The 72,089-nt window shown below is 39.4% G+C and overlaps 1 pseudogene; it reads right to left on the bottom strand.

The window, feature by feature from the left end:
• Positions 1 to 46,254: 46,254 nt before the first annotated feature.
• LOC122120718 lies at positions 46,255 to 46,354 on the bottom strand (annotated as a pseudogene).
• Positions 46,355 to 72,089: the final 25,735 nt, after the last annotated feature.

Genomic DNA, 72,089 nt, shown 5'->3' with positions numbered 1-72,089 from the left:
AATTCACACAGGTGAGAAATTTTAGGAGTGTAATAAATGTGGAAAGTCTTTCACCTGGAAGAAAACTCAGTTTGCATCAGAGCACCAACACAGGAGAGAAGTCTCATGAATGCAGCAACTTTACAGCCTTTTACCCAGAAGGCTCAGCTGAGCGTTCTTCACTGAACATTCAAATGAGAGAAATTCTATGAATGCAACAAATGTGTTTTTTTTTAAAGTTCATCCCTCTGTTTGCATCAGAAACACACAGGAGAAAACACGTTCACATTAATTTATAGAACACAGACAGGAGAGAAACCTGATGAACATTACCAGTGTGTAGAGACTTTCATCTGGGAGGCATACCTCATTGTTGATCAGAGAACTGACATATAGGAGAAACGAAATATAATGAATGGCACAAATGTTCAATGACATTTAATCTGAAGTCAGTCCTCAGTGAAATTGAGAAAATCCACGACAGAAACTGTAAATACAACAAATATAGAAACACATTCAGCAAAAAGTTATATCTCAACAGGTATCAAAGACTTGGACACACGACAGAATCTCCGTAAAAGTAAGCATTAGAGGAAGTCTATCAACTGGATGTCAACCTTCAGCAAGCACTGGAACATTAACACAGAAAAGAAACCCAATGTGGGAAAACTTTTGTCACAGATCTCCATAATTTATAAAGAGAAATCCATCATTGCAGATGTAACCTAGGTGTAATGGGAAATCTTTCTTTACTCTTAAGCATTCCCTGAACCAAGAATTCCTATCCTTTCATTGTTTTGAGTAGGATATATATACTTGAATATTATTCAAAGGATTTGGACATAAGTGATGAGCATTATTACTTTCAGGCATGCAGAGTGATTAAAAGCATAAAGTTGTTGACTTGTATCTCTATAATAAGCAATAACTTCTCATGTTAATTTTATAAACTCTTCTCAGAAATAAGAGTTCTAGACCTTTGAGACTGGAGTCAGATGATCACCAAGTGCTTTGGGGAACAATAGATGTGAAAAGACTGTCCTTAGTTAAGCCCAGGACATGAGAGCAAAGATTTCTCCACTGCTCCCCTAAAGTCTCCACTGTATGTGTGGTCCATTCCTCATAACACAGATGACACTTCTTCCAGTTCAGTTTTTGAATGGAAGATCTTTTTTATTACAAAATGTGCATGAGCTTAAAATCTGTCTGGACACCATTTATCCCTAGATCATTCATATAACATTCAAAGAACATGGAAGGACAGATATTTGGGAACACATTTTCTTTGTGTGCGGACATAAATCTTACAATTTAAACTCGGAGTCTAGGAACTGCCCTTAAACATTTTTGCTAAAGGCTATTGCTCTACCACTTGATCCATAGATCCACTTTGGGTTTCTTTGGATGGTGAATAAAAAGAAGAGAATTCTGCATTTGGTAATGGATGAGTAACACCAAAATTATTTCAGTGCTTAATTAATCACTGGAGATGAGCCACTTGTAATTGACTCACTCTTAACTTATTCTGCTGTTCTGTTGAGTGAGTTATAATAAAACATCAGTATGGTTGATGGTAAGAGCCTGATTTTTCTCACTCTTCTGGAGGATGAAAGTGGAGTTGTTAGGAAGATGAGTATCTCTCTATCACCACTGCTGTCCCTTAATCTCGCTTTCTTCTGATAACTTATCAAATCACTATTAAAAATAGTTTTGGTAAAATTTCTGATAGCAATGTAAAAATTAGAAACTTGGCAAAAGAGAAGCTTGTGAGATGATGGTTGCAAAAATCCAAGGGATGAGAGAGACATAGATAGAGGTAGGACTCTGCTAGATGTTTAGTAGGGTAAAATTCAAGTAAAAAGTGATCCTCATCACTTTCTATTGTGTAGATAAGTACATACAGCAATTTGATACGTTATTATATTCCATGTTTTCTTGATGCATTGATTTTCTAACACCTGGAACACATATATTTGTTGACTTATTTGCAGTCATTTGCAATCTCATGAAAGACCATGGAAGGTAGTCCATTTAGTGAAATAACCACGTAGAGAAAGACATTGAACAATCTTAACAAAAATGGAAACTGTCAAAAATAGATCCAATTTCCTAATGAAGTTGAGAGATGGAGTCATGGAGACATTGGTCCATTTCTACTTGATTCTCTGTTCAAGATTTTGGTATTATTCATCTGTTGGTCAAATTGACCCAAGTAAGATTGTGCTTTTGAAGGGTTTCCAGTTTGGTATGCACTTATATATCACAGAGGAGTTATGTGGTCAAATGCCTTCATTTGGAGAGTTCACATAGAAAGAACAGACCAGACAGAGAGAATGGTGACAGAAATCACAAGATTGCAGCCTGATGTCTATGATTTGAATTGAACATGGAATCTGCAATGTACTCTGTGCCAAATATCCATGATAGACTGTGGAAATGTTACCCCTGTCTATGTTATTCACATTGGATAAACCTGGGAAAAGACAGGTGAACCTTAACTGTTCTTCCTTTATGTGGTTATGTAATTTGGAACTCATATATAATGTCTATGTTTTCCTATGCAACCTCTTTACAACTGTCAATAGTATTAATAATGCTGCAGTTATCCTGAATGTGCCAATATCTATTTAGGATCTATTTACATTCCTTGTTTCCTTACTTCTTTCCATTCCTCCTTCCTTCCTGACTCTATGTATATCAGGAATCAGATTGCTAGATAATAAGCTAGTTATGCTTTTAATTTTTAGAATGCTTTTCATACTGTTTCCCAAGGCAACAGCACTATTTTATATTTCTACTAGCAGCGAACAAAGGTCCCATTATTTTGTTGGTCGTGGGGCTTGAACTCTGGGCCTGGGTGCTGTCCCTCAGTTCTTTAGCTGAAAGCTAGTGCTCTACCACTTTAGCCATACGGGACTTTTGGTGTTTTGGTGGTTTATTGGAGATAAGAGTTTTACAGACTTTCCTGCCCAGGCTGGCTTTGCTCCATGATCAGACCTCAGCCTCCTGAGTAGCTAGGATTACAGGCTAAAGCCACCAGTGCCCAGCATCCAGCATCCTTTTATTTATTTTTATGGTAGGCATCCTAAGGAGTCATTGACATTTTACTTACATTTCCCTACTGCTTAGTAATATTGAGCATATTTTCACACATTTGTTAGCCACATACAAAGATTTATGTATCTTCTTTGTAAAAACGGTGAATTCCAGTGTTTTTCTCATTGTATGTTCAACTTAGTCTGCCATAACAAAATAGTATGCAGTGAGTTAATTAAATAAAAATTTATTTCTCATAGTTCTGAAAGCTTGAAAGGTCAAACCAGTATGCTAGTGTGACTGGGTTCTGATGAAGGATCTATTTTAGGTTTGTAGATGGCTTATATCTCATTGTGTATCTGCATGAAATATTGGTATGTTCATGACTGGGAAAGGAGGAACAGTTGAGATGGAAAGGATCTTTCTTTTCTTTTTCTGTGAAAGTTAAATCCATCTGGGGCCTCACCTCCATGATGTCATCTTACCCTAATTACCTACCAAAGACTCCATCTCCAAATAATATTTTGAGGATTGGGAATTCATCTTATAATTTTGAAAGAATGAAATGTAATCCATAGTGCCCATTTTTAAGTTTATCATCATCATCATCATCATCATCATCATCATCATCATCATCATCATCATCATCATCATCATCATCATCGTCAGTCCTGACAGTTGCCTTGAGTGTTTCTCTGACCTCTTCAACTCAAGGTGAGCACTCTACCACTTGAACCACAGCACCACTTCCCATTTTCTGGTGCTTAATTGGAAATGAGAGTCTCACAAACTTACTTGCCCAAGTTGGCTTTCAGTTCTATTTGAGGTTTTATACTTTTCATTATAGAAGTCCTTTACTTCATTAGTTAAGCACAGTCTTAAGCTCATTTTTTGAGACTATTGTGATTTTTCTGATTTCTTTTCCAGACGGTTCATTGTTGGCAGACAAGCTAATGATTTTTACATGTTGATCATATATTCTGGCACATTTCCAATAGCATTTATAAGATCTAGAATTTTTCTGTGGAAATTTCTAGGATCTTTTAAATACAGGATCATGTTATCTGTGAATAAGCATAATTTAAATGTTTTCTTCCCTTTTGACCTATTTATTTCTTTCTCTTTGCTTATTTCTGTGGCTTGATTGCATTCAATATGGGAAAAAGGAAAAAATAGACATTTGTGTCATTCTTGCTATTAGCAGAAATGATTTAATTTTTCACATATACCCATAATCCTATCGAGATATATACCCAGTATCACTAATTTCTTCAAGTCTTTTATGATAAAAGAATGCTGACTTTAGCTGGGCATTGGTGGGTCACACCTGTAATCTTGACTTCTCAGTAGGCTGAGCTCTGAGGATCACAGTTCAAAGCCAGCCCGGGCAGGAAAGTCCGTGAAGCTCTTATCTCCAATAAACGACCAGAAAACTGGAAGTAGTGCTGTGCCTCAATGATTGAATGCTTGCCTTGAGCTGAAGAGCTGAGGGATAGCATCCAGGCCCACAGGTCAAGCCCCACAACTGACCAAATAAAAAAAGAATGTTTACTTTTGTCAAAGGCTTTTTCTGCATCCAGAGAAATGACTGTGTGAACTTTGTCCTTGATCTGCTTACGTGCTGCATTGTGCCTAAAGATTTATATGTGTTAAACAATCCTTCATCACTGAAATGAAACTAAGTTGACCATGATATATGCTATTTAACTAAATAATCTTTCCCTCTTGTTCCTAATTTGCTTAGTGTTTCTTGTCACCAAATGCCAATTAAATTATAACAGATAGCTTATGAACACAGAGTGAAGCAAAGGTGGGTTTTGTCTAAGTTTGAAGAAATTTAAGAAAAAAATATAAGGACAAGCCTTAATGATAATTCAGAAAACATTTTCCTAAAATAGTCTTTTCTCTCTGGCTGAGATTTGCTATCAAAAATGAGAATCCACAGTTTGGAGATATTTTGTAACCAAAATCCTGATTTCTCATCACTTTTAGTCAAACCTTCTTGGGTGACCTACAGAACTGAACAGAGTAAGCGTCAGAAGATAAATGTCTCCCAAATTCTACTGATGAGTAAAATTTCTTCATGGTTCCAACTAAGAGAAGAAGCCTTAGGAACATCTGCTTCCTTTTCCTGATCTCTTCTGTTCTTATCATATTCATTCTAAGATTCAATTCATATCCACAATAATTGCTACCACTTATTTTATTTTCACAATATTTTAGACTTTATTTTAAATGTCCCATGAACAAATATATTTGAATACGACAACAACATAATGAGGCAAATAGTAAACTATAATCACTTACGTGATGAGAAAACTGAAACCTAAAAATGTATTGTGTCTGAGATAACACCTAGTGGTGGTGAAGTCTACCAATACATTTTCTCTAAATTCACTTACAAGTTCATAAATACTTACACAGCATTATAAAATCTTAGCTATCTTAGACATACACCTTCACACCATTCACTGAATGATTGTTCCAATCTCTGTTCCAACCTCTCTTCATTTTGTTTTACCAAAGTGATAGATGCACCAATAAATCCACACTATTTGTAAGTTTTAAGGAAAAGTTTACTGATACCCAGAAAATTCCTTCTATTGAAAAAGGACGCTTCTGTTAAGAAGCAGCCCCCAGCCCTAACGAGTTTCAAATTTGATGTTTTAGAAGTGACAACTAAAAAAAGTGACTTAATATTTCACATAGATACATATCCTTCTGAGGCTAATTTCAAATCTCAATTCTGTGAGGAAGAGGAGGATTGGTCCCCTCTTCTGAGCTTTAGTTAGCTGATTCTGGAACTTTCCATAGTTGTTTGTTTAGCTGTAGCCTTTACATGTGAATCTTTTGAGTGGTTGGACAATAACTGATCTTTCTTCATGTCTGAGGTCTTAACTGAACCCCCCTCAGTATTTTCAGGATAAACAATAAGTTATAATCAATATATGAAATAATTAATCAGTTTTGAAATTTAAGTAAAAGTAACAGGCTCGAGAAATACTGAAGTTAACATCTTCAGATTCAATTTCAACTAATTTATTTCAACTAGAGATGTCACAGAAAGTAAATTTATATCAGAGCTCAAAAACAAATGATTAGGGGCTTGGAATGTAGCTTAATGGTTGCATGGTTGCATGAAGCCCTCAGTTTGATTCCTTAGTACCACATAAACAGGAAAAGCAAGCTGAAAATGGTGCTGTGGCTCAAGTGGTAAAGTGCTAGCCTCAAGCCAAAGATGCTCAGAGAAAGGGCCCAGGCCGTGGACTGGAAAAAAAAGCAGAAAGACATGCTTAGTCCCATTGATGCTGTATTTTAATAATTCACAAGATTCTTTGGTGAAATTTTTTTGGTGCTGGGCCTGAGACTTACAATCAGGACCTAATCACTGTTCCAGATCCTTCCTATTGTGCTAGCAAGGCTAGCACTCAACAACTTGAACAACAATACCACTCCTGGCTTTTATGGTGGTTAAGTGGATATGAGTCTTACTACTGCTTGGGCTGGTTTCCAACCTTAATCCTCAGATCTCAGCCTACTGAATAGCTAGGATTACAATCACGAGTCACTATAGTCTGCCTGATGAACATTTTCTTTTTTTACCCTATCACATTTTTTTTTACCTTATCACATCAAAAACAGACATGTGTACCAATTTATACAATTATTAGGTGGTACATACTTTTTCAGGCAAAATTACATAGAAAAAAGTCAAACTAATTTCAAAGTCATCTGTTATACCTAGTTGCAATTTGAATGTACTTAATTGTCCATATAGATTTCTGCCAATAATTTCTTCCTATTTTCACTGCTCTGTCATATCTTTTGCCAGCCAAGTTTTGTAATTCTCCACTTTCCCCGTGTTCTCTTTCATTAAATGTCTCCATTAGACATGTCTTCTTCCAAGCTTCATTTCCTTCATTCACAGACCTTGTTTGCTCTTCGGTTTGTATTCTCAAGTGCTCTCCCTCCCTCAGTCTAACTTATATGGATTTGAGAGAAAACTGATAGGAGATGAAAGCCTTAGGAAATAGATTCTAATTCTATATGTGACTTTCAATGAAGGGAATGCCCAAGACAACCTTAGGTAAGGAACCTAGTTTGAAGAAGTTCTCAGGAATTATAAATTTCTCAAAGTCAAGTGGATTAGAAGAGGCCCAGAAACCAGTGTTCCCTCCTGGAGAAGCAAATACACAAGGACAATACTGCAAACAAAAATTGGGTAAGAGAAAATAACTTGGGAAATTTACTAATTTTGGAAATTCTAGCAAGGTTGATGAGGGTAATCTGACTATGTGAGGTGGACTTTGGAAAGTTCAAACATAGGCTGAACTAAGCTGTGGAACTAGTAATTAGGTTTCCAATGAGCAGCACATAAGAATTTGACAATGAAGTTACACACTTGGGTTATTATCTACATGGAGGCACTTAGGCCATGACACATTTTACAATCTCCCTGAACTTCTGAATGTTAATCTGAAGAACATGGATAAAGATGCACAGACTGCACTGGGAATGTGGCTTGTTGTAGCGTATGTGTCTTGTACGAATGAAGCCCTTGGTTCTATTCCTTAGAACCACATGAACAGAAATGCCAGAGGTGGCAATGTGGCTCAAGTTGTTGAGTGCTAGCCTTGAGCAAAAGAAGCACAGGGAGAGTGCCCAGGCCATGAGTTCAAGCCCCAGGACTGGCAAGAAAAATGTGTACAGCCTGAATGTTGTCTGAAAACGATAAGTAAAAGGTAAAATAACAGATACACGCAAACTGTCTAATAAATCTGTGACCCCCACATTTTCAATCCTGTATGTCCAGGTCTTTGCTCAATACTTAACATACCCTCAACAAATATTCTGAATGAATAAATTCATCAATGACCACTTTATAAGAAATTTAATGAAGTAGAAATTAAACCTGAAAATGGGAATGGTCAAAACTTAAAATTGAATTAGAAACCTGTAGTTAATGTTAAAGTGAAGTCTTTGTATCTCTGAGTCAAAGGTTAATGGGGGACCAGAGTATGTGAGAAGAATAGATGATAATTTGGTAGTAAGAGATTTTACTTTTCTGAAGAAATAGGGACAAACATTGTTGATCCCCAACTTAACTAACCATTGATTTTCAACATGGACGTAGGAAAAAGGAGGTAAAAATGAGCATATACAGCCTACAGGAAAGAAAGAGTTATGCTTATGGAGATATCCGTAAACCCCAGGATGATGATTACCTGTGTAAGTAACCCTCTGTGCTTGTTCAAACAGAAGGCAAATGTGCTTTTATAATAATTCATCAGGTCATTTGGCCCCCAATTACTGGTTTACTCTAGTAACTTCACATGAAGAACTAAGTGACAATGATATGCATTCTGTGCTCTTTCTCATGATTGTTAAATCTGAGAATGTACATATTTCTTTATTTTTTTGGGTCCTGTCATGTGGCCTGAACTCTGGGCCTGAGCACTGTCCCTCAGCTCTTCAGCTCAAGGCTAGTGCTCTACCACTTGAGCCACAGCACCACTTCCAGCTTTTTTTCTTTTTTCTTATGTGGTGCTGAGGAATCGAACACAGGGCCTCTGGCATGCAAGGCATGCGCTCTACCACTGAGCCACCTTTCCAGCCCCCGAATGTACATATTTCTTTACTAATTTTTGCTGCTCTTGCCTCAGATTGTGAGCAGTGTCAGAACTCATTCATCAACAGCTACACTGTTAATGGGCCACCTATATTTGTAAGAAACAATGTGGTGGACAAGGGGCATTATGACCATTCAGTCCTCAGTCTGCCCACTGGGCTGAGAATTCGTCAGTACAGTAATCCTGAGGCTGGGCTTAGAGTATGTAATGAGGAATCTGATCTGCCATTGGGTTTGCACTTTAGTCCCTATGAGGGCTTGATCATAGAAGATGAAGATGCAGACAATAGGTACTCCTGGATGGTAAGAAATGCTCTCCCTTTCCCTCCTTTCTCTAACTCCATGTATCCCCCTGTGCCTCCAATGAAACATTGCTAGGACATGGACAAAATAGTTGTATGTGTTTGTGGAATCTGCATAAACGTGGACATTCTGATTTAGGATCAAAGTATAGTGTATATAAACAGAGTGTGTTAGAGGCAAAGTGCATCCACGCTTAAGGAGACTCTGTTAGGACTATGACAAATCCCCTCAGATGTGTAGACGGCATCCTATGTGTTCACAACTGCTGAATCCATGAAGGCTCAAAGAGAATCACTGGACTCAAGTAATGTGATTTTGCCGATTATTACTCAAAAGCCTTTAGCTTGTCTTTCTGAAACTCAGATCACAAAAAGGAGAAACTGCTATGTGTAGATGAAAAAGATAAATCCCCGGCCATCTGGAGTGAGTCCAGCAGTCATTTTCATGGTTCCTAAGAAGATATTCTCCTCACAAGACTTGCACCGTGATCATCACACCTTTCTCAATGGATTCCCATATCTCCATTTTTCTTTTGCTGTACTTGGTGCTTTCAAAATTATGAATATTTGAGGGAAAAGAAATAAAAATATAAATAGTATAGCTGGGTTCCATAGCTCAACCTTTAATTTGGACTTTTGAGATAGAGATGATGAGATCTCAGTCTGATGCCAGTCCTAGCATAAAAGATTATAAGACCCCAATTACTACCAATGGCTGAGCACGTTGGTGCACATTTGTTATCCCAGCTACAGTGGAAGTACAATGGCTGGATAAAGTGAAGTATCTTCAGCAACCCAGGCAAGCACAAGCAGGATGGCAACCCAGGACAGCAGGGGAAATAATACCTCAAAAATAAACTGCACATTGGTGGCTCAAACCTGTAAGTAGCTACTCAGAAAGCTCAGATATGAATATCATGGTTCAAATCCAGCCCATGGAAGAAAGGCTGTGAAACTCTTATCTCCAATAATCCACCAGAAAATCAAAAGCGGCGCTGTGGCTCAAGTGGTAGAGCGCTTGCCTTGAGTTGAAGAGCTGAAGGACAACATTCAGGCACAGAGTTTAAGCCCCTGGACAGACAAAAAATACCTCAAAAATAAACAACACAAAAAGGGCTAGTGGTTCAAGTGGTAGAGTATTGTATTGCAAGAGTTAAGTTTAGTTACTGAGTTCAATCATTAGCTCTGCTATGTATGTATGTATGTATGTATGTATGTATGTATGCATATATATGTGTACTGTATCAAAATAAAGATTTCTATGAGAGACAAAATTAAGACATTAGAAGAAAAACCAAAGGGCCTAACTTCATTCATAGATCCTGCATCTAAAAAGCACATACTGTATACGAGTCAAAGAATTACCCTCAGTAGTTGAATAAATCATATTCCCTGAGTAATTGCGAAACACATGTGGAGACAGAAATGACAATTTCATTGTAGGAGTATTTAACTATAATTTTTCTTCCTAGTTTTTGCAAAGTACATAGTGCCCTAACAACCTACAAGAAAGAACTTTAGTCTATTAGGGTACACTCAAACACGTAGAAGCAGAGTTGGAGCAGTAGTGAGTTTCAGAAAGCAGTGGGTCTGTGATATGTCCTGCAGCCCTGTGCCATGGGGAACCATTGTCTTATCATGAAACGACATCATGAATAAACAAATTTCCCTCTATTGTCTTTATAAGACAAAGAATTTCTATGGGAACATAGTGGAGACAGGTGCATGAGTGAGTCCAATCTAAGGAAAATTACTTGGGCCAAATGTCAAATGATGTGTGCTAATCTAGAAACAGAGTACATGTCCTCACCCAAATCTATGACATAAACTTTAACTCAATTTTGAGAATCTGGAAATCAATCTATTTTTGACAAATAAGGATTAAAAGAAGTCTGGAACTGGGCTTTGAAAACAGTGCACTTAGAGTTCTAGAGTGGATGAGTATTAGGAGTAGATCCAAAGGGAGCAGAAACTTACCCTCTTATGTTTCCTTCCTGTGCCTGCTTCAACTTTAGGTATATGAACTGTGGCAGGTATGCTGAGAAACAGAATCTGAGGGCCTTTCAGTACCACAGGTAGATCTTCTACCAAACCTGTCATGTCATCAAGGCAGGATGTGAGCTGCTTGTCTCCTATGGGGATGAGTATTGACAGCAACTGGGCAGTAAGTGGAAGAAAGAGCTCACAGCAGAAACAGGTGGACCTCACTATGGTTCCTTAAAAAGGAAGAAAAGAAAAAAAAATTCTCTTTAGGAATTTTCGAATATCAACTCTTCGGTAGAACAAAAGGCAATTTAACGTGAGAAAAATTTCAAGTTAAGTACCTCTGAATTTAAAGATGCAGTTTGTGATACTTTATTAGGAAAATTTCCTTATTTTTAACTATTTGTCCTGATTTTACATTTTAAGAACTTCATATGTTTGAATGCAATACAAAATACTGTGCTAAAAGGCTTAAAGGCCAAACAAAGAACCTACCAGCTCTCTTTCAAGGAACCAGTTACTTCTGGCCATTGCAGTTTTTTCTTAATTCCCTCCATATTCGCAAATATTATGCATATGTCATTGTTCATTCATTACATAGTCTACATATTCTGTGAATATATTACTAGGAAGAAAATCAGTTAGAATGAGAGTTCCCATAGAGACTTGTGTCTTTGACAAAAATGAATCCATCTTTTCTCAGGGCGATTTGCTCCAGCCATGGCCCTCAATTCTTGGTTCCATGGCTGCAACTAGGCCTTACTTTTCTTCCTCACTAGAAACAACTAAAAAGTTTTTAGTAAGGATGGCCTGTCATCGGCGTGGAGAAGTTGACTCCTGTAGTTGGACGTGTCAGTGAGAGGACAAATAAGTTGGCAGTAATTTCAGAAACTCTAAGGAAAATATCTGCTACTGGAAAAAGAGTGTCAGTTCATGTTCTAAGAAAATGTAATAGTAAAAATAACTAAGAAATCAGACAGCCCTGATCTGTCCAGGAATCTCAGACTGCCCTGACCGATGATCTCCCAACTCTATCAGGAAGCAATTTAGGTCGGGAAATAATCCAGGAATAGCGCCCACAGCATTCCTGTGATTGGCCCCACCTACCCCAACTTATAATATGCTTGCTATGTATGATTTAACCTATCCTGTAACTGCTAAGCTAGAAAGTCCCTGCCCTTACTGGAAATGATCATTCCCCAACCAATAAACTTAAGACTAGATTTACTCCGAACCACCGACCTATCACAAAATCAGTGTTGTAATGATCCTTCCACCTGCTTCATACACAATAAAAAATCCTTGCTGAACAAGAGATTGGGACTCACAATTTCTGACCTGCTGTGTCAGGGAAGATTTGTGAGTCCAGCTCGAGCTGTAATAAACGACCCTCCTGCATTTACATTGGCAACGGCTCTCTGCTGGCCTTTGGGGGTGTCTGTGGCCTGGTACATCAGCAGGAAGCAGGAGGACAGCGAGAGTCCAGAAGACAGGAGAGGCACAGGAATGAATGCACCTTTCCGTGGAGACGCCTGGGCCATGCTTATGAAGTTCCCAACATGCACGTGTTGGCCACCACACAAGTCCCTGGAAGTCCCACTGGTCTGGGGCACACTGCCTGTTCTAGGTCTACAGTCTGAACTTCTCCGGTGGCCCTGGACCTGGCTAGGCTGGAGCTGTACCCACCAGCCATGCTTCCTCCACCCTGTTGCTCATAGCCTCCCAGCCACTGCCTGGTCTTCAGCATCTATGCCAGTCTGGCTCTCTGGGGCAGGCTGAGGCTGAGGTCACCATTCCGGGTGCCCGTTCAAGTCGAGTGAGGCCAAAGCTGTGGTGGAGCCAGTCCTCACACACTTCCAGGTATGTCCAGAAAGGACTGAACGCCACTGGCCCAGTGCTGCCGTCCTCTCCATCCCCCGAGTTTACCTCCATGTCCCCACCTTTGTTGTTGAAATTGTTCAGCCACTGTGATCTTAATTTTCATTGTTCTCCTTTGCAATACTTGAGACTCCTTCCTCTTCTCACCAGGCCACCAGGCCCCATGGGATCCACCACAACCACCCCACCTCACAGACACTCTCCAGAATCAGGCAGCCTTTGGGCACGCTGCTTTCTGAGCCTCTGGCTTCCTGCCTCTTTCCTCGCTTCACCAGCTTCTGCCAAGGCTTCCTCTCCCCTCCACACCGCACCAAACCCCAACCACAGTGTGGCCTCCCATGTGGCCTACACTCATCTCCCTACCACGCCCAATCCAACCCCAGTGTGGCCACTGCACTGGAGAAGACAACTAAGGTCCAGCAGCAGCAAAGATGCCACAGTGTACAGCTGGCTGAGAACTGGAGGCAGCATAGGTCTCTCTGATCATCTTTCTCTTCACTTACTCAGGTATTAATTGAATTTAGTATTTAATTTTTGGTACACAAAATCTCATAAGTATCTTCTTATTAAGCCTTTGCAGAATAGCTGGTAGAAATGCAGTCCCAAAATTCCGATTGTGTGTTGTTTAATTTTTTTTGAGATTCAGAGATGTTTTAAGTAGTTATAATCATCATAAATTCCACTTTCATAGCAGAGTGCTACTCAGAAAATAATTATTTATGCATCTATTATCAATTATTTACATGACTTGAAACTTAAAGTTTCAAATATTACAGGAAGATCTTTTATTCATGTTGAGTGGATGTGAGTAGGTTGAGCTGTTGCATACATTCATTGTGTGTGTGTGTGTGTGTGTGTGTGTGTAGGAAGTGTATATTTATTATTGAAATCAGGGATAAGGATGAGCACTGGTCTGAACTTGCTTCCTTTTTCTGAGATATATGGTATTTCTGTGCTTGTGGTAGGCTCTGACTGCTTGCCTTTGCCTGATGTGCACTTTGCAGTTTTTTTTTTCAAATAAGCTTCGTATTTCTTATTGAGCAGATAGGGCTCTGATATTGCTTTGCCTTTAATATGCCATCTAGGATCTTATTTTCCTCTTTAAAAATTAACATAAAATATAAATTTTAACCCCTGTCTGATTTTCCCTTTTATTTGCATTTTGAAATAAGTGGTATAAGAAATTTGAGCTCTGTATTCATGAAGTTTGAATTTTCTGTTTAATGTAATAACTGGACACATTTGTTAGTACAAAGATCTTAAATTTCTTTTGTAGTTTTAGTTTAAAATACCTTCCTCCATGTTTTTAGCATGGGAAGACAAACAATTCCTAGTAAAAATGATAACAATTTATCCTTTAACTATCAGATAATTCATAATTAATGTCTAGTGGCAAATGAATACATTTGCTGAATAGATTTCCTTGATAGACCCGTGCACAAAAATTCCCCTCATAGGTGCTGAGAAGGTAGATCAGTTGTAGATTACCTTGCATGCATGAGGCCCTGGGTTTGATTCCTCCTCACCACGTAAGCAGAAAAAGCCAGAAGTGGTACTGTGGCTCGAGTGGTAGAGCACTACCCTTGAGCTGAAGAGCTGAGGGCAGCAACCAGGCCCAGAGTTCACCACCAGCGACAAAAATAAATAAATAAACAAATAAATATATAAATGAATAAAAAAATAAAACAAACTCATACACAAGTAAATTAATTTCAAAGGTTGATTACTATTTTAGTTAGGGGCAGGGTGCCAAGATATAGCAGACCTCTGTCCCAAAGCTTCAAGAAGGATTTCAACAGTTGACAAATATTGAAAACAAAAAGCAAAAAACATAGCTCTGCCAATAACATATAGAATCTCCATTCAAACAGAAAGAAGTACTACGAATGAAATACTTTTTATAACATTTGATAAGAGATTTTGCCTCTATATTAATTATCATATCAATTGACCTTCGAAAACTCTATAGGTGGGCCTGAGTCTCAAGGGCCTCTAACTAAAACTGGAGGAGAGAATCATCAACCTGGACTTTTAAAAATTTTTATTGTTAATGCAGTGGACATACGGGTCACCATTTTGTAATTTAGATAATGAGTTCATTTCATGTTCGAAAATCTCATCATTTCTTTGCTCTCTCTCTGTTTTTCCCTCCTTTCCCTGCCCACAAGTGGTATAGTTGATTGTCAACATAATATCTACAGAGTATCACTGCTGCATTTGTTTCCTTGTTCTCTTTGAATTTCTGTGGCTCCCTCACTGCCCAGAAATGGATAAACAAAAAAAGAAAAATCCATCGTTTCCAATTCCTTTAATTCATTTCAATATAAACATCAGTAGTTTTATGAGATTGTCAGGCTCTATCTGCACATCCCGAACACTTATACTTCCTATACCCAGTCATAACTCGCACCAGATTCTAAGATCCACAAAATAATTCTGTTCACTTTCCACACAAGAAGAAGCTGAGATTCAGAAAGATTAAGTAACTTACTGGAAATACTGGGCTGAGCATAGTGGCTCACTCTTATAGCCTTAGCTACTCCAGAGAGTGAGATCTGAAGATCATAATTTGAAACCAACCAAGGTTGACATATACCTTACATGTTTATCTCGTTAACCAACAGAAGTCAAGAATTGTGTGATTCAAGTTGTACAGCTAGAATTCCACCAGACTTGAATGGGAAACCTAAAGATAGTGCCAATAGGCTGATTTTTAAGAACCAATGCTGCCCCATACAAAATCTCAGACACCACACACACACCTTTAAAAAGATGTTAGTACTGAAACCCAAATAGTTTTTTTTAATTTTTATGTTCGGTTATTACCTTTATTGAGGTATGACTTGATAGTCTTTGCTGATGAGCCACAATTTAGAACTTTGTTGTAATTATATCCATGTCTGTGCCAGAGAAACATTCTCCTACTTGTCTTCCCCCGTTTCTAGCAATGATAAGTTGTCTCATCTTGGCCCAGTTTCAAGTTCATTGTTCTAGTAGATCACAACCATCCTAATAACAAGGGTTATAGGTGGTAACTACTGTACTGGACAATACCTGCCTTGGGAAAATTGTTCAAATTTGTCCATTCAGTGGAGGTTGTTAGGATACACCCATGATAACTTTGTGCTCAGAATTGGGAACTTTTTAGGTCCAGGAATTCAGGGCAAGCACTGTGTGCTATTTCATACTTGTTAACTTTAATTTCAGCTTCCTATTATCTACTTTAAGCATTGTGTGAAGAGAAAAATTGCCCCTAGGACACAGAAACACAGAACTAACTGTTGTTCTCAAAACACAGGAGGAGGGAAAGAAGTTCTGAAAGAGGCATATAGCTTAGTCAATGAGTTCTTAGAAACTTGGGCTGCCTGTTAATCTTAACTTCAACATAGAAAGTCAGAGCCTGCAGTGGCTTGTAAGCTCCATTTATATTCCTGAGCATGCGGCTCCCTTCCCCTCAGCCCTTCTGATCCTTTACATCAGGGTTTCTTAGTGTGTATTAATGTGTTCCTGTTAGTTCAGTGCACAGGTTAAAAAATTAAGCATGCCCAACCATGGGTTTCCATTGCCCTAGTAGACGTTTTGCATTTTAGGACATTCCTTCCAGGGAACTCTCTTCTTGGGCCCTCATGTGCATATGATCACAGAAGTGAATGTCTCACATACCATGGAACACAGTTGTTCAATGATGTTTACTCACACAGAGGCTCAGATAGGTTGGGTAAGAGCCTTTGTGAGAGGCCTTGGACTAGGCACTGTGGCAACATTGACAGTAACTCCTCAGAGCAATACCACTGATTAGAGGGCTATGGAGAGGTAAAAGGAGAGTGAATTTAACCAAGTTCTTATCTCAGAGAGAGAGAAATAGATTAGACAGAATGATAGGAGAGTGATTTAAAAGAAAAGAAGAAAAATGGAAAGAAAAATTTAAATTTAAACAGTGAAACACTTAGAAATTATGTAAGTTTAAAGAAATGGTATTGAATGAAGGATAGAATGAGAGGAGGTGAGGGATAGGAGACATGAAAAACTAAAAAATAAAAGTGCTTAAAATTAGTTATTAAAAAATTAGGGCTGGGAAAGTGGCTCAGTGGTAGAGTGCTTGCTTTGCATGCATGAGGCTCTGGGTTCGATTCCTCAGCACCACATAAGCAGAAAAAGCTGGAAGTAGCACTGTGGCTCAAAGTGGTAGAGCACTATTCTTGAGGTGAAGAGCTGAGGGACAGTGCCCAGGCCCAGAGTTCAGGCCCCATGACCAGCAAAAAACAAACAGACAAACAGGAAATTATATAGGTATAAAGATATAATATTGCTACTAAAGAATTTAAGCCTAAGAGCTTATGAATTGAGTAATAAATTTCTGGATTAAGTGTATATACCATGGGGTATAAGGTCTAATAATTGACGACGGGTATATATATGGGGATGAGCAGAATATCAATTAAGTCACTCAAAAAAGAAAGAAAGAGAAAAAACAGAAAATAAAAAAGTACCAAAAGATCAGAAGATATAAAAAAAGCACACACAGACATACACCTAAAATAAAAATTATGAGAGGAAAAGAAAGATTAATAGAAAACAATTTTAAAAAAGGTACAAAAAGAGTTCTTTTTTGGAGAGGGGATGGGAAGATCCTTTATCTCCACTGTGTCCATAACCAGTCTCTTGGTGCAGTCTCAGTTCTGCTTGTGTTGTTTGGTTTTCCTGTGGCTTGATTGGATTCTTAAGTCAGTTTGTTTGAGCAGGCAGAGAAGTGCTATGATTTACCCAGGATTTTGTGATCTTCTTTCCAGGCTAGTTTAATGGGAGGGAGATCTGCTTTGAGTATCACAAAACAGGGAGATGGCTGTTTCCTCTAGTTTCGAGATGCTGTGATGAGGATAGGTTCTGGGTAGGGTTGAGGCTTTTCAGCAAACTAGCTTTTCCCTGAGGGGCTAGCTCCAGAGACACTCAGAGAGCCCAGCCTGGATCCATTCTCAGGGTTTGTGTTTACTGAATTTTAGTTGATTTTCTAGGCTGCTGTAGGAAGGGGCAGCCTCTGGTTCTGTTTACACAGTGAAGAAAGTCTCTCCTAAGGTGGGAGGCGCATCTTCCTCTGTCTGGGCTGGGTGATTTTCTCCTGGGTGGAGCTGAGCCTGGCAGGTTAGGTCAGGTTCTTGTGACACGCTAAATGACTCTTTTCTTTTCTTCCAAGGCCTGAGTTGTAGCTAGTTGCTCAGAGGGGCCTTTGCCATTATGGAAGATGGAGATCTCTGGTGGTTGGGGAGGGATGGCTTTCCCTCCTCTGCTCCCTGAGAAGGAGTGAGGATGTCAGGTTTCTACTCATTCCAGAGTGTTGTTTCCTGAGTTGTCTCTGGTGTGTGATCTGCAGGATGAAGATATCTGCTCTTTGTCAGTTCTTGCTGGTGATGAGTAGAATCTGCTCACCCGCTGTGTCTGGTGCTGTTTCTCTCTGTTATAGGTATGGCCACTACGGCCACTGTCACTGCCGCTGCATCCTTTGCAGCCTTGGCTACCGGCAAGTGCTCAGTTTTGCCTCCTTGTGTGGATTTTCCCTCTCTGGCCAAACTCTCTGTACCTGATGGCACACTTGGGGTGATTCTGTAGCCTAGGACTGTTCACTAAACAGTGTTTTAGAACACTAAAACTGCTTTCTATGCTGGAGCTTGTTTAGCCTCCAGCTTCTCCTTTGCCATCTGCCTCTGAACATCTCTAATGAGATTCTTATCTCCAATTAGCAATCAGAAAACTAGAAGTGGACTCTGGTGGAGTGCTTCACTTCAGTTGAAGAGCTCAGGGACAGCACCCAGAGTGCAAGTCCCATGACTGATAAAAAATAGAAAGAAAGAAAACAAGTGAGTGCCCAGAGCCAGTGGCTCATACCTGTAAGTCTAGTTAGTCAGAAGGCTGAGATCTAAGGATCAAGGTTCAACACCAGCTTGGTCAGGAAAATCTATGAGATTCTTATTTTCATTTAACCACTGAAACCCATAAGTGACCATGTAACTCAAAGTGGTAAAGCACTAGCTTTGAGCACAAAAGTTCAGGGGCAAGATCCAGGACCTGAGTTCAAGCCCCACAACTGACAGAAAAAAAAGAAAAAGGAATGAGAAGCCACCTTAATGAAATAACTACACAAGTACAATATACAGAATAACTCCTCCCTTCCTTCTTTTCTTCCTTCCATATGTTCACATCCTTCCCTCGTTTTTATCCTAGAACTTAAACTCAGGGCCTCATGTACTTTAGGTAGGTGCTCTACCAGTTCAGCCATACACCTGCTATTTTTGCATTAGTCATTTTTGTTTTTGTTGGTCATGTGTCTTAAACTCTGTGCCTTTGTGCTGTCCCTGAGCTCTTCAGCTCAAGGCGAATGCTTTCCTGCTTGAGCCACAGCACCACTTCTGGTTTTCTAATTGTTTGTTGGAGATGAGTCTCACGGACTTTCCTGCCTGGGATGGCTTTGAACTGTGATCTACAGATCTCAACCTCCTGAGTAGCTAAGACTACAGGCATGAGTCACCTGCACCCAGCTCTGCTTAAGACATTTTTGTGGTATGGTTTTATGTTTATGACCAGGCCATCATGGACCACAATCCTTCTTTTTACCCTTTCTGAGTAGATGAAATGAAAAGCACAATGCATTGGTTTCAGATATTGATTGAGATCCAATATTGTGAATGTTTTGCCTGGGCATCAAATCATAGTCCTCTCTGCATTAGTCAACACACAGCAGATAGCATTACAAGTGTGAGCTCCCATGCTTGGCTCAAATTTATGACGACTAAAACATATGAATAAAGTTTTAATAATTTCAAATGATGAATTTGGGGACAATGGGTGCTCTTACTTTCCTAGTTTCAAATTTCACCAAAAGTCCCAAATATTAACTTTTGATTTCCTCAGGTAAATTAAATAAGAAGATAAACTTTTATTTTATTTTATTTTTTATTTTTTTTGGGTCCGGTAGTGGGGCCTGAACTCTGGGCCTGGGTGCTGTCCCTCAGCTCTTCAGCTCAAGGCTAGCGCTCTCTACAACTTGAGCCACAGCACCACTTCTGGATTTTTTCTTTTTGCTTATGTGGTGCTGAGGAATTGAACCCAGGGCCTCAGGCATGCAAGACAAGCACTCTACCACTGAGCTACCTTCCCAGCCCAAACTTTTAAAAGCAATTAACTAAAGAAAAAAGTTAAACAAAAAACATCCTTACCATTGCAACTTTGGATTTAACACGTTGTCAAACATTGCTTACATCATAGTTGTTTTTTTCTGGGCAGTATATTCCATACACGAATCATGCCACCACGAAAGTCGAGGGCTAAACAGCCTATAGGCTGTAGGTAAACATACAAGGGAAGGCATGGTCCAGCAGCATTGTAGGTGGTAATGTCCCAACATAGGACTTGAGGGGTTAGGGCAGCTTAAATAGAGCTTTTTCCTTAGGAATAATACTCTATTAAGCCATACTTCTTTTTCTGGGTTTATCACTGATTAATTGGAGACAAGTCTCATGGACTTTCCTGCTTGGGCTGGCCTGAAATCATGCTTCTCAGATCTCAGCCTCCTAAGCTGTGAGGATTATAGGCATGAGCCACCAATGTCTAAATCAATTATTCCTTTAACAAAAATCAAAATGGCTACAGTATGGTTTAACAGAGAGCTTGAATCCTTATCAGTTTTGCTCCTGACCTGCTATTCTAATAGGACTCCACAAAATTCACATTCAATTCTTCACTGAAGTAGAGGGTATCCATTGCATGCTCTTCAGCATCATAAATCACTTGCTGGTGAGGAAAAATACCTCTTTTCCATAGGAAATGCTCAATAAATTCTGATTATTGAATAATCATAAACCTAGGAGATGGAAAATACCACTATCCAATCACATTTTTTTGTTGTTCATTGTGGTACTAGAACTCAGGGTCTGGGTACAGTCCCTGATCCATTTTCCAGCACTCTACCACTTGAGCCACAACCCCACTTCTGTGTTGATTTTTTGTTGTTGTTGTTCATGGGGCCTGATATCTGGGTCTGGGCGCTGTCTCTCAGCTCTTCAGCTTATAGCTAGCACTCTACCAATTGAGCCTTAGCACCACTTCCAGCTTTTTCTGCTTATGTGGTGCTGAGGAATTGAACTCAGGGCCTCATGCTTGTAAAGCAAGCACTCTACCACTGAGCCAACTTCTTAGCCCCCCACTTCTGGTTTTTGAGTGATTCACTGGACCTAAGTATCTCATAGGGACTTTTCTGCCCGGGCTGGGTTTAAAACATAATCTTTCCATCTCAACTTCCTGAGTAAGATTATAGGCATGAGCCATCTCTCCATGGCTCCATCCACATTTTTATACAAGTAAATAAAGCTCAGTGATAAAGTGTCTTCCTCTTTAACCAAAAGCAGGTAAATAACCAAAATTGAATTTGAAATTCAGTTGAATCTGAGTCTATATTCTTAACAACTGGGTTGTAAGTTATTTGATTTTTGCACAATTTTGTTAGTAGATACAGCACAAATGTCATGAATTTTCTATTTCAAATGGCCCATGACACATAGTTGGGTGTGGTATGGTAAGCTTGTAATTCCATCACTTGGGAGGCTTAAGCAGAAGCCTGGTAAGTTCAAGACCATTTTGGCTATGTAGTAAGATGCCATCTCAGAAGGGCAGAAAGTAAATGGCTCCTGAATATATAAGCCTTGGCAGTTACTTTCCCATCTTCTGTGTCTACAATGAGAAGCTTAAGACTCTCCAAGGCCAAACAGAAAGCATGACCCAAAAGACTAACCCAAAACACCTGGATACCAGTTGTGTCGACTCATTCTTGGGCCAATATAGTGTCACCCAAAGGCACTATTGAATAGTTGGGTCTATGTCCCCTCTTCTTCTCTCCAGAATGGCCATTTCAAAATCATCATTCCTAGAAATGACAAGGCAGCAGTGATAGTAGGATTTCCATTCCAGCATATTCACAGGTCAGTGAGCACTTAGACATTGGCAACTATAATATTAAGTGACTAGCAAGTGGCACACAGTACCTGAAGAAACTCATAGTTCATAGTATATGTTCTGTGAATTAGAACTAATTAAGTTTGCTACCATAGCTGCAGCAGGTGCAGTACCAGTTTGGGGATGGCAGCAGCATCCTTAGCTCCAGCCCCTTAAACTCTGAAGTGCATCATGAAACCCAGCCACCCTTCACAAAGGCCGAGAGAGAAGGGGGCCACCATAGAATGCTAGGCTCTTATGGTGTGTCATGAGACCATCACCTCACTTCTGTTTCCTGGCTGGATAAGTTGGGGCTGCGTGCCTGTGTCACTTCACTCCTGATTCTGGTCTGGGTGGGTAGATGCTGTGTGCCTGTACCACCCCACTCTCGCTTCTGGTCTGGCTGCTTGGGGGCTCATGCCCATGTCACCTCACTCCTACTTCCAGTCTAGGTGAGTGGGGGGTTGTGTGCTTGTGTCACCACACTCCTGCTTCTGGTGTGCATGAGTAGGGGAGTAGGGGTCATGGTGCCTGTGTCACCTCACTGCTGATTCTGGTCTGGGTGGGTAGGAGCCATGTGCCTGCACCACCTCACTACTGCTTCCTGGCTGGATAAGTCTGGGATAATGCCCTTTTCACCTCACTCCCGCTTCAATTCTGGGTGAGTGGGGGCCATGTACCTATGTTTCCTCACTCCTGCTTCAGGTCTGAGTGAGTGGGGATTGCGTGCCTGTGTCACCATACTCCTGCTTTTGGTCTGGGTGAATAGGGAAGTAGGGGCCATGTGTCTGCACCACCTCACTCGTCTGGGTCTGTCCGATTGGCTCTGAGGTAATTACTCTCTTCAGATGCTGTTAACCATCATGGACTGCAGCCCACGCCAGAGGTTAGACTTTTCCAATTCTCATAGCAAAGCATGACATTAAGGGATTAAGATGGCACCTTGCTAGGTTTAAGAACTATGTTATAAAATTGTGCATGTGTGCGCGCATGTGCACTGGTCTTGGGTCTTGAACTCAGGGTCTGAAGTGAATCTGAGATATTTGATTAAGGTAGAGCTCTACTGCTTGAGCCACAGCTCAACATATTGCATTTTTGTGGTTAATTGGGACTAAAACTCTCCCAGATTTTCCTGTCTGGACTGGCTTTGAACACTATCCTCGGATCTCAGACTTTCCAGTAGCTAGGACTTACAGGTGTGAACTATGGGCACCTCTATTTGCTTGATTGCCATCCAGAGAGAATTGTGCTTGGTAAGTGTTCTGGAGTAAAAAGATTTGAACTCTTCAAATGAGCAGTGGTGAAAATACTCAGGTTCTAGCCTGGCATTGGTGGATCAGGCCTCTAATTCTACAGATTCAGGAATGTGAAATCTGAGAATTGCAGTTTGAAATCAGTGTGTGGAGGACAGAGTCCTTGAGACTTTATCTCCAACAAACTACCACAAACCCGGAAAGTGGCACTGTAACTAAGTGGTAGAGCACCAACCTTGAACAAAAACGCTCAGGGACAGCACTTAGGCCGTGAGTTCAAGTACAATGAGCACAAAAACGAAACAAATCAAGAAAAAAAACCTGGGTTCTTCAGTAGGAGTTTATCATTATAAATATCACTTTCCCATTATATTAAGCTCTGTCATAGGTACATGAATTTTAGGGTATTAAGAAACTTAGCTAAAAATATAGGCAGCATTGTGTGTGTGTGTGTGTGTGTGTGTGTGTGTGTGTGTTTGCCAGTCCTGAGGCTTGAACCTGGGGCCTTAATCTCTTGATTGGATTTTTTTCCATTAAGGCTGGTACTCTGCCACTTGGTCCACAGCTCTACTCCCAGATCTTTTGAATTCTTATTTGGAGATAACAGTTTTAAACACTTTTCTGCCTGTGGAGGCCGATTCTGGAATATGATTATTTGAATCCTGCTATAAAATATGTGTGTGCAGATAGCTCTACTATAAGGCTGACTTACAATTCTTCATGTGTATATGTAGTATTAATAGGCATTCTGCTTAGGCAGACATGAAATTTCAACATAGATTTGATTTGCATTTCCTTGATTATTAAAGATGTTGAATATTTTCATGTATTCCTTAGACACCTATATCTGTTTTGGGGAATGATCTAGTCAATTCACTTGCCTATTTATTGATAATGTTGTTCTTAGGTTGTTTCATTTTTTTGAGTCTATACATCTAGATATTAGGATTTCTTCTGTAATTCAAAAGGCAGGAGTTTAGGCTTATTTTACTTATTCTTAGCAAAAGATGACTTGTGAGCTTCAAATTATTTAATAGATGATTGATTAAAAATGATCAGAAGGATGTGGCTCGCACAGGAGAGTGCCTGCCAACAACTACAAGTTCTGAACTCAGACTTCAAGGTCTATAAAAAAAGAGATATATTTTATTATTTTAAAACAATAAAATTTAATCAGTTATATACTCTCAAAATATGTAATTCTAAATATTTCATTATTATTCATGGTAAAACTATTGCAAATTTTAGCATAAGCTAACAATTTTAGTTTCTATTTTTTCCTTGGTAATCATTCAAGCCAACAAAACTGATAAAATACAGCTTTGACCAGGTGCTGGTGGCTCATGTCTGTATTTCTAGCTACTCAGGAGGCTGACATCTGAGGATTGCAGTTCAAAGTCAGCCTGAGCAGCAAACTCTGTGAGGCTCATCTCTAAATAATCACCAGAAAAATAGAAGTAGTGCTGTGGCTCAAGTGGTAGAGTGCTTTCCTTGAGCTGAATAGCTGAGGGACTTCCCCCAGGCCCCACGATCAAGCCCCATGACCAACCAAAAACAAAACAATACAAAGCAAAAATCCAACTTTATATAAAGGGGAAGAATCTCCAAGTTTTTATTCAAGATTTTTAATGCTTATGGCAAATGATTTATCCGGTAGAAAGTGGACAGCTTATATCTGTCATTGTGATAAGCTTGTTACTATGTGGTTGATTTTCTCCCATTTATAATTTCATTCATCTAACATTGTTGAAGATGAAAAATCCATCAAGGACATGACATACTATTTGGCAAAACTGGTAAGTTGAAATGACTATTTTTTTTTCAAGTTTGACAAAGAAACTGTGGTTTTCCTTCCCTCCCCAGGATTTGAAAAATGAAAAGCATTTTCCCAAAACTGAGGAAGACAGCTCATATTCAAATAATTAGAAGATAATGAAAAGAATGTTTAAGACACATAATATATTTAATTTTGAACCTTCCTCTCAAGAAACTTCCAATAAACTTAGCAAAAATTGGTTATAGGTATTTATATCAAAGAGCTCACTGCAGGTGCCTCATACCTATAATTTGTTACTCAGAAGGATGAGATCTGGGATTGAGATTGGAGCCAGCATGGAAAAGCAATAATTGCATGGATGATGTCCCCTGCTGTTAGATCATATGTGCCTTCCTCCCATCCTCAATGTGAAGCTGTCTCCCCACATTACCATCCTTCTGAAATATTGACATTATCATTGTAATTTCTGGTTTTCTCCTTCAGCATGAAAGGTTCATGGAGCAGGCCACTTGCAGCTGAATTCACATCTGTTTCTCCAGTTGCCTACAACATTGCCTGGTCCTTAGTGCTTAGTAACCTTGTGTAGATGAAACTGCCCTGCTCATGTAATCTCAGAATTCAGTCAGGAAAGCTCATCACGCTGTGATCTTGTGGTTAATAGTTAATTCTTCTAATTATTTTTTTCTTCTTTGTGTATCTAAAGTCCACGTAAGGGTGAGATCAGTGGCTGACACCTATCTGTTGTAATGGCAAAGTTAACTGTGACATCATAGAAGTTTATTGTGAAGCTGCATGAAGACTCATCCACCAAATCACTGCAAATCGTAGCATTCCACATCCAGGGATAGATTTAACAGCTCTGCAATCAAACCATCATTCACTCTCTGCTGGATTCAGACTCAGCATTTCCCTTTCCTATTTAAAATAAAGAAAATTTCAAGACATGATTTTTTATGTCATTGAATTATGGAAATGTCCCTCCAAACAAAAAAATAAGAATGTCATTAGTGGAATGTAAATACAAGGCAAGGAATAAAACAAGCATAAAATTTCCTCCGGAAAAAAATCAAAAGTTGTTTCTGCTACAAAAGTTGGTACTTAAAACTAGGATTGGATTCTGACAGCAGTAATCCTAATATAATATAAGGTAATGAAAGTTTTATTTTTGTGCCAGTCCAGGGGTTTGAACTTGCACTCAGAGCTCTGAGTTCTCTTGCTCAAGGCCAACAATTTACTACTTGAGTCAAAGCTCCACTTCTTGTATATTTGGTAGTGTTGTGGAAATAAGTATTTCCCACACTTTTCTGCCTGTTCTGGCTTCAAACTGTGATCCTCGATGTCAGCCTCCTGAGGAGGATTACAGGCATGAGCCACCAGTACCAAGCTAAAAGTTACTTTTGTGAAATATAAAAATAAGATATATAAAGCAACACAAACAAACAAAACATTAGAACAACAAAACTGAAACAAGTTATATAAAAGATATTAAAAGACAAACACGAAGGCCCCGAATTCAAGCTTCAGGAACAGCACAAAAGAAATAAAGAAGTGTAGAAGAAGAGAAGAAATCGTCAGTGACAGACTTTTAAATTAATCAATCACAAAATTTTGCAATGTAGCAGGGTATAAAATTAACCCTCAAAAATCAATGGCTTTTCTGTATGCCAACAATGAGAAAAGTGTGGCTGAAATTAGGAAAGCAACTCCATTTGTAATAGCCCCACAAAAATAAAATACCTAGGAATTAACTTAACCAAAGAATTGAAGGATCTCTATGATGAAAACTTTAAAATCTTGAAAAAGGAAATCAACACAGAACTTAGAAAAGGGCAAAACCTCCCATGCTCCTGGACTGGAAAGATTAACATCGTGAAAATGGCAATACTTCCCAAGGCTATCTACAAATTCACTGTGGTACCTATCAAAATTACAACGTCTTTCTTCAAGGAAATGTAAGAGGAAATCCAAAAATTCATATGGAACAATAAAAGACCCCCAATAGCAAAAATGCTCCTCAATGGAAAGAACACTGCTGGAGGAATATCAATACCAAATTTCAAACTCTGCTATAAAGCCATAGTAATCAAAACAGCTTGGTATTGCCATAAGAACAGACCTCAGGACCAATGGAATAGAATTGAAAACCCAGAAATGAACCTACAGAACTATAGCCAACTAATCTTCGATAAGGGAGCTAAAATAATAGAATGGAAGAAAGATAGCCTCTTCAGTAAATGATGCTGGCAAAATCGGTTAACTGCTTGTAGAAAACTAAAGCTAGATCCTTATATATCACCCTGCACCAGAATCAACTCCAAATGGATCAAAGACCTCAGAGTCAAACAGACACTCTGAAAACATTACAGGATGGAATAGAAGAAACCCTAGATCTCCTTGGCTCAGGCCGAAATTTTCTTAATAGACATAGCTAGCAAGAATTATAGAAAGCTTACGGATTGGGAGAAGATCTTCACTAGCCATACAACGGACAAGGGTCTCATATCTAAAATATACTTGGAACTCAAAAAATTAAATCCCCCAACAACAAATCCTCAAAGAAACAACTGCCCAATAAATAAGTGGGCGAAAGACTTAAAGAGAAACTTCTCTGAAGAAGAAAGTAGGATGGCCAATAGACACACGAAGAAATGCTCAACCTCCCTAGGCATAAAAGAAATGCAAATCAAAACAACATTGAGAAACCACCTCACCCCAGTTAGGATGGCTATAATCAAAAACTCTAACAACAACAGATGCTGGAGGGGATGTGGACAGAAGGGAACCTTACTTCATTGTTGGTGGGTGTGTAAACTTGTTCAACCACTTTGGAAAGCAGTATGGATGTTCCTCAAAAGACTTCACAAAGAGCTCCCCTATGACCTAGCAATCCCACTTTTGGGTATTGACCTAAATGTTTACAAACAAGACCACACTAAAGCTACCAGCACAACTATGTTTATTCCAGCATTATTTATCATAGCTGAGATATGGAACCAACCCAGATGCCCCTAAGTAGATGAATGGATCAAGAAAATATGGTATATATACACAATGGAATTCTATGCCTCCATCAGAAAGAATGACATTTCTCCATTTGTTAGGAAATGGAAAAGCTTGGAAAAAATTATATTAAGTGAAGTAAGCCAAGCCCAAAGCAACATAGGTCCCATGATTTCCTTATTTGCAATATCTAGTATAGGTATGAGTCAAGCAGAAAAGGTCAGATAATGTGATGTTATGAAAATGAAACCTTAGATATGTATTTTAATGTTTTTTTCTTTCATGCATTTGTTTCTAACTCATTTATAAGATTATTTCTTCCTTGCTTTGTATGTCCCTCCCCCACAGTATAACCCCTGCCTTCACTATATTTGATGTCGGTATTATTTGTGGAGGGGAAGGGGAAAAATAAGTTGTTTAAATAAGGACACAGGTGGACCTTTGCAGCAATGAGAAGTACAAGTTGTCATGTCGAAAACAAACTTTACAACTTCAGTGGGGGGATTGGGGGGGGATTGGTTGGAGTGGCTGGGGGAGGCCAGGAAGGGATGTGAAGGGTAAACAAAGGAGGAGGCTGCAATGCTTGACATCTTGCCAATCTAATTTTAACCCCTCTGTACATTATGGTCACAAAAATTAAAATTAAAAAAAATAAATTAATCAATTATTGGTGGCTTACACATGTTGTATTAACTACATAGGAGGATAAAGTCAGAAAATAACATTTAAAGGTAAGCCCAAACAGGAAATTCCATTGGCCATTTTTCTGTGTGTGCTAGTCATGGGGGTTGAATTTGTTCTACTTTACTCTAGGCTGGAGTTTTATCAATCTCATTAGTGGAATCACTACCAGCTAATTGGAGATAAAGGGTATCATGGAATTTCCTATGCAGGCTGGCTTCAAACTTTGATCCTCAGATTTCAGCTCCTTGAATTATTCTGTAATTTCCATTAGACTGCTATGTCCAATGATCCCCCCAAAAGAAGAAAGAAAACAGCTGGAGCTTGACGTGTGGCTCCAATGGCAGAAATGAGACAATGATTTCGGGGATATTACCAACAACTTTAGATCAATCTCCAGGAACAGTATACACAAGAATAAAATAAATAAATGAAAAGAAAGGTGGAAGAAGAAAAGAGAGAGCCAATTTCAGAGGTTAAAATGAGCAAAACTGAAATAGTTTACACTTGTTTTTGTAGTTACTCAAGGGTCTCACATCTGAGGATCAGTGTTCAAGGCCAGCCAAGGCAGGGGAGTCCATGGACTCAACTCTAATTAGGCAAATATGGTTTAAAAACAAAGCCCCGAATTGAGCTGTGGCTCACATATTAGAGGTCTAGCATTAAAAATATAGTGGGACTGAACTGGGAAGCTGACTCAGTGGTCAAGTGCTTGCCTTGCATGCATGATGCCCTGGGTTCAATTCCTCAGCAACACATAAGCAGAAAAATCCAGAAGTGGCACTGTAGCACAAATGGTAGGGCTCTAGCCTCAAGCTGAAGAGCTGAAGGACAGTGCCCAGGACCAGAGTTCAGGCCCCGTGATGGGCAAAATAAAATAGGGATACAGGTGTACCCATTGCAACAATGAGATGTACAAGATGTTATGTTTAAAAACAAATTTACAACATTGGCTCAGGAGGTTGGTTGTCAGGGCGATGAGGGTGTGGTGGGAAGATGGCTAGGGATGGGAAGGGGAAACAAAGGGGGAGGCAACAATGCTTGATAAGAAATGTACTCATTACCTTGCTCATGTAATTGTAAACCCTCTGTATGGCATTTTCACAATAAAAAGAAAAATATATAAACGAAAAAATAGACGAGAAAAAAAATTACTGGGACAATACATAGGCTCTGATTTATAGCCCCAAGCCCAGCATACATGTGGAAATAAAAAAGATAGAAATTAAAAAATGTGTTGGAAAATCCAACCAAATTTTCAAAATGAGCATGAGTTTTTGTTTCATGTGTGTAATCCTAGATACAAAGATAGATAAAATCTGAGGGTTATGGTGTCTCATCATCAAATCACCAGCAAAACAAACAAACAAGAAAACAGAAGTGAAGCTGTGATTGGAGTTGTAAAGCACCAGTCTTGAGTGAGAAAGCTATGAAACAGTGCCCTGGCACAGAGATCCAGCTTCAGGATCACAAAAATAGTCATAAGAAGAGAACCTGGTGCTGGTGACTCACGCCTGTAATTCTAAAACCTCAGGAGGCAGAAATATGGGAATCGAGTATAAAGGCCAATCCAAGCAGGATAGTCCAGAAGACAGTTGTTTGTGGGCCATCCTGGGGCTAGTACTGTACTACTCCCAGGTTTTTGGAAGTTAATTGGAGGTAAGGATCTTAGACTTTCCTGCTCAACATGGCTTTGAACCATGAAGGTCAGACCACAGCCTCCTGAAACAGTCCAGGAATTGCATGAGTTCCTGCTCCAGGAGCAGCACACCCAAAACAATGAAATTAATAAATGTAAAGAAGGGTAGAAGAAGAAAAGAACCAATAACCGAGGCTTCAATGAGCCAATCAGCCAATCATTGATGGCTCATAATAACTCTAATTCTAGTTACAAAGGAAGCTAAAATCTGAGGATAATATTTAAAGGCCAGGCCAAGTAAGAAAGTTCATAAGACGTGTGTGTGTGTGTGTGTGTGTGTGTGTGTGTGTATGTATGTGTGTGTATGTCTGTGTGTGAGACCTGTTGCTTGAACTTGTACTGTTTTGCTTAAGGCTCTACTAATCTCAGCTTTTTAGTGGTTATAATTGGAGATATCATGGACTTTCCTACCCATGCTGGTACAAAATTTGATCCTCAGATTGCATCCTCATGAATCAGGTCTGGCTCTACATGATAATCATTTCTAATTAACCATCAAAACAGAAAAAAAAAAAAACAGGAATTGAGCTGTAGTTCTCCTGGCAAAACTGGGAAAATGTTTCCGGGACAGCACCCAGACCCTGAGTTCAAGCCACAGGACAAACACGGAAGAAATAAAAGGAGAACAGAAGTACAAAAGGAAGAGTCCGTGAGAGTAGTTGAAATGAATCAAACATTTGTTGTTCACACATGTTATACGAGGTAGTCAGGAGGATGAAATCTAAGGATCACGGTTCATGACCAGCCCAGGCAGGAAAGTCCATGAGACTCATATATCTAATTTGCACCAAAAATAAGTTACAAGCTGTGCTTTGGTTCATTCGGTTGAGTGGTAGTCTTAAACAGAAAGCTTGGAACAGCACCTAAGCCCTAAGTTGAAATCCTAGACACACATTTCAAAACAAAAACAAAAACCGAAACAAAAAAGCAGAAGCTAAAAATGATGGGTAAAGAGAAACATAAAGTTTCAAAATGATCATGGGTTTTGGTTGATGTTTATTCCTAGTTATTCCTAGTCAAAAAGACACTTACAAAAAGAAAGAAAAAAGACCACAAATTATAAAATATGGGAGAAAGCAAAAATTATAATTTCAAAATGAGCCATGGGTTTTTAGTTTATGTGTGTATTCCTAGCTATTAAGAATGTTGAAATTGAGCATCATAGCTCAAAGCCAGCCTGGCAGGCGAGTGACTGAAATTTTTATCTCTAAGTACCCAGTAAAAGCTGGAAATGAAGGTGTGATAATAGTTGTAAAGTACTGAAATTCCATGAAAAACCTGGGAAACAATTCCCAATTCAGCCCTAAGTCGACCAAAAACAAAACTGAAAGAAGAGAAGAAATTACCATTTGAGATTTAAGCCTGGAACTGGTGGTTCTTGCTTATTATTTTAGCTATTCAGGAGGCTGAAGTCTGAAGATACCAGTTAAAAGCCAGTCCAAACAGGAAAGTCTATGGGGCTTTTTATCTGTGTGTGCCAACCTTGTGCTTGAATTCACGTAGGAGCACTACCACTCCCAACATCTTGGTATTTAGTTGATGAAAATAGTCTCATGGACTTTCCTGCCAAGGATGGCTTCAACTACAATCCTCAGATTTCAGCCTCCTATGTCTTGCTTGGCTTTACATGAGACTCTTATGTCCAATTAACCACCAAAAGGAAGAAAAATGAACTAAGCATAGGTGGCACACACCTCTGATGGTAGCCACTTGGGAGATTAAAATCTGAGGATCACATTTGAAAGCCAGCCCTGGTAGAATTCATGGACTCAAATCTAAGTAGCTACTTAAAAGAAAAAAAAAGTACTAGCCACAAGTTATGTGGTGGCTCGTGTCTTAGTGCTCTAATCTTGAATAAAAACTTCTGGGCCTGCACTTGATTTTTAGACCCAGGACCAGCATACACAAGAAAATAAAAATACAAATAAATAGGTATAAGAATGGCGGGGAATGTGGCTTAGTAACAGAGTGCTTGCTTACCATGTTTGAATCCCTGGGTTTGTTTCCTCAGTACCTCATAAATAAAAAAGACTGAAAGTGGCACTGTGGCCCAAGTAGTAGAGTTCTCACCTTGAGTAACAGAAGTTCAGGGACAGTGCTCAAGCCCAGAATTCAAGCCTCAGGATTATGAAAAAGAATAAAAATGTTGTGAGAAAATCGAGTTAAAGTTTCAAAATTTTGGTCAATATGTGTAATCCTAGTGAGTCAGAAGGCTGAAATCTGAAGGTTGTTGTTCATAGCCAGCCTGGACAGGGAAGTGCTTAAGTCTGCAACTAACCAGCAAAAAACACCAGAAATAAAACTGTGGTTGTAGTTGTAAAGCAACAGCCTTGAATGAAAAGCCAATTGAAACCATGCCCTGGCTCAGAGATCCAGCCTCAGCATCACAATAAGAAAATTAAATGGTTGGAAGTAGAGAACCCAGGACTCTTGGTTCATGTCTGTAATTCTAGAAATGCAGGAGGCTGAAATATAAGTCTTATGTAAAGGCACACCCAATCAAGAAATTCCAGGAGACTGTTTTGTGTGTGGTGGCCACACTGGGGATAGGTTTTTGTTGATTGATTGGAGATAAGAATTTCATGGATTTTCCTGTCCAGGCTGCTTTCAAACCATGATGGCCAAATTTCAGCTTCCTGAGTCAGGCCAATACTTGCATGAGTTCGAGCTCCAGGCCCAACACAAACAAAAAGAATGAAATAAATGAAAAGAAGGTGGGAAGAAGACAAGAAAGATCAAGTAACAGAAGTTTCATTGGGGACTCATATTTGTAATTCTAGCTACTTAGGCTAAAATTTGAGGATACTGTTTAAAGCTCAGCTCAAGTATAGGTGTTCATAAGACGTGTGTGTGTGTGTGTGTGTGTGTGTGTGTGTGTGTGTGTGTGTGTGTGTGTGTGTGTGTGTTTGGCAGTCCTGGTGCTTGAACTTGCACTATTTTGCTCAATAATCTACAACTCCCAGATTTTAGTGGTTCATTGGAGAAAAGAGTGTCATGGACTCTCCTCAATTTTCAGCCTCCTGAATCTGGCTTAGCTATACATGATTATTTTCTCTCCAATTAACCTCCCCACAAAAACCAAATGTTATGGTTGGTCCCGTGTATGCCCTGAGACAACATCTGAGCTTCAATTTCCTCTCCAAGGAAAAGTAAAAAAGAAAAAAAAAGAAAAAAGGTGGAAGCAAGCACATATTAATGTTTTAAAATGACCCAAATGTTGATGGTTATATGTGTAATTCTTTTTACACAAGAGGCTGACAACTGACAATTGCAGAGTCAAGTCAGTCTAGAAAGGAACATGCTTGAGATTCTTATCCCCAGCAACACAGCACAAAGCCTTGAGCTGTGGCTGAGGTGGTAAAGCACCAATCTTCAGTGTAAAAGCTAAGATATAGGCTCCAATGACAGATGTCAAGCCACAGGAACCATAAAATTTTCAAAGGAGAGAGGATGAAGGTAGGCTGAATCTGAGAATCATTGTTCAAAGCTACCCCATGCAAGAAAGTCCATGAGGCTTTCTCTGTGTATGCATCTGTGTGCTATGTTTGGCTTAAATTTATGCTGTTTTTTTCAAGGATAGAGCTTTACCACTCCGACTTTTTCAGTGATTAATTAGAGCTAAGTGTCTCATGGTATTTCCTGCTTTGGTTGGCTTTGAACCGTGATCCTCAGATTTCAGACAACTGATTCATGCTGGGCTTTGCATAAGACTCATCTCCTATTAACTACCAAGAGTTAAAAAAAACCTGGAGTTGAGCTGTGGCCCAAGATGCAAACTGGGCAGTCACATTCTAGTACAGCACCCAGGGTTTTAGTTCAAGCACAAAGACAAAACAAATATTGCCATGAGCTATAATTTGGCTTATGTGCAAAGCCACTACTCTTGAAGAAAATGCTCTGGCATTGCATCCGCGCCCTGATATATAGCCCCAGGACCAAAACATATACAAAAGTAAAAAAAAAAAAAAAAAAAAAAAAAAAACAAGGAAAATTTTAACAAGATAAAGTGGAAAAAAACATATTAATATTTTTAAATGAACAATGGGTTTGTGGTTCATGTGTGTAATCAGAGCACCTCAGGAAGCTGAAATCTGAGGATCACGGTTTGAAGCCAGACTACCCAGAAAAGTACATTAGAAACTTATGTCAAATAAACAAAAAAAAAGCTAGAAGTGAAGCTGTAGTTGAATTTGTAAAACATCGTCCTTGAGTCAAAAAGCTAAGGAACAGAAGGGCACTGCTGGCTCTACACTGTAATCTCAGGAGGCTGAGATATGAAGACCATGGTGCAAATCCAGCCTTGTCAGGAAAGTTCATGAGACTCTTGTACTCCAATTAACCACCAGATAACCTGAAGTGGCTCTGTAGGTCAACTGGTAGAGCATTTGCCTTCAGTTGAAGACCATAAAGAAAGCACCCATGCCAAGTGTTCAACCCCTACCCCCCCTTCAAAATAACTAAGGAACAGCAATGTGGCCCAAAGATCAGGTCTACTGGACAAAATAAAATGTACTGAGGTTAAAGGCAAGAAAGAGCTGGTTAAAAATATTAAAATAAGCTGGACACCAGTGGCTCATGCTTGCAATCCTAGCTACTCAGGAGGCTGAGATCTGAGGATCACAATTCCAAGCCAGCCCAGTCAGCAAATTCTGTGAAACTCTTATCTTTAATAAAGCACCAGAAAACTGGAAGTGGTTCTATGGCTCAAGTGATAGACTGTTTGCCTTGAGCTGAAGAGCACAGAGACAGCAACTAACACAGAATTTAAGCCCCACGAATGACCAAAAAAAAAAAAAAAAATTAAAATGTCTGCGGTTGATTGCTCATGCCTTTAAATCCTAACTACCCAGGAGGCTGAAATCTAAGGGTTGTAGTTCAAATCCAACCCAAGCAAGAAAGTCCATGAGACTTGTTAATGTAATTACAATACTAGGGCTTGAACTTGCCCTGTTTTACACAAGGCTAGATACCGTTCTACTACCCGCAGCTTTTTGGTGATTAATTGGAGATAAGAATCTCAGACTTTGCTGCTCAGACTGGCTTCAAATCAAGATCAGATTTCAGCCTCCTTAGTTGTGCTGGACTTTGCATGAGACTTTTCAAAAGAATGAAGCTGGAAGTTTATCTGTGGCTCAATTGGCAGAACTGAGAAAAATCTCTGAGACAGTGGCCAGTCCTTACATGCAGAAAAAAACATAAAATTTTTCTTTTTTTTTAATTTTTAATTTTTTATTGTGAACATACTGTACAGAGTGGTTACAATTACATGGGCAAGATAATGAGTACATTTCTTATCAAGCATTGTAGTCTCCTCCTTTGTTTCCCCTTCCTATCCCTTCCCATCCTCCCCCACTCCCCCACCTAATCCTCCCTACTACCCCCCCTTCCCCGAACCAAAGTTGTAAATTTCATTTTTCGATATAACAACTTGTATATCTCATTGTTGCAATGGGTCCACCTATATCCCTATTTAAACGATTTGTTTTTCCTCTTCCCCTCCACAAATTATACCGACATCAAATACAGTGAAAGCAGGAGTTATACTGTGGGGGAGGGACATACAAAGCAACAAAGAAATAATCGTATAAATGTGTTAGAAACAATCGCATGAAAAAAACATTTGAATACATATCTTCGTGTTCATTTCCCTAACATTTTCAAAAGTAAATAATAGTAGTTGTATAGTATAGAAAAAAATCAAAAACCATGTTTAATATGATACAAAGGAAAACTGTTTCTTTTTAAATGTAGCAAATGAGAACATAGTATAAAGTTTCAAAATGACATGCTGAGAGTAAGGGAAAAAGGAAAAATTTAAAAATTCATGTAAATATTAAATACAAGCTGACATGACCAAAATATAATGTGATCAGAAACTTATCTCTCAGTTATCTATCACTTGCAATTACTTACAAATAATTTTCCCTCCAGTTTCAGCAGCAACCATGGAAATTTAGACATGACCTCTCTATGCAGCCTATACTGTGTAAGGATCTTCCTGTTTTAGCCTCTTGAATTAGATCTGCAGGCATTGCCCTCATTTTAATATATGAGGTTTCCTTTAAAATTTAAAATTAATATTAAAATAATGGATTGTCTGTAAAGCATGATTAAACTAAACATCAGAGATGCACCAGAGATCCTCTGAGGGATACAATCAAAATATTAGAAAAGCACCTACCACTCAAGGTAGGTAACAGAAAGAAGATTTAGCATTTTTTGGATGTGCTGGGGATGAACACAGGGCCTCATGCTTGCTAGGCACGTATAAAATTCAGTGACATTAATTATATCCACACCATTACCTCTATTTGTGAACTATCTTGTTGATACTGATGGAATCCACACAATCATTGAGTAATAATCACCCCAATGACCTGCCCCAGAAATTTTAATCTTCCATTTTCTCTTATAAAATGGTTTAGTCAATGTTTCACATAAATAGTAGATTATTTTTTGTGTCCATCCGTGACAGATATATATTAATTGCAGCATTTTTGTGGATGTCATAATCCATTAATGCTTACCTAAAATTTTGTAAACCTGTATATATGATAGACAATCCAGGTAATTCCAGCTTCTGACTATTGTGAACTTTGCTGTTATTATTGGCATATGAGCTATTAGTTTTTTCTTTTCAGTTCTTTCGGTTACACAATGAGCAATGGAATTGCTGGGTAATGTGGTAATGCTATGTTATGTTAGAAGAATGTGTCATATTGTACCATAATTGCTATATCACTTTTCATCAGCACAGAAATGTACAAAAGGTCAATAAAATGTATTTCAAATGTATTTCAAACCTTCCACAGATGTGCCCTTAAAAATCATTTTTTTTTTTTACTTTTTACTTGCTTTTATTTAGGCCATGCAGGCCTGGAGCTATGTAGCATTGCCCAGAGCTGAAGTGAGAACAATTCCAAATGCCACTGACCTATCCTCCAAAAACATTTAATCTAGTAGCCATTTTCTCTAGAGATAAAATTTAGTGATTATATGCAATTTTACTCTTCTAAAATAAGGTTTTGAATTTTAAAATGACTTATATAAATGTAACACCGCTGTGTACCTTCTTTTTATTAAGAAGAAAAATTATATTTATAAGAAATATAAAAGGACAAAAAAGCTTCTCAGCAGAAAATACATCACAATCACAGTCTAATTCTGACCCAAGCACATAAAATTCAATACAAAAAATAATACAATAAGGGCTCATCTAAAGTAAAATGAAGAGTAAGGCCAGGCGCAGAGGTCAAGTGGTAGAACACTAGGTTGCCCAGCACCAGCCTCTGAATCAAAACCGCAGAATTGCCAAGGGATAAAATAAAGTACTGAAAGTTAAGGAAACATGCAGATAAAATATGATGGACAACAAAGAGGGACACACCTGTAATCACAAAACTTGGGAGACTAAGCAGTAGAATTATGAAATTAAGATCAGACTTGGCTACATAATGAGACTGCATCTTAAATAACATAGAATAAAATAAATCAAACAAAAATTTTAATGACTAGTGTGTAGTTTAGGTGTAATTAAAGTAGTTTTGTATGCACAAAAATTACATGCTTTGATAACTACAACTTTCAGTTTACACTGCAGTACAAGGTGCTCAGTGGCTGGAATCCCTCCTGAGGAAATCTATGGAAGTTGATGCACTTCTATTCTTGGCTCGACTGAGGGTTTCTAGGCAAACAGTGTTTTGATCTCAATTCGTGGTTCCCACTTACAACTCTTTTTTTTAGTACACCACTTACAAATCTCTCCCATCTCAATAACAGGGCCTTCTGGCTTTCAAGTTAAGTTATCTCTGATATCTCTTAGGGTTCTCCTCCCCTTTGTCTGGAACTGCTCTGTTCCTGGGCCCACATTCAGCAGCTTATTCTGAGAAGAGTTGTAACTAAATGCTAGCCATCTCTATCCATTGCCATCTCCACCTCAAATTAGTCTTTGGTATCAGTATGAGTCTGGTCAGAGGATAGAGCCAGCCTGGGCTGGCTTTGAACCATGATCCTCAGACCTCAGCCTCTTGAATAGTTAGGATCACAGGAGTGAGCTACTGGCACCAGGCCACCATTTCTTTCTTCCAGGAAAATTTAGGGGGGTGGAATAGCACAGCAGCACATACATTTGATAGCAATTGCCCCAGGGTGAACCAGAATCTCAGATAAAACCACTGACTTTGATATTGCCTTCGGTATCCAACAGGATATTGTTGGAATTAAGGTCTCAGTGTGATTCTGTTCTGGTGTGGGTAGTGAACAGCACTTACAATTTGGGTGAAGAGCCTCTTGGTTTCATCCTCTTATAGGCGGCAGGATTTTGAGATCCCCCCCAGAAGGTATCCCCTAGTGGCCAGTTCCATTGATGAGATACATATACTCTTCCTTCTCCATCACCTGGTATAATCTGATGGTGTGTTTGTGCCATACCTTCTTAAAAATGTCCACTTCATTCTTTAACTGATGACTGGAGGACTCTCGCTGTAATGCCATGGTTGCAGGACCTCCTCCCGCCCCCCCCCCCCCGCCCCGCAAGAAAACCACCGAGAGTCAGACTCTACAGCTATTTTATTTAATCGGGCTGCAGCTTGGGCATCGTCCTACACTCTGACACAGGGGAGCCTAGGAGGAGAGCCCTGAGCTAAGGATTTGCAGGTCTTATAAAGGCACACAATCAACCAAGTGTTTGGGTTACCATCACATATTGCTTTGCTAGACAGAAACAAGCAACAAGTGGTCACTGTCTGAAACTTTAGCCTTTCAAACCGCCCCCCCCCCCACGCTTGATTTATGGTCCTGAGCCACAATCTTGTGGCTCTGGCCCAAAACTAAACTTCAACAGCTCTTGATCTTGAACGAGTATACCAATAACAATCAGTCCATTTATCTTTTCTTGAGGCATATGCGGAGTGGTTTGGTAGGATGCTTGGAGACTTCCCATGTTTCCTGATGGTCATCCAGGGCAAAGGGGTCAGCTGGTCTGGCATGGGAGCAGTGGATCCAAGCAGCAATGCTGTCCACCTTAAGGGCAGTGGGTGTAGCCAGTAGCACCATGTAAGGTCCCTTCAATTGTGTTTCCTGAGATCGCAAATTGTGCCTTCGAACAAACACCCAGTCCCCTGGTTTAAACAAATGTGGGATAGGAATAGAAGCAGAATCATATAATGCTCTAAGTTGGGGCCACATACTCTTATGCACCAGCTGTAAATAGTCAAGCTTACACAGAAATTCAGTATCATCCAAATCAGCAAGCAATTAAGGACAAGCCGATAGGGTGAATTTCTTATTCTAAACAAGGCAAAAGGAAGGAGCAATACCCAGTCTACACAAGTCTCCAAGGCCAATTTAGTTAAGGTCTCTTATAGAGTCTGATTCATACCTGCCCTGAACTCTGGGGTCTATAAGCACAGTACAATTTCCAATCTGTCCCCAATGCCGGAGCTATTCGCTGACTTAATTTTGAGACAAAGGCTGGTCCATTGTCTGGCCCATTGGGTGATGGGAAGCCATACCTGGATAGAATTTCTTCTTAGCCACGACATTTGTGTTCTCATGCTTTGTTGGGTAGGCTTCAACCCATACTGAAAAGGTTTCTACAAAAACTAGCAAATTTTTATATCCAAATTTTCCACTTTTAATTTCTGTGAAGTCTATTTCCCAATACACACCTGGCCTATCTCCATGGAGGCGAGCTCCTTTTGTAACTGGCTGATTGGAGGCATTGGTGAGCTGACAGGCTTTACAATTTTTAACAATGTCCTCAAGAGTTGATTCCCTTGCCTAATTTTTACTTCTGAGTGTCAGAGCAAGTCCTGCATTCTACAGGTTCCCATGTGAGAGACCCGATGGATTCTCTTAAGAATCCCCTTGCCCAATCTTTGTGGCAAGGTAAGTTTCCCCTCACCAGTTTTCCACCAGTCTTTGTTTCCTTCTCTGCCAGGGGGTTTATAGGCCTTGGGAATTTTCTTTATCCACTCCAAGTCTTCTTGGGAGTACTGAGGCTCAGGAGGCAAACTCATGGCCATGGGTCTACTAGAGTCAGTACTTATGCTCTGGGCTGGAGGGCCACCTCCTTAGCTGCCTGATCAGCCAAGTTATTTCCTTTGGTTATTGAATCAGTTCCCTTTTGATAGCCAGGGTAGTACATAATGGCAATATTTGCTGTTTCCCATAAGGCCTGGATGAGGCTTAAAATTTCTTATTTGTTTTTAATAGTCTTTCCCTCAGCTGTCAACAGCCCCCTCTCATGGCTCCATGGACATGCACGGTGGCAAAAGCATACTGACTGTCTATGTAAATGTTTAGTCTCTTCCCTTTTCCCATATGTAGGGCTTTTGTTAGTGCCACTAGCTCTGCTCTTTGTGCAGATGTTCTCTGGTGGAGTGCTTCTACCCACACTATCACAGTGTCCATGGTGACTGCTGGGCCCGTGTACCTTTTTCCATCTCAAATGAAACTGCTGCCAGCTGTGAACCAGGTATGCTCAGCATGAGATAGTGGTGAGTCCAACAAATCTGGCCTCTTTTCCTTGGCCCGGTTTCTCTTTTCATGCTCCATTTTACGTTCTCTGTCCTTCCTTTCCTGTCTTTGCACCTCTGTCTCTCTTATTGTAAACCTTTCCTGCCGTGGCTACTAGATCCCTAATTATAGACTTTTCACCAAGGCTGTCTAGAGCCTGCAACTTTATGTCTGGTGCAGCTTGATTTATATAGGCAAACATAATCATCTGAGCCAACTTCTGGGTCTCAAGATCATATGGAGTATATTGACTAAAAGCTTCCAAGAGCCACTCAAGATATGCTGCTGGACTTTCACTTACTCCCTGTCTTACATCATAAACCTTGGCCATGTTAGTAGGTGGGCAAGCCGCAGCCTTGAGACCTGCCAACAGAGCCTGGTGGTACATGAGGAGACAGTCCCTACCTTCAACTGTCTTGTAGTCCCATGTTGGTCGAATCTCAGGAAAATAGGCAGCGATCAGGGAAGGATCTGGGATGGGCATTCCTGTGGGGCCACGGATATGTTTCTGGGCCGCCTCTCAGATATGGTCTCTCTCTTCAGTGGTAAAAAGAACTTGCAAAAGCTGACTGCAATCATCCCAAGTGGGCTGATGAGTAAAGAGAATAGTTTCAAGCAAATGAATTAAATCCTGGGGTTTCTCAGAAAAGGGGGCATTTTGTATGCACCAATTGTATAGAGCATTGGTAGAAAATGGGCACTATTGGGTTGCTGTTGACAACCACATCCACAGTACCTATGGCACGTAGGGATAAAAACAGCTGCATTAGATGGGGGGTTGATCCCACTGCGGGGTTGCCTGGCCCCTCAGAAACTTGAAGGGCAGGTGCCAAGTGTTCTATAGCTCCCCCCTCCTCTTGATCATTCTCAGGTTCTGCAAAAGGAATCTGGGAAGTGGAGTATGGGGGAGGAAACATTTCTTCTTCCAAGTTATCTCCCTGAAAAACCAGGGGTACACTTTCTTTTCCTCTTTCTTAGTATCTTTTTGTAAGTCTAGGGGGCTAGAGGGAGTGTTGCCCATGGTTTCCAGTCCTGTCAGTCATACAGTACAAAAAACAATAAACAGTACAAACAAAACACATGCAGGCCTGACAGTTACAAAAAAAATGCTTACAAAGTGGAGATCTCCCAAATTGGTCCACTGACTCCTGTCATGGCGGCTTCCATACCCATGCCCCACAGCAGAAGGAGCAGACCCACAGTGGGCGAGTTGGGCCTCGGTTAGAAGGCTCTCTTGGTCAGTTCCGGCCCAACACCAAACCAACCCTCGCCCCACAATTCACACGGTGGGGTTCCAAGGACACCCACCCCCCCCCCCCCGCCCCACACAGCAGGGTTCCAAGTACCCCTGCCCCACACGGTGGGATTCCAAGTACCCCCGCCCCAGACGGTGGGGTTCCAAGGACCCCCCCTCCACATGGTGGGGTTCCAAGAACCCCTGCTCCACACAGCAGGGTTATCCCCTCCCCACAAGAGGATATGGGACGTCTCCCAGTTCCTCCAGTGTTGTCGTGCAAGTGGGTCCACTTTGACAACCCTTTACGAATTGGAGGGGCCATCCTCACAAGAGAAAATGAAAGTAAAACAGACAAACGAGAGGACAAGACAAATGAACAATGACAGTGCTGTTTTACCTTTGGAGTCTGAGGTCTGAGGGGTCTTTGGGGGGTATCCCGGACCAGCCCCCAATAATATGTTATGCCATGGTTGCAGGAACCCCCTTCCCCCCCCGCAAAAAGACCACCGAAAGTCAGACTCTACAGCTGTTTTATTTCAACGTGCTGCAGCTTGGGCCTCCTCCTACATTTCGGTACAGCGGAGCCTAGGAGGAGAACCCTGAGCTAAGGATTTGCAGGTCTTATAAAGGCACACAATCAACCAGGTGTTTGGATTACGACCACGTGTTGCTTTGCTAGACAGAAACAAGCAACAAGTGGTCACTGCCTCAAACCTTAACCTTTCATCCCTTCAGGAGTATTTTAACTGCCACTTCCATGTGTGTGAGGTGGGGATAGCCAGCTTCACTTGTTCCTTGGTACCATGGTCAATGAGCTCTTTCATCTGGTATTGATTGATGATCTCTTCATTCAAGGATACGGAGGATGATTCTTTGTATTCTTCCATCCTTCTGCTATGATGGCAGGTAGCAAGTCTACCTAAAATTAACTAAATAAAATAATGGAAACACAGAAAAAATAAAAAGAAATACCAAAACCAAATGACAACTCACACCCCCTCCCCAAATCAGAAAAATCATGAATTTTGCTTTGAGTCAGTCCAGCGTGACACCAATCAAGAGTTCCTAGAGGTGTTAACTGACATAGGTTGGAGCACAGTGGCTTCCTATATAGACTGCATGACCTCTCAAAACGGAGCTATCACAGCCCATCATAATGACATCATAGAAGAGATGGACCAATCAGAGTCTGTGCCAGTGAAGTCAGAGAAAAAGTGGACCAATCATAGCTTGCCAGCATTGATACTCTAGCCCATAAGCTTCAAAGACTGTTGCTAAGGACTCCATGTGGGTTGAGGTTGCTCTGGTCATTGTTATGCCATTCCTGAAACTACTAGGACAGTGGTCAAAGTCCTCTGTTCTTGTAGAGGACTCCTGAATCTCATAAATTGCTTCTGTGGAGACACTGGCCAATAGCCTCCATGCTTGATGGCCACCTTATCCTATATTTTTTCCAGCAATGACATGGCAAGAAGACCTCCGTCCTTCTCAAGGACAGCTCTCCTACAATTTGCTTCTGATGGGAGAAGGCCCAGGCTGTCTTTGAGCCACAATCCTCACAATTCACCTTCCTGAGTAGTTAAGATTATATGCCTGAGCCATCGTTAGGTACTTAGCTCATCTCTCACACTTGGGGGAAGTATATATGTTTGATAGAAAGGTTGGTATTAGATATGTCCTTTTAACACCTTAAATGTGTTGCCCTTGCTGTCTAATATTTAATCTAGTGTCTGATTAGAAATTTGTCATAATATGATTGAAGATCCCTTGTTTGGTTTATTTTTAATTTCAATTTAATTTTATTGTAAAGGTAATGTACAGAGGGGTTACAGTTACATAAATAAGTACATTTCTTATGGAAGGAACATTGTTATCTCTTCCATCGATTTTTTTTTGTATGCTCAAAAAAAGAACTACTGATGCTTTTGCTGTTGCTATTGATCAATGGGTACTTTTGCTTTCTTTGTTCATGCATTTTTATAAGAAAATTTATATGCAGAGGGTTTACAGTTACTTAAGTCATCTAAAGAGTACACTTCATTTAATTTTCTAAATTTCAAATTTTGAACTTAAATATTTTCTTCTGTTTCTTTAGGGTAATTCTTTTTTCAGAGTTGTAGGACTAGTTAATACAATTTTGCATGATTTTTACACATGTAAATTATTCAGACACATATATTTTGTTTTTAAAATATTTATAATGTGAATATTTAAACATTATTTTTTTGAATTTTTTTCCTGAGGTAATCACAAGTCATATATATGTCTAGTTACTTTAAAAAATACTCTTACTGCTTGGCACCAGGGGCTCCCACCTCTACTCGTAACTACTGAGGAGGCTTAAGAATAAAACCAGGCCGAAAGTTTAGTGGACCTCCTTCTCAATCTATAGCTGGGTGCATTGGATCATTTCTACCACACTGCACTATCTACAGGCTAAGATTGGAAGGACTGTGGAATCCAGGCCAGCCAAGGTAGGAAGTTAGACAAGTTGGTCTGCAACTCTGATGCCATTGATGATGGGAAGGCTAAAAGGACAGATCAGGTGCATGTTCTTGTGGAAAGGGAACCCCTATCCTAAAATTAACCACTGATATGACGCCTGCCTAGCAAGAGCAATAACTCAAGCGAAATCCCCACAGTTTCCCACAACCAAAATAAGTATATACATTAACATACAAAAACTTAGTAGAATCTGTTCTTTGCTCTAATATCAGCTTTATCTGATTATCATATGATGTGACAGAATAGGTTCTTTATTAAACTTAAGATATATTTTAAAAGACCTAGAAAATTCTTTCTCACTTATTAAGTGCAAATGTATGGCAAATTGTCTCATTTCTTACATATTTGAATATCACTATAAATTCAGCTTATGATTATTATGAATAGTAACATATTCTGATTAATTACTTTACTTTGTAACAGTTTTTAAACTTTTTGCTTCTCTACTGAAGTTTAATTATTAAACCAACGTCAACTACTGGGGAAATACATGGACATCTCATTCCAACTGGTACTCAAAGTCTCTGGTTAGGCAATTCTGATGAAGACAAGGAAGAAGATGAAAAATTGAGGAATGGTATCTTTTGTAAGAAAAAAATGCAGAAGGATCCAAGCAAATTTCTTCTTTGGGCTGCTGAAATTAATCGGCTTTCTACAGTATGGCGAAAACTTTCCAAAAAGGCCACTCGTGTGAATACTAGGGATGACGATGAGTACTCTGCTCTTCATCAGGACACCTACAGTTGACACTGAGACATTGTCCATGAGTTGGTGGCTCGAGGCAGATATTCATGCAATAACTGTGAATGGCTGGACACCCCTGCACAGTGCTTATACGTGGAATAATACCAGTGTGGCTTCTTTCTTACTTCATCATGATGCAGATACCAATGTCTAAACGAAAGGCCTCTTGACCTCCTTGCATCTTGCTGCTGGGAATAGAAACAGCAAAGATACGTTTGATCTCCTTCTTTTGAACCATTATTTTAAACCAGGTCTGAAGAACAACTTGGAAGAAACTGCATTTGATACTGCCAAAAGATAAGTATGTATGACTACCTCTTTGAAGTTATGAAAGGCTGTACAAATTGTTGTCCTATGTCTTAATGATTTGGTTAAGTTACTTAAATTTAAAAAATGCCAGTCCATCCTTTGTCTCTGTACAAAATATTTTCACAATACAAAGCAACAGCAATATCTTACTTTAAAAATTCATGGATTCCATGGTATTCTTCCAAATGAATTGCCTGACTTTGATGTCAAAATATATTCAAGAGTTGTTTGTATACATCTATAATGATTTCTGTAGAGCTTGTGATTTTTAAAATCAGAAATAATTTTACCATATCTGTTGAAATGAGTAGTACAGAACCTGAAGATATTTCTGGTGCTTGTCTGAAGAAAGTATATTTTAACATATTCTGTATTCTGTTTGTAAAATGTCCAAATCTATTTCATTCTCTCCTAGATATAATACTTTGAATACTACATTGTTATATATTATATAAATTCATAAATAAATGTGTCCTTACAGATTGCATTCCATATAAAAACAGTTTAAGATTCTTTTTTCTCCTAGGTCCTTATAGTATTTTATTTCTTTGGGATAAAATTAAAATGTTATCTAATTTCAAAAATTTTGTAAAGGTTATGCTATGTAAAGACCTTTCTAAGGTGAAGATTTAATACACTGATATCAAACTAACTTTTAATTATATGAATCACATATGTTGTTAAACTTGTATTTTTGTAATCAACTTTTTAATAACTGTTTGTCATTTCTACCAACTGAAGAATGAAAAATATGGAATAATTCGCATATTTTCATATCATCCTTGTCCAAGTGGCATGTTAATCTCTATATTGTTGTAATTTATGTATATGTGCTGCCGAAGCATGTAGTATCCTGTAAATTTAAGTAGTTAATGATGCAGTCTCTATACAGGCATATATCCTTGGTTGTCTATTTGTAACAAGGAAACCTTATTGTTACTAACAATGCTATTGATCTTATTTCTCTGAAATTCTGTGTATAGTGGAAAAAACATATTGTTCGGTAGATAGCTCACACTTGCATTTTTTTGCCAATGACTATTTTAAGTCTTTTTCATTTTAAATTTGATCATACTTTGAAGCCTTTATAGCTAGGTTCAAAGAGATGGCTTTTCAAGTACTTATTTATCAACTGAGTTAGCTTTGTGGAGCTAATGGATTCAAAGTAAGCCTTGCTGAAGAGCTACTTCTAAACTTTTGCAGCTTAAAATTTCCCAAATGAGGTCTTACTGGCACAAATGTCTACTGACCCTTTACTCTTCTTCCATGTAGTAACAGACCAAACAGAATATCTTACCCTGACAGCAAAGATTATCTTACTGGAACAAAACTAATCTTAGTTACAAGGGATCATAGAGAAATAAACAGTTCTGACTAGAAAGTATTTTATCAAAATGTAGTTGTTTATTATACCTACCATTTCAAAAATAGCTAAAGCCAAGAAGGTGAAAAAAAATGTTCTTATGCATTATTGTCCTGACCTGTCTACCATCCAACCAGATAGGAACATACACTACTGAATTTCTATCACCAAATATTTCCATAGATCCAGGAGAAGTCCATATTTTTCTCCTTGATATTAGGCCTTACATTGGTAATGTTTTAGTCACAGTGTTTCCTCTTGCCTCTAGGCTGTAAATCTACAAATGGTAAAGCTTTAGGTCTAACTCTACCAAACTCTGAGGTAGAGATAATGGAATAATACTGTAAAACAGAGTTGCCTTTGATACCTTAACCACAACAGAACAATGAAAAACATTTCCTTATATTACATATAGTTATATATTTTGTATTTATATGTGCTAATTTTATGTTTCATACAATGAAACTTACTAGAATTAATCGATAATTTGACAAATAAATTGATATTTATTATAATAAATAGATTGGAATATAAATAATTAGGTTTAGAATATATATTAGAATATAAGAAGTATCAGTGCAATGTCTTCGGTATAAACTTGTGATACCTTCCAAGTGTTCTTAGTCTACTGAATTCACATGGTAAAAAAAAATGTTGTTTTCCTCTAATCTGCAAGGGATTTTACTCTGCTGCTCTGTATATTGTTTTAACTCGCTGGACCAAGAATGGTTTTCTCCATATTTCTGATCATACCCAAATTTTGCTGATATGATGTCCAAAGGGTATTATTATTCTACAGGACCCACGCGTCCTAGGATCTCAGGTTCCAGTTATCTGCATCATCAGATAACAAGGGCAAGTCTTCTCACCTAGGCCCATGCAACATGCCAACAGAAAGTAATTGAAGACTCATCTTAACTTCTCATTTCCTATAATAATTTAGGGCCCCAATTACACAGGGTTTAGCAGTAAGCAATTGTGAAATGCAAGGCAACTTAAAATGAAAGATGAGATCACAAAATCTGAGAGAAACTACTGTAATTCACACTTTCAATTTACAGATGACCAGCCCATACGAGTGAACAAGATCACAAATGTCACAAGAATATCTTTAATACCCCTCTCCTAATGATTAATGAAAGATTTCAGTCCAGTATAAGTAGGACAAAAAATAGTTCCTGGAAGGATAAAATCCATAATTTGTCTACCAAGGCTCGGAAAACTTGAATTAGAAGTCAAATAGAATTCAGAAAAACATTAATTGAGAAGATCCTTAGTGCTTCAAAACACTGGTACTTCAGTAAAACTTGGTTATGTAGTATAAAAAGGTTGTCATTCTCAAATCAATGGTAACCTATATTTAATCTCCTGAAAATATATTCCTTTTAAAATAATTTTTTAGGGGGTCCAGGCGTGGGGCTTGATCTCGTGGCCTAGGCGCTGTCCCTCAGCTCTTCAGCTTAAGGCTAGCACTCTACCACTTGAGCCACAGCACAACTTCCAGATGTTTTTTCTTTTTGTTTTTTTTTCTTTTTGGTTTTTTCTTTTTGATTTTAAAAGATCACAAATATTTGCCTTATCATGTTGTTTGATATTTTCCTTAAGAAATATGACTTCAAGTCTTGAGTATGGGTACTCATCAGAGATGTGACAAACATAAAATCTGTCTTCTATTTCTATCATATTCCTCCACAGTAATAAATTTTAGTTTTCTTCTTTTCCCAAAAGTTATAGGTAGTAGAAAATATTATCCCATGTAAAATAAAATAATCACAAACCATTGTACAAAGCCATTTATAAAAACTGCTAGTTAGCCAAAAATTCTAAGCCATTTTTAAACTTTCTTGTTGACTAAAGATTAATCTTCCAAATGGATAAGAATAAAATCAGGTCTAGGTCCTTCACATCTCCAGTCTTTCAAATTGTTATTGCAGATGAATTAATTATGGAAATATAAGCTGATATCAGTTCAAGTATATGCAGGTTTGAAATGCCATGGAATGTATATAAACCTGTCAAAGTATGAACAGACAGTTTAACAGAATGACTATAAAGAAGTTGAAACCAGAGAAGAATATTAGTAAAAACATAGAATGAATGAAAAATTAAAAAGTGGCAAGTACAACTAGAACACTCAATGTACATATGTGATAAAGGAAGTGGTAAATCTGAAATAAATCTTGGAGAAGGGGTTGGTTGAGAATGATAGAAGGAGTGACTCTGATCCAGGAGCACTGGACAATTACATGGACATATTTAATTGTAACACACTACCACAACCTTTTGAAATTCAGTTAAAAACACAACAAAAACCAAACACACAAATGTCACAACCAAACAGCAATCTCTAGAGAGTATGAATATGACCTCTCAAAATTTTAAATAGTTAATCAAAGGCAGTATGGGAAAAGCAAACCAACTGTTCAAAGAGGGCAATTTGGGGTAGGGGAGAATTTTGAACAGATTTAAATAGATTGTCTAAGGTTATAAATCACCTACATCTGCAGCAAATATTTTCTAATGGGAGATCTCTTTGTCTGAACTGGATATTCCAGTCCTGAGATACACTTGATAGCTGGTGAATATAGAATGGAAGAAACAAGATCAAAACTCATTACTCCATTGGAGAGAAAATAGTCCTCTATGTTTTCTCTCATCTCTCTTTACTACTATTTTTCATACTTTTCAGTCAAGTGATTTTGAATTATGTCTTTCCTTCTTTGTTCTGGCAAAGTAATCGGTCAATGTAATTCACTAAAGATTATTTGCCATTTTTTCTATTATGCTGTTTACTTGTCCAAGCGAGTCCATTAAACTTCCCTCTTGCATTTGGTTGCCACGAAAACCCAACATCTATGATAATGAGGACAAACTCTCATGTAAAACATTGTCTCCAAAAAACCAATCCAAGAAGCTGTGATCACAAATATTTAGCTATACGTTTTTGTTCTTTTACCTTGAAAGTCTTCTTGTGTCTAAAGTGCCCACAAAAATAAGTACTCCACCGCTTTTTGGGTCAATTACTTCTAACCTTAAAGATATAGTTTGCTAACAAGATGCTTAGAGGAAACCGAAGAATACTCCACTTTTATCTTCTCACTTAAGACTCTCGTTAGATACCATATCAGGAACAGTGAAGTTATTCTTTGCAAAATTACTTCAATAGATTATTTTTCTCTTGGTCTTGCATTTGCTTAACAAGATGTATCGAGGGGCTGGGAAGTTGGCTCAGTGGTAGAGTACTTGCCTTGCATGCTCGAGGCCCTGGGTTCGATTCCTCAGCACCACATAAGAAAAAAAGCTGAAAGTGGCGCTGTGGCTCAAGTGGTAGAGTGCTAGCCTTGAGCTGAAGAGCTGAGGGGCAGCGCCCAGGCCCAGAGTTCAGGCCCCACGACCAGACCCCCCAAAAAAACAAAAAACAAAGAAACAAGATGTATGGAGAAGAATAGAGTTAAATCACCCATACCTTGGATGACAGGACAATACTTCAATGTCCTATTTCAATGTCCTCCTCTTAGCTCTTACCTGATTTCCAATTAATCACAGCTGCTTGGCTTAAAGTCTAGAGAAGTGGAAGGATTATAAGGCCTCCCCCACTGCTACGTCTTCATGGTTTCTCTTTTAAAACTGTTTTATTTGGATGTGGAATTTATTTTTATGTCTTCATTCGATCTAGTGTGCATTGAAGTGAGCCAAATAGGCTCTGTAAAACCACTTTAGGTAGCAAAAATATTAAGACAATCTATTTAAAAAAGTTTTGGCCTCCCTCCACTGCCGAAGCCAATACGCTTAGCTAGGGCTTCTAAGAACACTGTTTTCTTACTTTTTCCATTTGCTCTTCTTTTCTGATCCCAAAATTTTTGGCTCATGTAATAAGAGAAGTCTTCATTGTCTCATGTTAATAATGATATTATATTTTTGAGCCACTTAGAAATGTGAAATCATTGGTTTGAAGTATCCAATCAGATTTTTTTCTGTTTCAGTGCTTTATGTGCAAAGACATTGTAGAAAGTATTATAAACAGAAAAGTGTAAACCCAATACCTTCTTTCATTGTAGAGGGCACTTTCTCCCTAAATAGTTTGACCCCAATTATCTTTTTCAGAGGATTACTGTTTGGTAAGTAAAGGTCAAATCACAATTTTGATGTCTTTTTTTAAAGAACTTTGAATTTAAATTCCACTACAACCTTGTTTCACACAGTAAGAGTATATTTCTTGGGTAAGGACAATTCTCAAAGTTACCTACAGGATTTACAGCAAGGTTTGTGAGGTTTTTTTGTTTAGTGTGAAAAAGAGCCATCTTCACCCACATTGCTCCCTCTGAGCTAAGTCTCCATGGATTTCTTTGCATGAAAGCCTATTCTCCCAGGCAGTTTAAAAAAATTTTTAATAGGCTAACTTGTTAAAAAGTTTGAACAATTAAAATTTACCTGTCATAACTTTAAAACTCTTTTGAAATTCCTTTAACAGAATCCTAATTCCACCTTTACCATCAAAAATAGTTAACATGTTGTTTTCATGATATCATGTCCATGCAACTATTATTTTCCAGGGCCTTTGTTATGCTATATATATGACCATATATGCTGATGCTAAGCAAAATGAAATCCAAGATATGGAAACAGAGATTTTTATTTGCGGTTGTTGTTTTTAATGTACTATGTGATTTCTATTTTCTTTTGGCATTTTTCCCTATGGTTTATTCCCTGCTGTATTTGATTTTGATACCCTGTGTATTGGTATACATTTACCTTAATTAGGGAAAGGAATAGGAACAACAAAGTGGCGAGAAACAAGACAAAGGGCAAACCAATGCAATAGAAATGCTCACAAGACAATATGATGGAAATGTACATTACAACTTTTGAGGGGTATTGTGGTGAAGGAAAACTGTGAGAAAAATGAGAAAGGGGATAACAAGTTTGAAAAATTATGTATTCACTACCTTACAATTTCTGTAACTCCACTATACATAACTTTGACAAGAAAATTAAATTAAATAAATAAGCTACATGAAATAAAATTTCACTGTATTGGTATAGTAGATATTATTATTTTAGTAACTTTTAAAAATCAATACTCTTTGTCATTAAATATGAATTAATTACCCCTTTTGAATCAGAGGGCCATCAACTTGAATGTTATCTAACTAGACAATATTTTCACAATATACTTGCCAATATTTTGAAAAAAGAATAAATTTAAACTTTCTCATACTAAAATAGAAAACAGTTTCAATCTATGGAAACCCATAACTTTTAAAAGTAAGTAAGTTGTTAAGAGGACAGAATATATGTGTTCTTCAAAATTCCTATGACTAATAACTACTCATTTTCAAATTCTGAACATTCCTACCTGAGAGCTTCAAAACAGTACCTGTTTGCATGTTATGTAATTCTGCAATAGAGTCATATTCCAATGGGTTGCTACAGATTGAGAAGTAAACAGAAAAATAGCCACATTCTAGTAAAGGATAAAACTATGAGGCATCTGTAATAATCAATTCTTCAAGAGTAAGCAATTGTTTATCAGAGTAAGCTATTATTTCTATGACCATTAATCTGAAGATTTATGCCATAAAGTCATCCTAGCCCAACAGTTTCCAAGGTGTAGGGTGCACCTCAAAGTTCCCTTAACTTACATCACGAATAGCTTATGTCTATTGTGAAAAAATACTACACCTCTGCTAATGTGATGCCTTCCATGTTCTCGAAAGAATACCACAATAAACTGGGTTGCATCATTTTCCCCCACTGGTATTCTTGAGATCAGAACATTTGGAAATATTATTCATATTTATACTTTTTTAACTACCATAGATATTCAGGATGCTAAGAGCGCAATGTTACAGTTCAAAGCCCACCCAGGCAGGAAGGTTCCTTAGATGTTTAGCTCCAATAAACTTCTCAGCAAAAGCCAGACAGAAGTGGCACTGAGATTGAAGTGGTAGGGCAAAAGCCTTGAGCGTAAACAGGCTCAGAGACAGTGTTCAGGCCCAGAGTTCAAGAATTAGGACAAACCAATAAAACAAAAACAAAAATGAAAACAAACCCCAAACCTAGCATTTTTCTCATTGTATACAGAGGCACGTAATTAAGGAAATTGCTTTCTGTGTTACATAGGTGGAAGAAAGAAGATGTCACACAATTATTCTCCTCATACTATGTTATACCAAAGCCTCAAAAAATTGCTTTTTCTAAATTTATAAATTAATATCATCCATTTCTTGGCAACTCTGTTTACATTATTCACACTATCATTTTATACATGAATTGTTGGAATTATCTATTAACTAATTTCTAATTATATCTCTCATGAAAGAATATTCTAGGCAAGTAGACTGCAAGAATCATTTGTGAATTTGTCAATTAAACCCTCTATTTAAAAATAATTTGGGGGCTGGGAAGGTGGCTCAGTGGTAGACTGCTTGCCTTACATGCATGAGGTCCTGGGTTCGATTCCTTGGCACCACATAAGAAAAACCACGCAAGTGGTGCTGTGGCTCAAGTGGTAGAGCACTAGCCTTGAGCTGAATAGCTGAGGGACAGTGTGCAGCCCCAGAGTTCAGGCCACACGAATGACAAAAAAAGAAAAGAATTTTGTAGTATCCAATAGAATATGAAATTACAAACAAAACCAAAATATTTATTTTAAATCTCAATTCTAATTTAGCAACATTTACAAAGTCCTACATTAGACAAACTTTGCTATTTCTCCGGCTTAAGCTTTTGTAATCCTTCATCAGTTCTTTGGAATCAAACAGAATGATGATTACTTACTTTCTCAAATTTTGGAAGGTATTCATGAGTCATTTTGCATCTAAGAGTATTCTGTAATGGAGAGAGAATTTAAAACACAAGTGAGGATTATATATGAGTTGCATTTCAATAGGTAACTTGACTTCTCAAAAAATGACAAAATTAGCCCAACCATCCAACTGTGTATTCCTTTCTTGTTTGGTTTGTTTTATTAAGACAAAATTATACTACCTAGTCCAGGGAAGGTATCACTATGTAATTCCATTCTCTAATCTTCTGTTTTAGTCTGAGTGCTAGAATTCTAGGCTTATATTACATTGCCCTGCCATTGTTTCTTTTTTTATTCAATCTATATACAGATTAGAAATTCTGAATTTCTCCAGTGATATTACCCACTACACTGCTCAGACTGTTCCTGTACTATTTTCAAACATTTTCTAACATTTGACACAGGATATGAACATTTTCAGATGCACCTGCGGGGTCTCTGATTCATTCCTCAATGTGTCCGATACCTTTAATAATGATTACTTGACTCTCTTAATATCTCTGGTCCCTACCTATGTAATATTCTCAAACATTTTTGAAAAAAGTAACTTGAGGACTTTCTAATATTAAAAATTATCAGATGATTCTAGTCTTACTTAGGACATATTTTCTATTGTTTTCTAACTTTTCTACATATTATGAGAGTCATTTCATTTGTGTTTTGTGTGTGCACATATAAGTGCCTCAGTGTGTATGTGTATGTTTGTATGTGTGTATGCAAAAGCCTCAATCTCTTATTCATCAATCTTGCTCATGACTGGTATTCCATCACCTGAGCCATTCTTCAAATCCAGCTTTTGGCTCCTCAATTATAGGTACTGTTGCAAAGACTGCTCTACCCTAGCTGGATGCAAACTGAACTATGCAGACTCCTTTACATTCTTAGGTTTTATTTCTCCAGGAGTATCAACTTTTAAGCTATAAACATTTTTGTGAGTGTAAGTCTATGCTGTAGCCCAGATTTGTAACTCTAGAATTCATATAAAGATAGATGAATATACCCATTACATACCCTGAGTGTACACTGTTAGAAATGTGATCGTAAGCTCATTAGTGGTGAGATCTGAGGATGGGGGTTCAAAGCCAGCCCGGGTAGGAATGTTCCGGAGACACTTTTCTTCAATTAACTACAAGAAAACTGGAAGTGGCACTGTGGATCAAGTGGTAGAGCATTAGCCGTGAGCTGAATAGCAGAGGAACAGTGCCCAGGCGCAGAGTTCAAGTGCCAAGACCACCACCAACAACAATAAATATATAAGGAAAGAAAAAGAAATATCATCTTAGCCAGCAGTTCAGTGCTAGTATAAGCCCTATTCTCTCAAGATGGATTTTTTTCCAGTTAAGTCCAGGCTCTTATATCTGACTTGCATTGGAACCAGAATTATACTTCCATTCTACTTTCTACATAGTTGTGTGATTAGCAAGCGTGATTTAGAAAGAGAGTGGCCTCATACTGCGTGTTCCACCTAGGAGTAATGCTTTCTCTATATCACTCCCATAAATCTACATACGGGACTTGGCTTTATTGTTTCAATGTTGTCTTATTTGTAGAGTCTTCTATAGTGTATTGAACCCATATACTTTAACACAGAATTTCTCTTTCTCCTATTATTGCTATAGTTTCCCTTACTGTTAACTCATATACACTTGGGAAATAATGTGCTGTACATACACTCACAAAAAGAATGATCTGAGAACCTTCTTTCCATTTAAAATTCACTTTAATTTACAGAGACCTTACAAAGATTGAACTCAATATACTCATGGATAATATATTTATAAGCAATATAAATTTCATATGTTCTCTTTACTAAGTTTTCTCTGAAACACGTGTTACCTAAGGTCCAAAGGTGTCCTTGTGTTATTTCTGTGAAGCCAGAAAACATTCATTATACCTCAAGCAGCACCATCGATTGTTACTGGAAATAAAGGTAACTGGATATGGAAACTGATCCCAGGAGAGGAATGGAACATAGAGGAATGACAAAGTTCAAGTTAACTTGTGCTTTCCTTTTTACTGTACAAGAAAAGAATCACAAGGCTTGAAGGAGACTCTGTCCTCGACTTTTTCAAGTATGTTCTTTTCTCATATAAAACTTTTCTGTAAAGTTATAGTTGAGAGTATTACAAAAAGAAATAATGTGCCATTTGAAAGCCATCATAGAACAAAAGGAAATAACGTTGTTTTAAATGTGTTCTACTGCAAAGAAACAAAGACAGGGAGGTTTTAAAGTGCCTTATGGATGGATATTTCACCCCTGAGATGAATCTCTATTTGCAGGAGTCAGTTATCAATTTCTTTAGTCTGGTCCTGAGTTCTCTAGACCAAGAAGGATTCCAGAAAAGCAGGATCCAGTGAGTATGATCATCAAAAGGAGCCTCTTGTCAAATGAGTACTCCTTTAAGGAGGGTCCCAAAGAAATATCTGGGTTTTTTGTTTGCTTGTTTAGTTTGTGCTGTTTCTGGGGCTTGAACCCAGCTGCTGGACCCTGTCCCTGAACAGTTTTCTTTCCTGCCCACCTGCCCCCAAAGCTAGTACTCAACTGCTTGAGCCGAAACTCTACTTGTGCTTTTTTGGTGTTTAATTAGAAATGAGTTTGACAGACTATCTTGCCTGGGTAAGCTTTGAACTAAGATAGTAAGAAAGCTAAGTGACATCAACTGAATAGACTTCTCTTTTGAAACAACTAATATTTGATGAAGTTTTTTGTAAAGCTAATATTTGACAATTTTTAAAAGTAGAGAATATGTCCAGCAAAGAAGCCATAAAGTAAATAATTCAGCAAAAGTAGGTGCATTAAATCATTTTGGAATTTATTTTTCTGCTTAGGAAGATTATTAATCTTGTCATTCCTTTGGGGGAAAAAAGGCGTATTTCACTTTATTTTTTGGTCGTGGGGCTTGAACTCTGATCCTGGGCGCTGTCCCTCAGCTCTTCAGGTCAAGTTGAGTGCTCTACTACTTTTGCTACAGCACCACTTCCGGGTTTCTGGTGTTTAATTGAAGATAAGGGTCTCATGGGCTTTCCTGACCAGGCTGGCTTTCAACCACAATCCTCTGGTCTCAACATCCTGAGTAGCTAGTATTACAGGCGTGAACCACCAGCACCTGGCTCATATTTGCATTTATGTGCACTGAATGACACTATGTAGACAAACAATGGAAATTTGAACCAAATGATGCCATTGCATCTTTTCAGAAAATTTGAGGTAGCAATAAGTATGTCCTCCTTTTCCATTCTGTTACATTAATGACTCATTAGCTATGGGACCCTCCATTAGCATCCTCTACCATCTATATAGGTGTATTTAGTATCAGGAAATGTTCATAGAGAAATATAGAAAGACAGATTTTAGAAAGCAAAGGATATCGAGTATGAAAGAACAGCATAGAGGTAGATACATTTATAACAGAGATTAAGAACTAGCCTAAGAGATTTAGAATGCTAAAGGCAATGAGGAATAAGCCTAGTTGAAAACTACTTCTTCAATAACCAAAATTGTTTTCTAGAACAATTTCTGGTATACCTTAGTTACTATCATTTATTCCTTTGATCTGGTGTTATTTTTTCTCTTGTGTCACAACGGTTAATTAGCCTCTGCCTTTTTGTTGCGGTCACTGACCAAAAAGTTTTCCAAATGTCACTTAGATTACCCTTCTCTTTGTGATTAGCAGTGACCACACAAAATCCTGGAATCTTTGAATTTCCAGAATTAATCTTCACCTGACATCTAAGCACATTCCTGGCATTAATTGCTGTGACCTAATGACAAAAACTTTTTTTTCAACACAGTATTATAAGTAAAATACATGAATTAGGGACTGTTGTCCGGTGTCAGTTTGGAAGGAGCAATTGTATATTCAAAGTATGTATCCTTTATTTTGCATTTACTAATTTTTTTCTTTTTATATTGTGAAAATACTGTACAGAGGGGTTACAATTACATGGGCAAGATGAGTACATTTCTTATCAAGCATAGTATCCTCCTCCTTTGGTTCCTCTTCCCACCCCCTCCCATCCTCCACCTGCCCCCAGAACCAATCCTCCTTCCCACCCCCCCCCCCTCACAAAAGTTGTAAAGTTTGTTTTTGACATAACGACTTGTACATCGCATTGTTGCAATGGGTCCACCTGTATCCCTATTTAAATGATGTGTTTTTTCCCTTCCTCTCCACAAATTATACCATTATCAAGTACAGTGAAAGCAAGGATTATACTCTGGGTGAGGGACATACAAAACAACAAAGAAATAATTTCATAAGTGTGTTAGAAACAATAACATGAAAGAAAAAAACACTTAAATACCTATCTTAGGGTTCATTTCCCTAACAGCAACTTATCTGATCTTTTCTGCTTGACTCAGACATACACTAGTTATTGCAAATAAGGGAAACCCAGGGCTTTCTTCCTTCCTTCCTTCCTTTCTTTCTATCTTTCTTTCTTTCTTTCTTTCTTTCTTTCTTTCTTCTTTCTTTCTTTCTTTCTTTCTTTCTTTCTTTCTTTCTTTGTTTCTTTCTTTCTGTCTTTCTTTCTTTCTTTCTGTCTGTCTGTCTGTCTTTCTTTCTGTCTGTCTGTCTGTCTGTCTTTCTTTCTGTCTTCCCTTTTTTGCTCAAGGCTAGCATTCTACCACTTAAGGCACAGTATCACTTCTAGTGTTTTTTTGTGTATGTGGTACTGGGGAATTGAACCCAGGGTTTCATGCATGCTAGGCAATCACCGTACCATGAAGCTACATTCACAGAGCCCTAAATGACTTTCTTAAGATGGCTTTACATTTTCATTCCATAGCTATATCGTAATTTTGGCCAGGTGCTAGAAAATGATGTAAAAAACAATACAATACAATAAGTCCAGGAAGGTTGGATGGAAAATGAATAACCGTCATGGTCTAGCCAGGGCACAGAATGGCTTACGTCATGGAGCTGTTTCAACAGTCTGAGCTAGACAGCTCCTGACCCACAGCCCACCGCCTGAATGAGAGGGCTACCTTAGGTTCCAGCCACATAGGGACACTGGGCCACCTCATCCAGAAAACATTCAGCCAGTTACTATGAGAGAGACGAAGAAAGAAAATCAGAATTATGCTTAAGTTGGGTGCCGGAGGCTCAGAACTCTAATCCTAGCTATACAGGAGGCTGAGATATGAGGATCAGGGTTCATAGCCATTCCGGGCAGGAACGTCTGTGAGACTCTTATCTTAAAACAACCACCAGAAAACCGGAAGTAAGCTCAAGTGGTAGAGCACTAGCCTTGAGCTGAAGGGCTCGGGAACAGCGCCCAGGCCTAGAGTTCAAGACCCACAACTGACAAGAAGTGGATTCCCACCACATGAAGTGGACTGAACAGCACCCATTGTCCCAGGGAGCATGGTAGAGAAGACAGGCTGTGCTTCCTGTGATCTTGAGGTCATAAGTAGGTCACCCAGCTTCTCCGTGCATCTGTTTCCTCATCTGCAAAACTCAACATAGTAAAGGATCCCCTTCCTCAAGGGGATAGGGTAATGATGAGAGCCATGTTTTGTTTGATAATCCCACACCTGTTGCACAATTAATAACAGACCCCACCTGAGCGCTTTCCGGGTATCTTCCTGTCATATGCTCACAGAATTGCTGAGAACCTTATCTGAAGGAGGCTCCCTCTGTGCCTAGCCATGCTCCACAGATCCCTCTGTATAAATCCCTTGTTTCCTCACAACTGTCCTGTGAGGAGACTGAGGTCCGATGCTTTCGGCACTATCCAGAGTTTCACGTGTGGTCAAGAATCTGCTGGCATGGACTAAAAGTTTGGGATAGTCTATCTAAACCAATAACTGAGCATGGTGCTACATGTCTACCATCCCAACTACAGAGGACCATGCTTGGTGGAGCATACCTGTCACAGATAGGAGGACCCCGATCCAGCACAGCCTGAGTCTCTATTGAGCCTCTTTCTCAGAAATGCCCAAGACAGAAAGGTGGCTCCTCAGAGCCAGGGAGAGGAAACAAGCAGGGAGTCATGGTGCCCCCAGTTGAGTGTCTGACCAGGGGCAGGGGTGGTTTTGGGGCAGCCACTCGCCTGTGCTGCTCGGAGAAGCTGTTGGCAGCTGTTCCAGGTGGGAAGAGCAGCGATGGCGGTGGCATTGTGGACACATGGGCCCAGAACAGAGGACCAGGGGCAGGGACCTGGTTGGGGCCTTATGCCTGCTAGCAGTGCGCCATTGCCTGAGGTTTGAAACCCAGCACCACAAGAAGGGGGAAGGGAGCAGTGGCGCTGGTGGGAGCATCAATTTCCTACTATACTTCAAACTCTCCTAGAGTCTCCTGCTGATCACTCAACCACCTCTACCTTCCTCAACTTCTGGTAGTGTTGTAAACAAACAGAGGGAATCCCAGTGCTACTCAGCAGCATGGAATGTGGGCGTGGCCACCATTCTTGTATCCCATTGGTCAGAAAGGAACATGAAAGAATGGGGGTGTGGCCGGAATCCTGTGATGCAGGCAATATGGGCAGAGCAAGATGACAGCGGCTCCCCTAGCCTTTTTCCCAGGGAACTCTGTCCAATGCAGTTGGGGACAAGAGGGTAAACTGCTTTAGCTGGATGGCTGCACAGATTGTTTTGTATGTGTGTTTGTTGCCAGTCCTGGACCTTGAACTCAAGATCTGGACACAGTCTGTGAGCTGCTTTTGTTCAAGGCTGGTTTTTCCTCCACACTTGATATGTTGGCACTGAAGTTGGAAAGGGGTCTCAAGGACTTTCTTGGCTTGGGTGACTTTGACCATGATCCTCCTTTCACAGCCTTGTAAGTATCAAGGAGGACTGCTGAGAGCCACTGGTGCCTGCCTAATCATTGGTCTTGCTGATGTTCTTGGACAGAATGGTGAGTACACTATTCTCGCTGTGAAGTGGTGGGAGCTGGAGCCCACAGTTCGAATCCTGATCCTGCCACCTCCAAATGGCAGGAGATCCTAAGAAACTTGTTCCTATCTATATGATACCCAATGGAATATTATGTATGTCATGATTGAATGGGCAGTTCTTGAATGATTCAATGACAAAATTATACACAATTATATTATAGGACACTAATCAATTTTAGTTAATACTTTATTAAGCATTTAAACAATCACATTCATAAAATGGAGACATAATGAAATACCTAAGAATTGGGCCACACATACTATAAAGGTTCCATTATTTTTCTGCCAGGACTGGGATTTGAACTCATGGTCTGGTAACTATGTTGCACTGTGTGGGAAGTGGAAGTTTGCCTCCTTGATGTCAAGAAATTCACGTCTGTGCCTTAGGCCTGATATCGATCCTCAGCACTAGAAAACATCCTATACATATATGATTTATATTTACATACATATGTTGACTATATTGCATTCAGTGTAGTTATTTTATTTTTTGTTTTGTTCATGTATTGACCGTTTATTTTATTGACTATTATGGCACATAGAACATTGATTACATAAGGATATAGGTCTGCATATATACTCCCCTTCATACCTGACACCCAGGACATTCACAGAAAAGGAAAACATGTGTTACCATCATCTTATTACTCAACAATTCATTGTTTAGGAATGCTGGCATCTGAACTCATGGCCTACAAGGCCAAATTCATGAATGGGTGAGTGTCAGCATGCCCTCCTGGGGCAAATTGAGCTGACAGACTGTTCCCAGGACCTGAGATTGAACCCAGGAGTTAACAAAATAAGAACATATTGACATGTAGATGGCAGTAAGCTAATAAATATATATCTTTATAGAGTGTCGGAGATGTCTATACATTATTTAGTTATATAGACTACATTCCTACCAATTCTTCGGTATTTATTATGTGTACATATAAGTAATGTAATTGTTTTCTTTCTTAAAAGAAATCAGTGTCCTGAAATTATTGTGTTCCTGTAAGTAATAATAATCTTTTAATGCTTCATAAATATTAAATAAAATCAATCAGCCTCCTGAAATCATGCTGTCTAATTTTATAGGAGCACTATTCACGAACAACTCATTCTGTGACATTGACAACATTCCATTGTTATTCCTATGGTTGGAAACCTGTTTCTTAGTATCTCCTGCCATTGGTTGGTCAGGGCCTATAGTGCCACGTGGGCCTATGGCTTCCCCAATAGTCTGCCAGCCTTCAGCAATGCAAGGTGAAGTACTCTTTGCAACAGTATAATTCAGACTCAGGAGGGTCATGTGCAAAGGAAGAAAACCTAAAAAGGTCACAGTTTTTCTGTACATTGTTTTCCTTGCAAGGCCTGGTGGTCGAGGATCCCAGGAAGAGCTGTGAGTCCAGTGGCTGCACCACAGCCTAGGGTGACCGAAGCTGACCTGAGTTCAAGCCCCGTGCTGAGAAAAAGTTTTAAAAAAATTAGCTCCCTGGCTTGCAATTCCCGCTATTTATTCTGCCAGGTGTTGGATTTGAACTAAGGATCTGGGTAAATCTGCAGCAATGTGGATGAAGGGGAAGATCACGGTACTTGAGGATAAGAAAGTCAAGCCTGTTCACTAGTCCTGAATTCAAGCCCCATCCCTGGAAAACATACTATTTAAATACATTGTAAAGATAGGTTTTATACTTACCTATAGATGTTCAGTCCATATATGTTTGGTGTGGTTATTCCTTGTATTTTTTTTATTCATTTATTTATCATTGATTTTACTATATGAAACCCATTTCGTTTATTACATTGATAACATCCTATCACAGAGCACTAGGTTTGTAGAAATGTACTGCATCATTCTTGACACCTAGAATTCTCAGAGAAAAGGAAAACAAGTTTCACACTCGGCTTCTTACTCGACGATCCACTTGTTAATATTGCTGGGATCTGAACTCAAGGCCTAGAAGGACCAATTGGCCAATAAATCAAGGTGAACACACCAACCTGTGAGCAACCAAGGAGCTAGGTCATTCCCAGGATCTGACTTTGATCCCCAGGGTGGTCCACTATAAGTTCATAATTTCATAAGTTCATAATATAAACATAGGATCAATGTGTGGACATGTGTGTCCATATGTGTGGACAGCATCTTGTGTTTGGTGCACTTCTCCTTATTTTGTCTCTAATTCATGGAGGTATTGTTTATTTTACTAAGTATAGTGACAGGTATAACTGTGCTGACATGGACGACAACCTGTTCCCATGGTTATAGGGTTGCCTATGCATTCTCTATCCTCTTCTTTCACAGGAGAGTAAAACGTGTCCAACAACTAGCTTCTTACATCAGAATGAATCTTTTGTCAGTGCTGGGATTTGAACTCAGGTCTGGGTAGCTCTGTTGCACTGTGGGAGGATTGAAGCTCACCATCCTTGAAGACTAGAATGTCAGGCCTGGTCCAGGGCCTGATTTGAAGGCCCAGCACTGGACAAAATGATAAGCCCACCTTTTTTAAACATAAGATCTCTCTTTACCTACAGTAGTGGTATGCATCTTAAGTTCATTGTAGTTATTCTTTTTAGTTTGTGTCTTATTCATGGATGTATTGTGTATTTTATTGAGTATGGTGACAGATATAACTGTGTTGACATGGATGACAGCCTATTTCCATGTCTATAGAGTTGCCTATATAGCATTCTCCATCTGCCCTGAGACCCAGGACTTTAGCAGGACAGGAAAAAAGGTGGTTCAATTGGATTCTCACATCAGGTTGAATATTTTGGCAGTGCTGGGATTTGAACTCAAGGTCCAGCAGGCCCAATCAGTGAAAGGGACATGTTGAGAACACCAGCCTGTGAGCCACTAAGGAGCTAGGCTATTCCCAGGACCTGAGATCCAGCCCTGGTGGGGGCCAATATAGCCATAAATTCATAATTAAACAGAGGATCTATATTTCTAAACATTGGTGAACGGCATCTTGTGTTCAGTGTAGTCATTCTCTTTATTTTGTGTCTTATTCATTGATGTATTGTGCATTTTCTTGAGTATAGGATGACAGATATAACTCTGGTGAACTGGATGACAACCTATTCCTATGAGTATAGACTTGCCTGTACATTCTCCATCCTAGCTGAGACACAGAACTTGCACAGCCTAGGAAAACAGATGCAACAACTGGCATCTCACATCAGGGTGAACTTTTGGCAGTGCTGCGATTCGAACTCAGAGCCTAGGAGGGCCAACTGCCCAATGGGTTCTCCTGATCACACCAGACTGTGAGCCACTAAGGATCTGGGTCATTCCCTGGAACTGAGATTGAGCCCCAGGGAGGCCTCAATAGTCCTCCATGCATCATTGAAACAAGGGATGTATGTTCACATCCGTGTGTGGACTTCATCGTGCATTGAGTGTAGTTATTCTCTTTATTTTGTATGCTATTCATGGATATATTGTGTATTTTCTTGAGTATATGATGACAAGTATACCTGGACTGACATGGATAACAACTTATTCCCATATCCACAGGGTGGCCCATTTATTCTCCATCCTAGCTGAGACCCAAGACTTGCACAGGAAAGAAAAACAGGTGCAACGATTGGCTTTTGACATCAAGATGAATCTTTTGGCAGGGCTGGGATCTGAACTCGGGACCTAGCAGGCCCAATTGGCAAATGGGTCCACATGAGCACAACAACCTGTGAGCCACGAAGGACCTAGGCCATTCCCAGGACCTGAGATTGAGGCCCCCCAGCGGGCGGAAACTGGGGAACATAATAGTCATCCTTTCATAAGCTGAAGGTAGTATGCAAATAAGTACATATTTGTGTAGAGTAGGAGAGATGGTGACCTGTAATGGAATCCATTCTGTGTGACTACAGTTTCTTGGATCTTTCTGGATGCCTCCATTTCATGACTCTGGTGATAATTGTCATGCTTCATCAACTCTTCTTTACAAATAATCAATACTCCATGAGTCTTGCCCATCATTTCCTACTCGCATCATGCAGAAACTACTCATTCAGGGATGAGATCGATCGCTTTTCATGACTCCTCCTAGGTTCAGAAACGAGTATCTCAGGGTATTCCGCCATTCCCTCCTTGTAGGGGGGCTGAATTCAAGCCTCAGATCTGGAAAAGTTCATCTTACATACATTTTAAAATTAGGATTTGTAATTCTGTACAGATGTTCAGTCCATATTGTGTTTGCTGTGGTCAATCATTTTATTTCTTGTTTTATTCAATATATTTACCATTTATTTTATTGACTCTGATGATACATATACCATTTATTACATTGTTTACATCCTATCACAAGGCATCTAGATTTTAGATGTGTTCACCATCAAGCCTGGCAGTGCTAGGATCTGAACTCAGTGCCTAGCAGGCTCAATTCAAGAATGAGTGAGTTTGAGCATGGCAGCCTCTAGCCAATGAGGCTGTCAGGTGGCTGGGAACCACCTGGTTTGGCCAAAACAGTGATACATGGATAGGCAGATATATAAATATATATTGGTAAAGAGTGCCAGGGCTGTCTATCTATGATTAAATGATACCTACAAGTTTCCTACCAAATCTTAGATATTTATTATACCACCATTGAAGGAATATTATTCTTTTCATGATTAATAAACTATTAATTAAGATCAATCAGCATTCTACGATTATTGCATCCAATTTTAGACTAGACCTGTGCATGAACTACACTTTCGATCAGTATTCCTATGAATAGGAATGAGTCTCTTGTGATCTCCTGCCATTGGTGTCAGGACTGGGATTTGAATCCAGGGCCATGTTGACAGGTTGGCCTATGGTTTCACTGATATCCCACCAGCCATCAGCAATGGCAGGTCAAGTCTACTTTGCAGGCATATCATTCAGACCTAGGATGGTCAACATGCAAAGAAAAAAATTGTAAAACCTCAGCACTCTGCACCTCACCACTTTTGTGCTTTCCAGCTTTTTTTTCTTCCTAAAATCCCTCTGGGCCTAGGATCTCAGGATCGGCTATGGGTCTGGAGACTGCACCCCAGCCTAGGGAGATCCAAGTTGAGGCAGAGTTTCCACGACCTGACTTCAAGCCCCATGTTTTGCCAAAAAATAAGTAATTAATTAATTAATCATTTAACTAAATTTTAAAAAAGTAAAGCTCCCTGGTTTGGAATTTCTGCCAGTTTTCTTTCCTAGCCTGGGATTTAAAATCAGGGTCTTGGTAAATCTTTAGCAATGTGAGGGAAGAGTTGCCACTACATGAGTTCAAAGCCTGTGCCAACCAAAAATGGAAAACTACGTCACTGACCTAAGCAGGGGAGGTAGTTGTGGAGATGGGAGGGAAGAGATGGTAGGGGGAAAAAAAGGAAGGAGGTAACAATGCTCAACAAAAAATGTACTCATTACCTTGCTCCTGTAAACTTAACCCTTCTGTACAATATGTTTACAATAAAAAACATACAAAAAAAGAGAAACAATGTAATTCTCAGAGAAGCACTCAGAGAAGGATGTCTGAATAGCTGTACAAAATTCTGCACTGCTTTTTTTAAATGTTCAGTATGGAACTGAAAAAACATAACTGTTTCCATTAATAAAAAACTAAATCACTGTCTTCGAACTGGGCCCAGTATTTCTGCCATTGCTAGGATTTGAGCTCACCATCCAGGTAACTCTTTTGCAGCATGGGTGAAGGCAGAGCTCACTGTCCTTGAGGAAAAGAAATTCAGGCTAGAATTCCCATGTCCTGAATGAAGGTCCTGCAAGAGAAAAAATATTTCTATACATATGTAATATATGATGTATACTTACATATGTATGTTAATTTCATATTATGATTTTTATTATTGATTTTGTATTTTATTTTTCTTTGATTCATTTATTGATTATTGTATTTAGTATTATTATACACATAATGTTTTTTACATTTTTCACATATATTATAAAATTAAACACAATAATTTAGGATATTGACTCATTTATCATTAATATTTTATTAAGTGTTGAAACACAGTACATAATTATATGGAAGCATTTGTCACAGTCTTCACATGTTTAAAGTCTGCCCCAAGTATGAGCTTTGTCTTATCTTTGGACATCTTCCCATTGGGAATTCTTTATAATGTTTATATTCAGAAACCTTTTCTTGAGGATAGGCAGATGAGGGATAAAATTGGAAGGGTGGGGTAGAAATGTGGCTTAGTGGTAAAGAGCTTGCTCAACATGCATGAATGACAGGGTTTGAATCCTCAGTGCCACATACTCAGAAAAAGGCAGAAACTGTGGAGAGGCTCAAGTGGCTAGACTTGAGAAAAAGAAGCTCAGAGACAGTACCCAGGCCCTAAGATAAAGCCCCACAAGTGTCAAAAACAATAGGCCAGATGACAGTGGCTCACACCTGGAACCCTAGCTTCTCAGTAGACTGAGAGCTGAAGACCATAGTTCAAAGACAACCTAGGCAAGGAAAGTCTGTTAGACTCTTATCTCCAGTGAACTACCAAAAGACCCCATATGGCACTGTGGATAAAATGGTAGAGTGTTAGCCTTGAGCTGAAGGGATCAGGAACAGTGCCCAGACTTGAGTTTGAGACAGACACCTGGAAAAAAGTGAGGGTTAATCAAAGTATTTTTCCTATTTACTAATTAGGAGAACATTCTCTGGAAAATGAACACTGATGTACACCAGAATTGGAGTTAGAGCTCCAGGTTCAAGTGTAGCAGATACATATACCCAGCCTCTCAGACTCTAGCATTGTAACCTTGTGTCCTACAGGGTTCTGAACGGTCTATTGTTGAAAGGCTTAATATGCTCCCCAAACACTTTGCTATAAGAATTTGACTTGTATTGTCAATGTCATTACAGTTCTGAACCTACCAGAGCACCAGTAGCTCATGCCCATCACCCTAGCTCCGGAGGCTGAGGTCTCAGGAACACAGGGTGAAGCCAATCAGGGCAGGGAAGTCTATGACACTCTGACTTCCACTTCTGAAAGGTCAGATGTTCAAGAGCTTCTTGTGTTTCCCTTGGTGATGAGAATTTACTTGCACTCTAAATGTTCTTAGAGTTCCTGAGCTATAGAAGAAGGAAAGAATCATCAATGACCCATCTGGGGTTCAAATGAAGTTCTCAGGATCCAAGCGCTAGCCCTGTTAGCAGGATGAACTCCAGTGCAACGCTGTATTTGAAGGACAGAAAATAGTTGCAAAAGCCAGGATAGGTGCAGAGACCTAAACCTGCAGGTTTAGGAGGCAGAATATACACACTCAACAAGGAAGTGAGCTGCAAAACCACTTCATTCATTCCAGGAACAACCAGAAATGAAGGGAAACCTGAAATATTTGTTAGAGTTACACCAGGGTCAGGCTTTTATCAGCCTCTTCAAACAACGACTAATTAACCTTCCTCCTTCAGGTGAAGGGAGCCTCAGGCTATCTTTAGGTTACCAATAAAGAGCCAGTTGAGTGGGGGAGAGGGGAGGAACAGAGTAGAAAAACCCTGCTCTCTCGTCTTAGGGAGTGGGTTTTTGACTCTCCATCTGTCAGATTTGAAGCCCTTCTTCTACCTCTGCCAGTCCATTCTCCTTCCTTCATTCTCCACTTAATTAATGCAAATCCCCAGATGAACTAGAGGTAAGGCTGTTTCTCTTCTGTCTCCAAGCCCCTGAGTTAGAGCCTAGCTCTGCCCTCGTGGCTCTGGGGCCTTTGGCTACCTTAGAAGTTGAAAAGAGACAGTCTTCCTGCTCTGTGAATGTGTGAAGGTGATGCTGGTGGCCTAGCACACTGCAGAAGGCCTCATGAATGGGAAGTGTTCCCTTCTTTCCTCCTGACATCCAAGACCAGATTTATCTATCTATCTATCTATCTATCTATCTATCTATCTATCTATCTATCTATCTATCTATCTATCTATCATCTATCTATCTATCTATCTATCTATCTATCTATCTATCTATCTATCTATCTATCTATCTATCTATCTATCTATCTATCTATCTATCTTTCTATTCTACCTACCTACCTACTTAGGTATCTCTTTGTGAGTTTTTGGGTTGAACTCAAGGTCTGGGCACTGTCTGTAGCACTCTACTACTTAAGCCACAGCACTAATTCTGGCTTTTTCTCTGTATGTGATACTGAGGAATCATACCCAGGGCTTTTTGCATGCTAGGCAAGCACTCACTAATCCACATTCCCAGCCCCTTCATATTTTCTTTAAAGGTAGTTTTTACATAAGTATGCTACCATTTTAAGAGCCCTAGTTTAATTTTCTGAATACTGGTTACTTCTACAAAACCTGATCTTCTCTTCCCCTGCCTGATTTGTGACTGGTCCTGCGTTGGCCTCATAATTAATGTAAATAAAGGCTGCTGAGAGCTGCAGTGTGGATCATATAATGACACAGGACTGGAAACCTGGAAGAGAAAAGCCATGGGTCTGAAATGAAGAAAATGGTGCTGTATGCACTAGGAGCATATTTGAAAAAATGAATGAGTAAATAAAAGAAGAAGCATTGCATACACTCTGTTTGCACTCAGGGAGGTAATATACACACATAAGTAGGTAGGGCGTTGATAAATAAACTTGGCCTTCTCTTTTTGAAAATATTTTGTGGTCATACCAGGGCTTAAACTCAGGGCCCGATGCTTTCCTTGGCTGTTTTTCCCAAGGCTGAGGTGCTACCGCCACCACAGCTCCACTTCCAGCCATCTGGTCGTTAATTGGACATAAGCACCTCCAAGGCTTTCCTGCCTGTTCTAGCCTGTTTTTCCTGCTTGGCTTTCTCTCTCAAAGCTGGAACTCTTCCCTCTGGACCACTGCTCCACTTCTAGTTTTCTGGTGGTTTCTTGGAAATAAGAGTCTCACAGACTTCCTGCTCAGGCTGACTTTGAATGGCGATTTTCCAAAGAGGCTTCAAGCAGCGTTTCTCAAGGATACACAGAGGAGCTGCTCCACACAAAACCTTATTGTAAATCTCGAGAGGCACTAGAGGAAAAGAGATACATGAAGATGCTTCTAGTGTGTTCTAGTTACTTAAGGTTGCAGACACAAAACACTCATAATTATTAGATCATTTTATTGGCAAAAGGAACATTGCAGACATTATGAGAATCATTGCAGCTTTCAGTCCTCTCATCCTGAGACAGTAAATTCACTGCAGCTCAATGCTAAGTGACAGAACTGGCATGTCCTGTGGATATTTTCTCCCAATTCCTGTGACACTCGTTACTCACTTTTGGCTTCAAACCTGTGACCAGAGGGGAAGATGAGGCAAGAAAATCCTTCTCAGTGAAAACAGCCATAAAGATCATTGGGTAGTTAACTTATAAATTCAAGCCATTGGAATGACCCTGTTAAGAAGTCAGATTGTCCAGAATTAAAAATGAAGAAGAAAGAAGGTACCAGTGGCTGCTGACTGTAATTCCAGCTCCTGAGGAGGATGAGATGTAGAGAATCTTAGTTTGAATCCAGCCAGCACAGGAAAGTCCATGACACTGTTATTTCTAAGAGATCACTGAAAAAAACAAAGTGGGGCTGTGATTCAAGGTTAATGCACTATCCTTGAGCAAAAAGAGCTCAGGGACAATTCCTAGACTCATAGTTCAACCCCAGGAACTGCCCCATCAAAGAGCCTGTACCTACATATCTTTGTGTATGTATGGACGTATTCCTATAGGTGAAGCTCCAGAGTAGCTATGATGAACGGCACCAAGCTAGGAAATTTGTATTCAATAAAATGATTTCATAACAGAGACTGCTTTCATGACACTGCATGTTCCAGGGCTCCCTTCACTGGTCCCAGTATAACCTGTGGGTTTCTCTGCATCCCAGGCCTTGTGGACGAAATCTCTCTTATTTCCTGGACAGGCAGAAAAAAGGCCTCATTCCTGTACTGCTGTGTAACAAACAATTCCATCCGGGTCAGATAGTGAGGAGGAGTGCAGGCAGGCTCCGAAGGTCAGGAGAGAAAGGTCACTATGTACTCGCAACTATCTCTCTCCCCAGTGCTCTGTTTTGACAGGAGCTTTCATTTGTGCCACCTCCCATGGCAGGCAAAGTCCTGTGCACTTATCCTGCCTTTGTGAGACTATATACCAGTGTTCAGATAAAGTTCTCAATATAATTCAAAAGTCCTTCTAGCAGACCACTAGGGCACTGAAGCTCATGAAATGTTTCATTGAGGGCAATGTTGGGCCTATGATGCCTCTCCTAGGTTTTCGCAAGCTTGGGAATTCCAAGCACATATCTGATATCACAAAGCTTCTTCTAGGGCTGGTGAATCTCATCAGGTTTTGAAACATTTGACCTCTCCTAGTTGGGCCCTGGGTGGCTAGCTTTTGGGGACACGGGGCTAAGGTGCTGACCATGATCTCAGTGAAGAAGCCTGGTACCTTACCATTTTGTGTAACAGCATCACTCCTAGTCTGTGTGTATGTGTGTGTGTGTGTGTGTGTGTGTGTGTGTGTGTGTGTGCGAGCGCGCATGTGTGTGTACCCATACACCATTCTTGGAAGTTGAACTCCGGACTTGAGCACTGTACTTAGATTATCTTGTACAAGGATAGCCCTCTCCTACTTGAGCCACAGAACAACTTCAGGCTTTTTTTTTTTTTTTTGATATGGTCCTGAGAAATCAAACCCAGGGTTTCATATATGCAATGCACTCTACCCCTAAGGCACATTCCCAGCCCTCTATTTCAGGTTTGTTAGTTTCTTTCTGTCGTTTTTTATTGTTGTAGAAGTTGATGCCTAGGCATGGGTGCTGTCCTTGAGCTCTTCAGCTCAAGTCTTGTGCTTTACTACTTGAGCCAAAGCGCCATTTCAGCTTTTCTGGTGGGGCATTGGAGCAAAGTGTCTCAAGGACTTTCTTGCCCAGGCTAGCTTTGAACCATGATCCTCAGATCTCATCCTCCTGAGTAGCTAGGATGACAAACATGAGCGTCAAGCACACAGCTTCCACTTCAGGTTTCTTAGTGGTGAATTGGAGATAGTCTCATGGGACTTTTTGCCTGGGATAGTTTGGAACACAGATCCTCAGATCTCAGCATCCTGAGAAGGAAGGATGACAGACCTCAGCTATAGACCCCTAGGCCATGGCTTCTGGTGCAAAGGGCTCCTTGGCTCCACATGGTGGAGTGCTAGCCATGAACCCAAGAGGTAAGGGTCAGTGCCTAGGCGCCTAGTTCAAGGTTCATGGCTGGGAAAATACAAAACAAAACAATTGTCTGCAGCAGACAACTCACTAGTCTTTAGTAATACATAATTTTGTCCCTGCATTGGGGACCTATCTGAGCCTCAATATTCTTGTCTGCATAATCATCTCAGTTGCGGAGCTCTTACAAAGACAAGTTGAAAGAATGCACCCTGTGAAAGACACAGCACATGGCACTATTTGCATGACTCAGCAAACAGCATCCTGTGAAAGTCTCAGCAGCTAGCACCCAATGCAGGACTCAGCACACTCCACCTTGTGAAGGACTCAACACGTAGCACCATGGCATGTGCAGGACTCAGCACAGATCACCCTCTAAAAGACTCAGCACAAAGCTCT

Source organism: Dipodomys spectabilis, unplaced genomic scaffold, assembly GCF_019054845.1.
Source record: "Dipodomys spectabilis isolate Male_0828 unplaced genomic scaffold, ASM1905484v1 ptg000177l, whole genome shotgun sequence".
Taxonomy (NCBI): domain Eukaryota; kingdom Metazoa; phylum Chordata; class Mammalia; order Rodentia; family Heteromyidae; genus Dipodomys; species Dipodomys spectabilis.
Note: the sequence above shows the minus strand (reverse complement) of the source record. Positions and strands in the feature narration are given on the sequence as shown.